This window comes from Phodopus roborovskii, unplaced genomic scaffold, assembly GCF_943737965.1.
Source record: "Phodopus roborovskii unplaced genomic scaffold, PHOROB, whole genome shotgun sequence".
Classification (NCBI taxonomy): domain Eukaryota; kingdom Metazoa; phylum Chordata; class Mammalia; order Rodentia; family Cricetidae; genus Phodopus; species Phodopus roborovskii.
Window position 1 is genome coordinate 907431 of NW_026126416.1, and position 72089 is coordinate 979519.

Consider the following 72089-nt stretch of genomic DNA (forward strand, 5'->3'; position numbering starts at 1 on the left):
AATTGTATGCATTGCAGGAGAAGAGCTGTACTGGGTGGAACTGATTTACAGAGAGCTATAATGTATGTATAATTTCCTTAATGTAGTGTATGTAGTTTCCTTGCATTATCCATTTTATTTTGTTTTGATTAGCATCTATTACATATACCCACTAGATTTTATAGGTAGAAATTATTTAATGTAGTTTGATCAGACTCATCCTCCCCGATTACTTTCTTTGATCTCCTTTTCCACTTCTTTTTATATCCTTCCTCTTCCAAATTAGTCCCTTCTTGAAAATTTTCCTGACTCATGAATTTCATTTGGGTTGCTTCCTGTAGCCCAGGTGAGAGATTGTTTACAAAATGAATGGCTATACTCTGCTCAGTATGATCTTGTTCCTGCCCTTAGCAATGTAAGGAGTACGGTTTTTTCTGCCTGCAGCCGAGTCGTGTCCCGCCACCGTGCCAGCCCCAAATAACAAACAGAGACTCTGCATATGATATAATCCTGTTGGCCAGGTACTAGTTTCTTATCGGCTAGCTCTATCTTAATTATTAACCCATTTCTATGTATTTCCACATGGTCTTACCAAAAGCAGAGGAATGGCGGTTCTGTTCCCTTTAGACTCTCCATCTTGACCCTCCTTACTACTTCCTTTTTCCTCCTTGTCTCCTAGTCCCTCCTATCTTCCTTTCCTATTGGCCAACAGTGCTTTATTCATTAACCAGTATGAGAAACATACAGAATGACATCTCCCATCATAGCAACTGTTAATACCTTTAGATTCTCAGAGAGGAGTGAAATCTTTTGTCTCCTCCATAGATAACTTTACTTGCCTGTAAAACCTCAGGGGTGATTGTGAGACTTTAAGGGTCCTTCCCCATCCATGACAAGATATTCTCATCTTGTGTAGGCATATTATAAATTGGTGAAGATGCTGCGAGCTTGCGTGCCATGGCAATGCCCAAAGACAGTGCTCTGTAAAACCCTTTCTTTGCCTTCTTTTTTATTTTTTATTTTTAGTGGATAGCCTCAGCATAAAATTTAATCAATTACTCATTTGACTTATTCATAAGAACCTGGTATTAACCATTTCTGTTGAATTCCCTATTGAAGTGAGGAAGATATTTTTGTCAGCATCCTGTGCTTGACACATTTTGTAGGAATCTACAAATCCTTTTTATTTAAAGAATATTTCTTGAGTTTGCTCTTCTGAATGACTCACTGACTGCAAATCACATTTTCATTTCCTATTATAAAATGCCTCAGTTTAGTTAGAAAACTATGAAAAGACAATAACTCATTTTTTTAATCTTAAGGAGGTAGTTTAATCATAGCTTTCTTCTTCTCTTCACACAGGAGAGCTGTTAGCCATTGCTTCATTATTACAGCTCCAAATCCATGCTGCCCCCATCTGCCAGCATCACCAGGTTTTTGGATCAGCTGGTGCAACGTGGCATAGCCAGATCTAATAACTATTAGGCCATGCAAACCTTCCTTGACCATCTTACCCTGACCTGTGCTACACCCTTTAATGTGGCAATGATCACACTAGGTGTTGTCCAGCATAGGTTTTTCTTTAGTCCTCAGGGTCTGTTTTCAATGCCAGCACTTGGAACTCATCATTGCTTAATTTTTCACAAGTTTTTGATTGTCTCAATATCAGCTGATTTTTGACGAATGTGACTGTAACTTTGATTTCTCCAAACAGAGGAATTGGATAAAGATTCTTGTAATTTTCTCTTTCTGTTGTAAAAACTGGCATTTAGGTTATCTCCAGCAGTTGTCTTATTCATGCTATGCAGAATCAGTGGGGTAGGGTGCAAAGGCATGGTTTTGTAAAGTGGGTAGCTCTGGCTCTCAAATTGGTGTACTTTCTAAAGTGCTAAAAATTATTCTGCAGTTTTGATGAGCAGGACATATCCTTTCCACTTGCGTCTCTTGGAGAATATGCCTTAGAAAAGTAAGCATGCATCTTGAGTAAGTTATACAAACCAGCTTGATGGCAGTAAGTCAGTGTAGCATAGAGACTATTGGATTTATGGTGTTTTAGGAGGATTTTCTGAAAAAGAGGATTTTCATCATTCCAATCTTTGAAAAACATAATCCTCTAGATTTAGAGAGATTGGCCACTATTTCAAGGGGGTCTGACCTACTAAAGGTCTCTCAGGCAGCCAGCATGCTTAGGTCCAAGTGGATATGGAAGATTGTAAGATGTTTATTTTCTCTTGGGTTTCAACACACTGTCTAAAAGCAGGGCTTAAATAAAGCTGAAAACACAGGAGATTTGAGATGACCTTATTTTATTTAAAAATAAAAAAAATATGGACAAGAACTCTGAGCTTTTATTTTTTTGTACAAGGCAAGAACCTAGTGCAGTACTAGATAAATACCCATAAGGCATTTAAATGTTTGATGATTGACTAAAAATACCAGGTAACTGTGCTACTGCTAGGGATTAGAGCAAATGGGATTTCCTCACCTTGGGTAGCTATTTTTGATGGACAGTTCTGTAATTTTGACTACTCAGTTTTTTTTGCTGTGCAACTTTAGCAAGGCCACACATAAAATTCACAATAACTCAGATATGTCCTTTGTTTTGTCTACAGACAGCCTGATTTTAAAGGTTAGTGTAATATGCTGATCTTTGGTATTCATTTAAATGTTCCTGAGTCTGTCTTAGGTAATATAGTTGGTACTACCTATGTTGGAGTCTGGAAGTGTTAGTTTCAGGGAAGAAGCAAGGCTATTTCACAGTAAGGCAGAATGGAAGACCGTACAGTGTCCCAGGATCTCTACCTGACTGTGGAACATGCTCCTTTCCAGTTGCTTCTCTGATCTGTATGCATTACGGAAGAAGCCTGGGCGTGATGCATCACTATGCTGTTTTTCAGGCCAGCTTGTACTGGTTGTAGATTTGAATGTTTGACATGCCCTGCAGAGTGGCCCCCATCCCCTTCTCTCATCCATTCCCAACTGCTATGATGGTCTTTGCTGGGCTTCTCTTTTCCCATTCAGAGTCCACTACAAAGAATACCAAGGACAGTGATTCCTGTTCCCAGCTTTGTGAGCAGATTCACCTGTCTGCCAAGGATTGGGAAGTGGAAACTCTTCTCCCCTTCATGTTACTGGAAGCAGTGGTCAGGAACAGAATTACAGTGACCTAGGAATGAGGCATTTCACTGGATATCATGTTTCTCTATTAAAACTTAGGCACAGCCCAGTAGGGTTACTATAGTTTACAAGAACTTACATATATTACAAAGATCTACAATAGGGAGCACAAGATACCACACACAAAAGATGAAAGAAAAATGCTAAACCCTGATTTCACTAGTCTATACTACATACATTCTAGTAAACTACTGTAGTAAGCTTATTTGTATGTGTAAACATCAGCCTAGGTAAGCCGAGACAGGCTGGTAATCCTCTTTGTTAGTTCCTATCTAATAACTCTTAGAATATTTTTCCCATGTATAGAACTTTGCAATTCAGTTTTTGCACCTTGTCAGTGATAATTGCTAAGGAACTTAGTTTGTAAAAAGGTTTGCTTCAAAATGCTATTTTGCAGATGTCCCAAGGTAGAAGACTGTCATTTTTGTAGAACATTCTGTGTCCATCTCAGAAAAAAATCTTTAGATAATGCCAATGAAAACTTACCTATCTACAAAAACAAATGTGTGTGGAAACTATAGTCAACCTTACTTCTTAAGGTCAGAGCAAACTTACCCCATCCATGTGACATTATGAGGCTCAAGGTAAATCTCTACGACTGCACAGTTGTAGGTCAGTCCATCCTGAGATTTGACTCACTGAGATGGATTCCATTAGGAATATCTGTGTGCATTTACGTATGCATATGAACACATTTCTTTATTAAAAGTCAACATTTGGACAACTAAATCCCTTAAAATACTGCCAGATGGCAAAGAGTAGGCTTTCTAGAATAATCCATAGCTGATAGGTATTATTCTATATGTAATAATTTGCTTTTTCAGAAACGGAAGCAAATCCTCTATTCTATTTCTTTGTGCTTTTCTACTTTGAGTTACTATGTTTTTGTTTATTGTTCAGCTCTCACACCTAGTGTACTTCTAGTCCACAAGCACTATACAAAAATTACTTTTGAATGACTAAGCTATGAGGTCACAACGTCTTTCTCACTTGTAAATACATACCTCATTTGTTCCCTCTGTAATATTCATATAAAGGAAAAACCTGAAGCCAAGTGCAAATGGATGGTCATCTTCACATTCTAACAATCCTAACATGACTTCTTTAAAAGTCATTTCTATTTTAGTAGCTTTTTTTTTTTAGCCTCAGTCTGTAAATAGTTTTTATCCTTCAGCAAAGGGTCAAATATTAACGAAACCAGTATCTATTGATGGTAAATGTTATTTGTGATAATGGAATGGCTCCTATCTGCTGGAACTTGTGGCCATTACCTCTGGTGGCAGAGGGTAAGGAAGACAACATATGGAAAAGTTTGATCTTAAAATAGGAAGGGTTTCCTGGATCATCCAGATGAACCCCATCAGAAATATTCATAAATGTGAAAGGAGGCAGAATAACTTACATCAGAGTGATGTCAGAGAGTGCCCATCTGCACTGCTGGCTTTGAAGACGGAATGTGTGCAGGAGGGGGAGGGAGACGGGGAGAGAGAACACATTTCCATGGCTGCTCCTGAAAGGTGTGGCTTTGCTGATTCCAGTGCTATCGGACCCTTTAGTGGACCTCTAATCTCTGTATCACTCATTCAATAAGTTCAATAAGTTCTGGCAGAGATCTGCCGGAAGTGGCATCTCTCCATATCTGCTATTTTCAAACATCTGTTTGTATTTCTGCAAAATTGCCATCAAAATCCTGCATGATTTTACCTGTTTCATACCATTTAAAGTTTTCCTATATTAAATCTTCCTCTGTAACAGAATAAGACAGTTGTATCCTACAGTTCACTGTATGTATGTATACACACACACACACACACACACACACACACACACACACACACATACACACACATTTCCATGGCCTTTAGTCCATTCACAGAATTATAAAACTACCATCTTAAATGATTTTATAGCATTTTCACTGAAAAACAAAAGCATCTATAACCGCTTCAAATCCCTTCCATTTCACCTTCCCAAGCCATGGCCACAGGCACTGGCTTACCTGCTTTCTGTCTCTCTGTAATTGGCTGATGATGCAGTGCCTGTGCCTGTATTTTCTTCACAGAAATAGTGGGAAACTGTACTTGGAATACTTCACTTTTGGAAAATTTTCTTTCTGTGTGTTCATTTCAGAAATAAGATCATAATACTCGTAATGCCAAACTAGGAGTAATTACCATTACTGTAATTTACCCCTATGATTTTTGCATGCAAATATACATGAACATGCACATGTATGTGTATATTACATGTATGCATATCTATGCTATCTCAAAAATGTATATTGTCACACTAAATATTTTCGTTGTGTGTGTGTGTGTGTGTGTGTGTGTGTGTGTGTGTGTGCATGCGTGCATGCTCTCAATTGGTTCTAAGTAATCAAGAATGCCCCTGACTGCAAGTGGTAGGCTTGAAGTCATTTTAATGGCTAGTTAGTATAAATTGACATTTGGTAGCCTATTTTTCTTAGAAATAATTCTTCATTTACAGATCTTACTGACATTTTACTTTTTTGTATGATTGAAAAGTAAGATTCAGATATTTAAGGATGTTTTAATTTAGGCCTTGGATTCACACTGAAGAAACAATCATTAGAAACCTGAACTACTGATGTAGAATAAACATACAATATATTGCATATATGATGAAATTACTATATAGTTTTAGTTTATTTTTTTCTAAGCTATTTTGAGGTTTGCGAATTTCTATTTGATAGATTTTGTCTGTTTTATTCCTGTGTAGTTGGCAAGTAGCCCATAATACTACTTTTTATTCTAAGTATGTTACCATTTTTCAAGTAAGTATGTTTTGTTTTTCAGTTTTACATTTTTGGAACATGAACCTTTCAGGTCTTATATAGCCAAGAGTGTAAAATCTGACTTTAAGTTTTGTTTCTTTCATTTTACCATAAAACATAATTCTCTCTTATTTATATATAATCTTTTTTCCTCTAATGTAAATATTCACCAGTGTTTGCAACTAGTGTTTTAATTCTTATAACTTATTAACTGCATGCACTTGTTAACATGCTGTATTTGAGTATGTACTTAATTTTTCCAACATGATCAAAATATTTTTCATTCATAAATTCACATACCATTTTACGCTGCAATGTCATAGTGGCATCTTTTATAGAGAGGACTGGATTATAGAGTCTTCATTTGATTGGCCATCTTTTCTTGAGTTAGTGGTGCAACTGTACTCAAAAATGATACTTTAAAAGTGTTTATAGGACCTTAAATGTATATTAAGCTGGGAAACCAGCATAGGACCAACCCAGACTCCCTGAATATGGGTGTCAGTTAGAAGGACTGGGTAGTCTATGGGGCCTCTGGCAGTGGATCTATATTTGTCCCTAGGATACAAATGGACTTTGGGAGCCCATTCAACATTGAGGGATACTCTCTCAGCCTAGGCACAGGGGAGGGCCTAGCCTAGGCCCTGCTCCAAATGATGTGAGACTTTGAAGATTCCCCCATGGAAGGCATTACCCTCCCTGGGGAGCAGAAGAGGATGGAATAGGGAGTCACTGGGAGGCAGGGGAGGAGGGGAGGGAGAGGGACCTGGGACTGACATGTAAAACAAGCTGTATCTAATTAAAAGAAAAAGAAACATAAAAAGTATGTTAAGCACTTGTTAGCTTAAAATTTAGATAACCAAGCTCAGTATCTATAAAATCATAAGCGTGATTTCATGATTTCATAAAGATATTTGGTACAATGCCATAATGCTGCTTTCTAATACATTGTGACACTCTGGTCTTTGAGAAAATCATATAATCATATCAGATAAAACAGTATCTCCATCAGCTTTTCAAATTTTTGCTTTTGGTGCTCTAAAGGCACCATCTTTGTTACATACATGCTTGTAACATATAAGTTTTTATAGATTATACTTTTAATAATAATCTTCCTTTTGACATACATTGCTTTGATTTTTCCTACTGTACTTATAGCTGTGCTTTATATTGTTTTATCTCATATCTCTCGAGTTTTTTTATGTATATTTTAAGTTTGTGAATGGCGCAGTTTTTTTTTTTTTAAATTGGATCATTGGATATGTCTTTGAGAAAAGGTCTAATTTGTATGTGTGTGGCATCCAAAACAATATATCTGTCTTTTAAAACTCTTTTAACATATTTGGTATATCTTTTGGGAATAGAGAATGTCTTTTGAGATTTTATATATTTTTTGTTTTATGTGGATGTCTGTTTGCCTTAATGTATGTTAGTGTCCATGGAGTCCGGATGGGGACATCAGCTCCCCAGGGACAAGAGTTATAGACAGTTGTGAACCACCATGCAGGTGCTGGGAACTGAATCTGTGCTCCTCTGAAAGAACAAACAGTATTCTTAACCATTGATTCATATTTCCAGCCCACAGGGAAAATCTTCTGTTACACAGCTTGTGTTCTTGTTAACAATTAGTGAAGTACAAGTTAGTATAGTTCTATTACTACATATGGAGTACATACATCTCCCATTTTGTGCAAAAGTCATATCTGTGAGTTTATCGGATAAAAGGTCTTGGTGTTTTTATTGTGTTCATGCTTTGTTATTAAGACAGGTCCGATGTAGTCAAGGTCTATATTGGTTGATCTTGAACTCCTGATCTTCTTGTGTCCACTGTCCCAAGTGCTGGGGTTTGAAGTGTTCTCCAGTACGACCAATGTAAGACTGCATATTTAATAAACACAACCCTGATGTGTCATTCCCAATTCTTTTCCATCTTCTAATGTCACAGATACCTGCTTCATGTATCTTTCCTGGATTTCCTTCTCTTGCTCCTCTATTGTGCTTGGCCATTACTGCTGGTTGATACACACAAGGTAACAGTTTTCAGAATCCTTTCGTCTCAAGATCCAGCTTACCACTGTCAGTGTCCACCTGACATTCATTGACTGAAGGTACGGTACAAGTATTTTTTTTCTTATATATAAAAAAGCTGCTTTGAAGCTGCTTTGAGTTGTCTGACAGAGGACTGTGTCTTGGTTCACAGACACAGAACCAAACCCAGCTGTGAGGCGGTGGGTAGTGACTAAGGGGCTAGCTGCTGCTTGTGATTGTCTTAGCAGCTTCTAAGATGTGGTTTCCTCAGATTCCAACCATATTGTGCTTACTTTCTATTCTCACAGCCAAGTCATTAAGCATATTTAAGAATCTTGTTCAGAATCCCTGATAGTGGTATTTTAATGGGCATTTTCTAGCCATGATTTGGTTTAGACCGAGTCTTGGCTTTCTTAGTTAATTTGTATTCCTGAATGTCTGGCAGAGCTGAATCTATGAATTCTCCCTTTCTTGCACGTCCAGCTGCTTTACATGTGCTTGTCAGGATAATGCTCTTGAAGTTTCTGATTTATTTTCTTTCAGGGCACAATTTCCAATGTCACCTGGAAGACTGCTTCCATTTGCTTTTTAACATTTTTTTCACATGACGCTTCTCTGCTGTAACTAGCCTGACCAAAGTGGTGTGTGGAAATATCGCAATTTCCATCTCCATATCTTCACTTGTCCTCTCCCATGAATGGATTCCTCTTATGTCCTTGTTGTTTGTTGACTTGGAAAATCCTCTCTGCCCTTGAAAGTTGTTCTCTTAGATGTTGCTCTGTGTAAGCATCCCTGTCCCTTGCTGAGAGTGGCACCTCACTGCTTTTGATCCAGTGGCCTCTTTGTTTTTGTGTGATGATTCTATTCTTCAGGTATCCTTACCTGGTTCCTAATTTATTCCTGCCCAATCTTTCCATTAAACATCACAGATTTACAAACAAGTTATTATTTAGTTGAAAATAAAGCTATACTTTTTCTGGTGGTCTATGTGATTTTGTAGTCTTTAGCATGTGTACTTCTGTATGATGCCATGTATTTGGAAGGTGAGATGAATCTTGAAAGTTTAGTTCCTCAAGGCATGACTTTTGCCTTTTGATAGACATGCATCAAAATGCTAAAATGTATGGTGTCTTCTCTTTTACTTGATACTCTGGTTAACTTATGGTGTCTTAGACCATCCTTGCCAGGGTTATGGATCTTCACAGCTGTTTTATTTCTTCTGTCCAGCATAGACCTGGCAGCATCACTACAGCTTAAGAAGTTCTGTGCATCTTTTTTTGAATTGTAGTCTAGGAAAACTCATGAGTTCTCTAGGCTCTCAGCCAAAATGTGGAAGAAACGAATAGGCTAGGCATTAAACTTGAAGCTTGGTTTTAATGTGAAATGTTAATTTGCATAAGTAATAGGGATTGAAATGATCTTTTCCTTTTTGTGTGCAAGTGAAACTATTATAGAAAAATTTGCAAGGATGTTATGTAGTTTCTTTTGGAAGGTGATTCCATACTTGGAGATGACCAACTTCCATCCCTGCAGCCATGATAAATTGAGTCTCCATGCTTCCTAGCACTTGGATGGTTGTATGCCTGCTTCTTTGTGCTTTCTCCTCTTAGTCTCCTAGGAGACCCATTACTCTCATTTTCCATTTTTGGACACTCAAGTCCAACCTTTATTTAGTATCAAGGTTGCTTTCATTTAGTATTTAGTATCAAGGCTCTTTTCATGGTATTCTAGAAATTCTCAATTCCAGTTCTTGATAAACCAACAGTAGCAGCAAAAACAAAGAATGAATACTGAATCCTGTGATGTATAAGCTGCTAACTTTCTCAGCATCATTGCAACCTTTCTTCAGATTTTAGGTCTTCCTTTTGTCTTAAGATTTGGATATTTGGTTGCATTTGTTTTCTCAAAGCTGAAACTCTACCCTGAAAATGGTGACTACATAATACTAAATGCTAATATTAATAATTATGTTCCTTGTCTTGTTGCTGATGGGAGTGGCTGGAATTCCATATGCCTGGCTTTGTGAATTGTTTCTGATTAAATGGCCTCCCTTCAATGAATGCATTTCCTATGAAAATTTAGGGAGCAAAGCAAAATTTGTTGCAAAAGCTAGGTTTTATTCTGAGTGCTTCCTCCTTGTTGTTGCAGTTAGTGCTGTGTGGCATTTTCAAGATAAGGTAGAAGCAAAGAACTTGGGAAATCTTTGTTTCTCAAACTCCTTTGTCTGCAAATTGTTTGTAAAAATATAAAACTACAATGTGTCTATGTATTTTTACCAAATATGTCAAGTGTAATTACTTCTCATATAGACTTACAAATAGGCCAGGTACATTTGCTTCTAGAAACTTCTTTAAGGACTGTTGAGAAACTATGATTTTGCTTTATATGTTCACAGCTGCTCTTGGAAAGATGGGGTTTTACTTCTTGACATCCTTGTATTGCTTAGAAATTTGACAGCTATTTCTCTCTAGGGTTAGAATTGCAGACAGCTGAGAAGTGGGGATGATGAGATTTATGGAAGCAAGAATCTTCTACCTTTAATCACACCCATTAAAAGGTTGCTTATGTTCCTAGTATATTTATATTCAAATGTCAAGCTTTTATTGATGTGTCATTTACTATATGTATCACGTACAGAATAGAGCATTGCTTCCAAAATTTGAAAATTAAGATTACATTTAAGGATAGATTTTATGTTACATTTATTGTAAAATTTTTGATCTTTGTATTTAAATGTTTTAGATTCATCCAAGTCAAGAAGAAAAGCAATTATGATTTTTTCGTAAGTTATTTGATTATATAGGTCAATTTGGGTACCATTGATGTATCTGTAAATTTGATGCTATAACCCATACACTATTATTTATCAGCATTTTTATGTAGTTGTTTTCAGTAACTTTTATTTTTTAACATTGCCTTGTCATTTTATTTCCAAGTGTTTTGGTGTGTGTGTGTGGGTGTGTGTGTGTGTGTGTGTGTGTGTGTGTGTGTGTGTGTATGTATAATATGTTAGTACATATTAATTATGCAAAGCCACAGCAGTTGTGATCTTTTCACAAGACCTGAACAGGATCAAGCCACTCAAAATATCTGCACTGGTGAGGGAAAGGGCCCTTGAGAACCCACCTTTGATGGACGATCTGTTGGCATTTGATGTTTGTGGCTGAGAGAGAGCAAGTCTCCTTTGTGTATATGGTTCATGGTAGTTTTTTCATACCCTAATGATGACCCCTTGTGTATGGGAACACCACTAATTGTCGTCTATAACAGCAACAAAGCAGAACCATGAGTAGGGTTTGAGGGGAGCACTAATAGAGTTGGATGGAGGTAGGCAGTGGTGGATGGCTATACTTAAAATACTTGGTGTAGATTATGAAACTCTTAAAGAATAAAAATTTCTAAATGTGAAGTAGAGTACCTAAAAAAATAAAGACTATTTAGAGGAATACAAGAGGACGGAGAACCAGTAGGAAAAAAAATATATGAATATATTTGGCAGTATGACAGTCAGGCAAATTTGAAAATATTAATTTGAAAACACAGAGATTTAAACTTACATTCAAGCAGAGTGTTTTGACTGTTCAATATCTGAAATAGAAGCTTTCAAAATAAAGCCCTTTAATAAGCTTTTTAATGTACAGCTTCCGTTAATGTGTATTAAAATCTGCGGAAGCAGAGTAGGAGAGCTGGTCCTGTCCCTCACCAGCTACAGCACATGGGAGAGCAGACATGGCACTAGAGGTGACCCTATTGGTGGGGGCTTGTGGGGGTGAGAGCAGAAGAGCTGCCCTGTCCCCTCACTCCCATGCCATGAGGTCACAAGGGTAAGGGAAATATGTCCTCACCGCCATCCTTTGCCACCACAGGCAGGGGAGTCAGCAAGGGGCATGAGAATGATTTCCCTTTTCAAAATGTCAGAAATAAGCAATGGAGTCTTACACCCACTGATGGAAACTCAAAAAGCAGAGAAGATGGTTAGGAGATAGAGACAGGGTGTCTGGGAGGAGTTTCGGTGAGGGTCCAGTATTGTTGGTGTACCAGAGGCCAAAGGCCTTGAAGCAGACCAACAACTCATTGCAATGAACATTTATAAGTAAAGCTGAAGGCTAAAACAGTATACTACATGATACACTGCGGCTCCTAATATTACTAAGAGGAATGAAGAGGTATTGGAGGGGCGAGAAAGATGGAGGAACAAAGTGGTTTTTATTGCTGTTTTGTTTTAAATTATCTTTTTTTGGGGGGGCACTACAGGCATGAGGGGTGGATATGGAGAGACCGGGAAATGATTGGGGTTGGAGAACATGATGCGGAATTCCCAAAGAATCAATAAAAAGTTAAGTTAAAAAAAAAATCTATAAATTCTGAGCATACTAAAAGAAACCAGGTGCCCTTGGGGTTGTTTTCAGTCTATACCCACGGGTACACTCTGCCTTTTCTTTGGCTTCCCCCACAGATGTGTGCATCTCTTCTATTCACAGAAATTACTGTATCATCAACACTTGAGCAGGTGTGAGATCTCCTGCGTCACCAAGGAAGACAGGGTGGTGGTTAAGTGGGCAGGCAAAGCTGCACATGCTCTTAAATAAAGACTAAAATCCACTGTGTAAATCACCCATGGAACAGTGTACCATTAGTTCTTGATGTCGGTTTAAAGCAGAGTAAAATCTCTTACCTTCTATCAGGCGTATTACAAAACACTGAAATTTATTTTGACCCTGTCGTAAATCACACAGGCCCTGGAATGGTTACAAATTAAACAAAAAAACATTGCAGAAGATGGACTTTCTGATAGCAGGAGACATTGTTAGATTTTCCTTTTAATATTTCATATTATAGTTTTTTTTAAAAAGGAAAGTAGAATGAAATATGTAATATACTTTAAAAGTTCCCACGAAGCTCTTCTGCTGACTTCCACAACATTTTCACTGATGTGAGAAGATGGTATCCAGTGCCAGGTTTGTGAGTTCCTCATGCTATTCTGCAGCTGACTGTTTTCCTGGGAGAAATGCCACATCAAAGCTTGACTCCCCCGAGAGAAGATGATACTCACTTTGTCATTAATTTTAAGTGGCAAGGGATGCTTGGTGTGTGTGTGTGTGTGTGTGTGTGTGTGTTAGGGTATGCACAAATTTCTGCTAATCTTTAAGGGAACTGAATTTCTGAGGCCATTGCTACATAATACAAAGTGATGGGCACTTAGAGGAAAAGTATAATGAAGTTTTCTATAGTTCTTGTCACTTTTCAGTCCTCAAGCTTCTCTTCTTTTTATTTTTTGACTGAATTTGATAATGAAATTTGCATATATGTGTATATATATTTGGAGTATATAGGTTATAAGAGATGTGACTGATTTCAAGGCTTGCTATGAAGAAAATCTCAATGTGGGCTTTCATCAAACTCACCTGCTTTGATTTTTAGAGGGCTTTTAGGCTTTACGGGATTTAGTTCAGGGTCTTTAGTACAACAGAAGGGAAAATAAGCTAATTATCCAAACTATACACTGAAATGAAAACAGCATGTTCCCATTACATCAAACATGTTTTCTCATGTCTCTTTCTCTGATGCTACCTCAGAGGAAAACAACAACAACAAAAGACCAGAATAAAATCATGTGTTGATTTAAGGAAGGAAGGTTCTGACACAAATTGCTGTCCCACACAATGACTTGCTTCCCCCTTACTGCAATACAAGACTGACACATTACAGCAACTCCTTGAATTCATTTTGGGAACTTAGTACGACTGACCATGCAAGTCTGCAAGTAGAGAACCTTGGGCCCAAGGAGACCAAATTTCATGTTGAAATAATGCATGATAGGAAGGTAGAGCCATGTGAGTGAAATACTATCCTTCCGTGGAAAAGTAATCTTTAAGTTATTAAAGTTTTCAGGCTCCAAGGTTTTTGGTGAGCTTATTTAAAAATCTATGGGGGGAAAAATTAGCTTCTTAAAATGCTGACTACATAAAATAAATAAAACCCAACAAGAGATACTTCATTCCTCAAGGAATCCCTTCCCTCACCTCCCAAATAGTTTGATTTCCACCCCCCACCTTATCTCCTTTGTGTTTTGATGAGAAGAATCCTTTGAGAGGACAGTTTTGAGGTCTTAATCCATACCTCTCTCTAGTTTATCTTTTACATTCAAAACAAACGGTTTTAAAGGAATCCTTGTTGGTATGAGAGAGCTAAGTGCTAAGCTTAGGTATCAGCAGCTAATAAGCTTCACATCTGATTGGGGGGTTGTCGATGAACTTGTTCTCCTGAATATTTATTAGAGAATTTGTAAAGGAAAAGGCTGTTTCCTGAGAAGTGCAGCCTATTGAATATTCTTACATCACATCAGTGGAATGAAAGGGTGGTGTACGTCGGCCCATCTAACACCTGCCGGTACTATAGATCGGAATAGTAAAACCCCGCGTGTGCATTGTAATGAGAGCGTACCATATTGATCTCATGCTAAATGTTGCTTTTTCACTGAAACATCTTAATTGACCTCTTTTGAAGTTTCAAAATCCCATACTGGTTCTACTGCTCTTTAAACTCCAAATTCCCTTTGTCGTCTTGGAACCTGTGTGCTATCTGAGACTGGAGGACATGGTGCTTTTGTTTCAGGGGCCACGTAAGACAAGTGAGTTGGTGCATAACCTGAGATTCTCTTGAGGTGTGAGTGTGTGCTCTTACATATCTTTTTACTGTGAAGAGCTTCAAAGCATCTCCTCTACCACGACACCTCCCTTTGCCAAGCTGCCATTGCCATCTTCTTCAATGTCAACTCCTGTACACTCTCTCCTGCTGGTTTGCCAGCAAATGTGTCACCGTTTCCAGTGTTGTCTCTTGCAGGGCCTTATGCCACATCTTTCTAGCTGCTTGCTGCCTTTCTCCTAGCTCTGCCAGCTGCCTTCATTGCTGTCGCCAGCACGGTTGCTGGCACTGAGCATCGCTACCGTCCTTTAGCATAGGCAGAGGGAAGGCTCCCTACTTTCCCCAACTTCAACAGAAAGTTAGAAATCAAATGAAAGCCCCAAAGTAACAGTATTGCCCTCAGACACCACTCAGAGATGAATTATCATTCTCCCAAATTTGAGGGAAAAAAAAATCTCACAATTTTCTACATTCCTGCTACTGGGTTTCTTATCATTCTGCTTTCTTGTCATCCTGGGAGAAACTGGAGATGGGATGAGACTCTAACTGCACTTGAAGTGAAAGTAGCCAGAGGAAATGGTCCTGCTGTGGACGAGGAAGCAGGAGAAAATAAAAAATGTGAAAGCAAGTGCCAGGGTATCTGGGGCAGGCTGCTCTGCTCAGGTAGAACCATTGCTTTTTGCAAAGGGGTGGGGAATTGAAGGTAAAGATGAAGTCTCCAACTAGTGTGAATTTGATGGAGATATTAACAGCAGTGGAAACCTAAAATGAGCAATGTAGAGCTCTAGTTGAGTCTAGATTCGAATCTCTTTGGGGGTTTCAATAGTACACAGGAGCAAAAACGTCTAGCGGGTAGTAGGTAAGTCATGAAGAGGACAGGGCGAAGCTGCACCTACACCGGAAATGAGAGGAAAGTCTAGGCATGGGTGAAAGCATCAGTTTAGGGAGGATAGAATAAGAAAAACTGCATAGGGAATACGGAAGAAGGGTGTGGAAGGAGGCAGAAAGCATGCTGTCAGAGTGAGAATGATGAATGTTAAATGGGGCACATGCATGATGTCACAAAATGTATGAAAAGGGGAATTTCAGTAGGGTAGTGCTGTCCTTAAATTTAGAAATCGGTAATAGTGAAACCTAGGATGACAGCCAGACTTGATCATTCAAATGTCACAGTTTGCTCGGTGACAGCACTTTCACTAAAATTGTGGTGATCAACGTCACAGCAGACTAGGAGCTGGGCTGATTCTGGAGTCTGCCTAGAATATCGTGATATTCTAACAGGTCCAGAGATGGTTCTTCGGGGATATACAGTAAAGTTATAATCATGAAGGAAGAACATCTTCGTTGATTATACTGTGCTTTTTTTTCCCATAGCAATAAATGAAATGCTGAACTTAAATAGAACCAGAGATATCTTTAAATATTTATATAAACAATAAAGTTTGGTGGCATTAATGATGCAGGCTTACTTCCATTGGTAGGGTCTGCATTTGTGATAGATATTGAATAATGACCCATGAATAATATAGACATGGATTTTTATTTTTATGTGGGTAACTATAAATATAGTAGTTATCTCTGGGTATTGGAGTATTAGTTTGTATTTTTTTTTAGTTTTTTTAATTTTATAATCAAATGAAAAAGTTATTAGTATACTTTATCAAAAGGGTAGTACATGTAGGATAAGATACTAAGGGGAATAAAATTTATGAATCAGCTGAGAAAATAACCTAGTGATGCAAAGTTCTGGCAAGGACTAGGTTTAGGGCAGATTCCATTCAAAATAGAGATTAGAAGATTTATGAGTGTGGAAAGGTTGGATTCTTCCTTTAGGAAGTAAAGTTACAAATGAAGTCATGGGTTCAGAGGGAGAAGGATGTATGTGGGGACTTAAGAGAAAATCTGAGGACTAATAACAGGAAAGCACTCAAGAAAGAGTGTCAGCAACCTAGCAGTAGTAAGTAAATGGCCTGGATTTGCAGCCAAGCACGTTTGAATCCCTGTTATGAGTTGACAGGGTTAAAGCCAGACTTTTGCTTTTGTCTTAGCCCACATCTGTCAGCTTTAGAACTGAGAAAAGTGACGGACCACTTCTGTGCTAATCATGAACGATATCGAGCTGCCATTGATCTGAGCAGTGTTGAGGAATGAAATAATTCCTTGCCAAAGCTGGGTGGAAACATAGGCAGTTAGTTACTCAAGAACAGAAAACCAACTGTGTCATCACAAAATGCACATTCGAGGGCATCAACACATCAGTCCCTGTGGCAGGTATTTTTATTAGGCTACTAGTTCTCCAAATCTGCTGCAGCTCTTAAAAATCAAGCTTGCTTGCTTGAGTTTTCTAGTCTCCTAGCTTCCCCATGTCCTTTCAACATTTTTATTAGCCTGAAACAGGGTCAGCTTGGCCACATTTTTGAGTCTGGAAGAATTGAAAGGAAAAGGTGTTTCTTCTGCATCCCTGAATGGATTCAGGTTAGGTGCTTTGTGGTGGAGATTTTCCATAGTTCTGAGTTTAGCGGGGAAAAAATATTAAGTAGATCCAAACATATCGATAGGAAGTTAATCAGCTGCCAGTACACTTTCATTTCCTGTCGGTTCATAATGCTTAGAGTTGCTTTGGAAGAGCTACTGAGGTCTAGAAGTGCTGAGACTGATTATTGAAAGCCCATTCTGTGTTGTAAATGGAAAGGGGGCCGAGGAGGAGCCATAAAGATGAAAGAGAAGATGGAAAGGCTTTTTTTTTCATTCTGTCAAATGAGTGTTTATATTGGGCAGTACTGAAGGCTTTGTAGGTTCGGCTTGGATGTTCTTCAAATCAGAGGAGCCATTTAATACATAATAGAGAACTGTACAGGCAAGTCATTTATATAAGTGAGAACGTTTCGTATCTCCTTTTTTACAGAACAAGTTTCTTACTTTCTGAGACAGGGCTGTTTATTTCTCAGACCTGGGAAATGGGAAGTAGTGAAACTTTGTATTTAATAAATTCAGAAATAACAGTCTAAGTCTGTTCTGGTGTATCTAGTTATATATGATAAATAGATGTATTTATTTGTGACTAAGTAATCATCAATTCCTGGTTATTGTCAGTGAGATAATTAAAATGTTTGGCCACTTTAATTTGGAAGCACGTCTTATCTCTGGCTCTTACTTGGGCTTGGGAGCGAAAACAGAAAAACAAACAAACAAAAAACCCCACAAACGTGTGTGTATGTATGTATGTATATATACATATATATATATGTATATATATATATATACATATATATATTTCTCATTTTTAAAGTGAAGTTTAGCAATACAAAAGGTACAATTTCTATTTCAATATTGGCCACTTGATGGCCAGACTATACAGACTTTCTCAATATCAAGAGTGATTTAAAGTAAAGACAAGCTGTGTCTTTGGGGGGTAGTGGTGTTTCCATCATCCTATCCTTTGATACCACATGCTTGCTTTGCATTTTTTTGTAAGGATGGTAATGAAGAAGTGGTAGGAGGGAGCAAAGGGATGCAACATGGACCAGTGTTAGGAGATTCCATGTTTGACAGTGTCCAGACTCAAGGTCCATCATCTTTGTGGACTCTCTAGTTTCGTTGATGCTCATTTGTTGTTTCGTTTGTAAAATAGTTGTGACGCTTCCCATTTAGATTATCATTTCGCTTACTCCTTCCACACAAACACAAAACTTCATAGGAGGTTACTATTAATTCAATTAGCTTGTGTAATTATGAAGTTGCAGCTATTATTATCATCAAATCATGATACTTTCTGGTGTAATGCACTGGGTGGATCTGTATTTTCCTTAACACCAAGCCTTCCAGGCTTTTTTTTTTTTTTTTGGCATTACAATGTCTCTTTTATTGGTGAATATGTCATATGTGGTGCATGATGGTTGCCTATTTTGTTAAGGTAACAAATGCTGGAATCACTTGGAAAGAGGAAACCTTAACTGAGGAATTGCCTCCATCAGATTGGCCTATGGGCAAGTTTGTGGTGACATATTCTTGATCAATGGTTGATCTGTGAGAGTTAGGGCCCAACCAAGAGTGGGCAGTGCCATCCCTGGGCAGGTGGTACTAGGGAGTGTAAGAAAACAATGTAAGCAAGTCATTAACCAATGTTCCTTCATAGCCTCTGCTTTGCTTCCTGTTTGTTTCCTACCCCGACTTCTCTCGATGTTAGACAGTGATATGAAAAGGTAGGACTAAAACAACCCTTTCTCCTTGGAGTTGCTTTTGGTACTTTTTTTTTTTATCCATGCAATAGAAAACAAACTAGGACACAATGACATCATAAATTTAAATTAAGCTAGGAGAGGAATTGATAATTCCAAAAATATGCTGCTTGTATCAAACATATGTGCGATGTGCATTTTAATTGTGCTTATTCTCAGTGAGAACGTTGTGATCTTGATTAAGTTATCCATCCCAATTATTTTCACTTAAACTTAAAAAGCAAACATTTTTGCTTGTGGAAACTAGAGTATTTTTTTTTTTTTTAGCCCATAGGTTCATTCATTTCATGAAAAGCTACAAAGTGACCACTTTGTTGTATTCTGTTAGGCACTGATAATAGCCTGAATGGCACAGGCATGGCTTTGTCTGAGGAGTCTGAACAGCATTCATGGATATATTGAGTAAAAGTACTTTTAAAATGTATGTTATGTGGATACTTTCAGAAAAGCCCAGACAAATTGTGGTGTGCTTACTGATGCCTTCTACTTCTTTGGGATAGATACATGAGAGGCAGCATGTTTAATGGAGTGGGAATGAAGTATATAACAATGGTAGGGGATGTTGGTATCAAACTAATGAGGTAAAAGGAGTTACTTTGAGAAGTAGTTACTTTGAGGGTCTAGATTGCCCTGAAGCTAATATGTTCCTGTGTTTTGGGGGCTTAGAAAATTAAAATTCATTGAGTACTGAATTCTAGCTATATTTAGAATATTATGATTATTTCACTTTACTGTTAGGGAGTTTATTTTGCATGTCCTAATTTAGTGATTAGACTGTAACAGAAGATACTGGTGATGTTAAAAAAATAATAAATGAGTATACGGGTTGAATATTTTTTCTTTACCAGACTCATATATTACATTTTTTAAGCCCTAATGTAGTGGTATGAGGAGGCAGTGCCTTTGGAGGTAAGTATGTAATGAAGCTGGATCCTTCATGTTGGGATCACTGTCCCTTACAAGAGATGATAATCCAAATAACTGACATTAGAAATTAGGCTGATTTGATCTTGGACATTATAGAATGCCAAACTATGAGAAATATTTTTGTTGTTGTTAAACACATAGTTGGTGTTGATTTACAGTAGTTACAGATTATGAAAAACATGTGTCATATCCAACACACTGAGTTCTATATCAGAACACCAGAACTACAATCTTTCTCTGTTGCTTTCTGTGACCTTAAAAGACTAATGATTCAGTTTCTCTGAGAAGTAGATTGACTTCACAATTTTCTTGGAGATGGAGATCTATTCTCAATGAATTGTTTAGTGATGTTATCTTGTGACTTAAAATGGAATACAGTTTGAGTATTAACATCAGAGATGGCATCTAATGCTACAATGACAGATCCCTCTCACACACATTGGCATGATTTATGATCACTACTGGATCCAACTTTGCATTATCTGATTTATTAACCAATGTTCAATTCTTTTAAGTGATAAAAAAGATACAAAAGGAAATCAATTCTAAACTTTCATGTATTGAGAAAAGTCGATAGTTTGCAAATAGCAATTTTTCTTTTTCATGCACTGATTTTAAGAATAGCTTTACTCAGGCAAAGGTGCTTTTCGGTGTATATAATTCTGGTAATCTAGAGGACCAGCCCTCTCCTGAAATCACCTCCAAATATGTGTGTCTGTCAGAAATCAGTCACATGTCTCCTCTACTTTTTATGTACTGCATGAAATCTAACTACTGAGAAAAAATACTAGCTGACAGTCTAGTTTATAAATGGCCCTTTGACTCATGTCCTTGCTGGTTCAGTCAGTAATGGTCACCAGGATGGAGATTCTGTAACTGAGAGTATCACATCCCACTAGTATATGAGGGAACCTGTAGCCATGGAGACAGTTTCTAGAGTAGAGTCCATAAACAGATACTCTCAAACGTGTTTACTACAAATTTAGGCAAACTGATGTGCTCTTTTCACTGGGATAATTGAACTCCTAATTTCTTAGTGCACATGTTTGTGTGTTATACTTTCTTTCTATATTTAGCTACCTAGTCAACTGTGAAAAATAGCTAACACTTTGTGCTCTTTCTAACAAATCAAATTATTAAATCATTTACTTGAGTGCCACCACACACATAGGAAATGTTTTCCTTTATTGTTTTCAAAAATGCCTTTTATGTTCTAGCATTACAAAGTGACCCAATTAACTGAAAAACTATCTAATCAGCTCTTTAAAAATCCATAAACCCAAACATAAGTATACTAGCCCAAGAAATAAAGCATAAGCTAATAATGCAGAGCAGTGGGAAACATATCTAATAAACATGATTAGTTTCAAATTACTAATTTCATGTCACTTGTATTAACAAATATTTTCCAAATTGTAGTTCTTCTTTGTTGATAAATATCTAGTTAGTTTTATTTCTCTATTGAAGTAAGGGGGGAAAATGTCAAAATCATCTGAATTTTCTCACTTTAGCTTTCATTAGTGACACTGTGAAAACATTTTTCTCTCTTGGCAGGGCTGTTAAGGAAATTAATGTGGAGGCATTAGGAAAACATGTTTCAGAAGACTGGCCAGAGGAATTACTGGAAATGGGAAGCAAAAATTCCAGTATACAATGATTTTAAAATTATTTTCAAGTAGTTTTATTTCATCATTCTTTCTTCTACTCTAAAAAGCCTTGTTAATCCTTTGGCTTTTGAAGGGAAGAAAACAATGGTAAACAAACAACAGCAAAGAATTCTAACTTCATTGCTTTTGAATAATGAAAGCCTTCAAGGCAGATAGATAATCTATTAATGCATTGCGTGTAAGACCCTTTTGAGGATCTCAGAAGAAAATATGTGTACTGATGCCAAAGAAAGGATCCTTCCCAGCTTCTCTCTCTCTCTCTTTTTTTTGATAAATTTAATTCTTTGAAAACTTTATGCAATATATTTTGTTTGTATTAATCCCTCACCAACTCCTCTATTTACTCTCACCTCCCATGATGGCTGATCTTGGTTATTTACTTAATTACATGTGGAATTAAGTAAAATCCAAGCAGCTAGGCACACCTGTGAAAGATTTTTCTTGGGTGTATTATTCGAGATGCAAGATCTACCTACATTCCAATGTCAGATATGTGTTCCCTTTCATGGAATGGGCCTTAAATCCAATAAGAATGTAGTTGGCTCCCCCCATAAAATTTGTGCCACTATTGTGTTGCAGGAGGTTTCTGTTCTGCCAGGTCCTGCTGCTTCAACCCCAAATAAGCACACAAAGACTCACATTAATTGTAAAACTGTTGTCCAATGGCTAGGGCTTCTTATTGGCTAGCTCTGTCTTAATTATTAACCCATTTATATTAGTCTAAATATTTCCACATGATCTTATCTTACCCGAGGAGGGTGCAGACCTGTCACTCCTTCCTCCACTACATGGTGTCCCTCTGCAATCTCTCTTGCCTACCTTCCCCAGAATTCTCATCTCCTAGTCCCGCCTGTCTTTCTGCCTCTATTGGTCAGTGTTTTATTCCTCAACCAATAAGAGAAACATATATACAGAAGGACATCCCCCATCACTATTGCATCAGTGGGCATGTCTTGTCACGTCAGTCATTGTTGTAGCCACAGAGTTAACTGGGTGAGATTGATTTTTTTTTTTTTATATCTTCTGCTAGCCTACATAGCACCTTCTAGAGCTATGAAAGTTCGCCAATATGGTGGAATATTTAAGATGAGTATCACTTCATTTCTGTGACTCAAGTTTATGTGATGTCTTCAGCAATAGTGTCTTGCAGTCAAATTCTGGAGGGTACCCAAGAGTACTGGTAATTCCCTATAAGGCTTGGTGATCTATATGACCCCATTCACTATGTTGTGTTTATGGGGTATTGTTTCCTTATTTTGGTGTAATTCCATTGAATTACTTTTATGCATATATATGCTACATCTTAGGAAGTTTTTACAGTAGTAGATTTCACTTGACTATTCTAAAAAACCATTTGTGTTAGGTGTCCCTCCCATATTCCCTCCTCTATCTTTTCTTCATTATTCCCCTTTAGCCCTTTATATTTCTGCCAACTCTCCCTTGAAAGTCCCTTTGCTCCATGACCTCTTGTAGATTTTCCAAATGAAATACACACAAAATAAGATTCAAAGTTAACATTCACAAATGAAAGAAGCCATGTGGCATTTGTCTGGGTCTGGGTTACCTCATCCAAAATGATCATTTCCAGCTTCATCCAATTATATTTGATTTCATAATTTTGTTTTCCTTAATAGTTGAATAATATTCTATTGTGAAATGTACCATATCCATTTTTCATTCATTAGTTGATAGACATCTAGGCTATTTCTTGTTATTGTGAGTAGAACAACAATATGAATATGGAAAAACAGGTATCTCTATAGTAAAATATAGATTCCTTTGGGTATATGCTCCAGAGGGGATAGCTGGATCACATAGTAGATCTATTTCTAGCTTTTGCAGGAAATTCTTGTGATTCTTGGTGGGGTGGTGTAACGTAACTGGTAGTCACACGGGCTGGGAAATGGATATGAGCGACTTATCTGGCATGTGTGCTGGCATGGTGTTGTATGGAATGGCTTTCCTGGCTCCTTTCCCATAGTTTTGTTAAGTGCATATTGTTACCTCTAAATGCACAGTTCCTGGGATCTTTGAGAGTCACTCATTCTATTAGGACCAGTTTTAGTTGTTTACACGCAGTGTTGGCCAGGGACTTTGCAGTAGAACATAAAGTGATTGTGATGGTTTTTGACTTGCTTGCTTTCCAGCTGAGGAAAGTGTATTGCTAGTATGGTGTTCAGGAAGAGAGGAAGACATGGTGTGATAATATATGCCCGAAGAGTCATGAAGTGGAACTAATATTTCTCTAAGGGAATGTTACTGTGCATTTTCCAGAGGTGACTTATCTTAGGTGGCACAGATGGCTGCTTGGTCTTTGGCGTACTCCTCCTACCACCAACTGGAGACTGCTGTGCTCCAGGTGCCAGTGGAAAACTTCATTTTGGCTCAGGGGATCGTGGGCTAGGATGGAGTCTTTGGCATCCAAGAGCTGCTGACACAGGCTCTGTGACTTTGAGCCCAGGGGACAATTGTCTTTACAATAGTTTCTCATTACATCTTTGAGGAAGCTACAGATTCTGTATCTATACATAATTGTTTAAGCCCAGAGGTGCTAACTTAGAGTTGCTTGGGTAATATGACAACAGCGAAAGGATTTGAACGTTTGGGGAGGAAAGAAGAAGCCTCAGAAGCCTCAGTTAATTTTTTTTTTAATGTATTAAAAACAAGTTAGAAGACATCTTTTTTTTTTTTTCTTCGCACAGAATGAGTGCAAACCTTGACAAAGGGTAGAACGCAATTTTTAATTTTGTTTGATTTCAAGTTGTATGCATGAGGTGCATTCTGAAACATGTGGTCGTACCCAACTCTTTCCATAAACTGTGCTGAGGGGTCACAAGAAAGAAATTCAGCTACGTGAGTGATACAGTGTGATCACAGGGCTTAGGAGACTGATACTAGAGGGTTTCACATTCAGGTCCAGCCTATGTAAACAGTGAGCACCATTTCTCCCCAATTAAGGGGGCATGTAGATATAGCATACATAGTATTTATTAGAAAGGTAGAATTAATAAAAAGTTATAATAGTTGTTTGGAGGTCATGTTGAGAGGTTTGGGAAGGTGGCAGCCATGGCTTACAAGTGGATGGAACAATTCTGAGTTCTCACATGGTCAAAAAGCCTCCCTGAGGAGAAGTGTAGCCGAAACTAGAGTAATGTTTGCTTGTTGAGGTGAAGAACAGGGCTCAAAGAGTTCTCACGAAATGGAGCACCTGTGCAGAAATGAGGGGCGGATGTATTTGGCTTCTATCCTACTTGGGATAAAGTGGTAAAGTGTCCACCGAAAAGGTTGGGGCGCCATCAAGAGGTCTGGATGTTTACTAGACAGTGGGAAGTACCGGAGAAACGTAACCAATGGCATGTCAGGCTTTCATCTCTACATATAGTACTACCTTAGCTAATGCTGTAACAGCCCAGAGTGAACTTGGAATGCCATTGCAGTGATCTGAGCCAGAACCAGGAAGTTGTGGCATAGATGAAGAGGTAAACAGACCATAGAGTTATTTAAATTCAAAGTTGGAGTGATTTTGCACTGTGGGGTATGGAGAAAAGGGAAATGACTCTTAATTTTCTAGTTAGCCATGGACCCATAGTATTGTGGAACAATCCTTTCCTGCACTATGGATATGTATTACTCTCATTGGTTAGTAAAAAGCTGACAGGCCTGTAGCAGGGCAGGAATTTAGGTGGGACAGCTAACCTGAGGATGGAAAGGAGGGTGGAGTCAGGCGAGATGCAAGCCAGCTGATAAGCAAGCAGGACATGTAGAAATGAAATAACATGACATTAGCCATGTGGCAAAGCATAAGTAGAAATATGGGTTAAATTAAGTGTGAGAGTTAGCTAGTTACAAGCCTGAGCTACCAGCTCTGTATTTATAATTCAAATTCATCCTCTTGAGAGAGTTATTGTGACAGGAAACATCTGTTTACAATGTAGAAAGTAGACATGATGGCTAGGAGTCATATTTCTAATGTTGATTTCACATGGGGTAAGCTTGAACTTTGCATCCATTTCTTTATTGGAAAAATTATGAGTTTATGGTCTGTAGCTGTATTGTAGTTTCCCTGTCTTCATATCAAATAGTCCAGTACCCTGCTGGTGCTTTCTCTTGGAGGTACAGAGCAGTTTTCTAGAAGCCATATGCTACTTGCTGGGGGATTTTGATGTAGTTAAGTGTTGGAGTTGGGGTTCCAGAGTCAGCTTGCTCTACCAGAGTTTTGTTCTTTCTATTGAAAAAAGTTTAAGTTGTGAAAGCTAGTTAATGGATTTTAAGAAGCCGTTTGTCTTAGTCAAGGTTTCTTTTGCTTCGACAAAACACTATGACCAAAGAGCAAGTTGGGGAGGAAAGAGTTTATCACTGAAGGAAGTCAGGACAGAAACTCAAACAGGGAAGGATCCTGGAAGCAGGAGACCATGGAGAGGAGCTGTTTGATGGTTTGTTTCCTCCTTGGCTTGCTCAGTTTCCAGTTCATGGATAGTATCACCCACCATGTGGGCACGGTCCTTCCCCACTGATCACTAAATGAGAAAATGCTTTAGAGCTTGGTGGCAAGGAGACATATTTCCTCAGCTGAGGCTCCTTCCTCTGACTCTAGCTTATGCTAACTTGACACAAAACCAACCATACTCCATTAAATAACAGAAAGTTTCATAAGTGCTTATTTCCATCATCACATCTCTTTGGACCCCCCAAATCACCTTATAAGGAATGCATGTTCCTAAGTTCACAGATAGAGGAAGGAGGCTCAAAGAATATTAATATCTCTGAAGATTCTGAGCTATGAGGAGATGCTGGAGTTGTAGTGTCTAGAGTTGAGTTGTGTTTTGAAGGGAGTTGGAACTTAGTCTTTACTGTTCAATTCACTACCTATATGGCCCAGAAAGAGTCTTCCTGCAAGGTTTAGGAAAGAAAATGTGGAGGTTTCCTTGTAATAGAATAATATAAAGGGTCTTAATTTGTAAGTTGAGTGTGTGAAAGAGTCGATTTGCAAGATACCTAAAAACAATTAGAAAGTTTGATTTCTTTGAAGAAATGTTAATTTTTCATTTTGTACTTGGTCAGAGGAATCTCTATGGGATGATATTTAAAGAGTGCTAAGAAGACATATACTCAGGAAATAAAACCTGACATAACCTGAGTACAAAGAAAATGACTATTTTAAACATAACATTTCATGAACTTGGAAGTTCTCATGCTAGTTTTCTTAAGCAAATTAATCCAGTCATTTGCTACCAACTAAATTGATATCAATGCTGGGGTCATCATTTGTTAATCTAGACTTTATGGCCATTGCTCCTTAGGAACTCTTGCCTGAGAAGTGGGTCCCAGGAAGAACTAAAATCAGTTTCAAGCAGTCAGTTCTGAAATGACAGGATAATTTCCAGAATTACACAAAAGCAGCTTATTATTAGTATTCCACAAAAGCAATATAGCAGACTAGTGCATCAGGATGGGTTTGATGGTAACTTGGGAAGAAACAGACAACACCTGGCCTAAGCTACCCAATGGTCAGTAGAACACACTCTCCAAACACAGGAAACACAGTAGGACAATTACTGTCTTGGTTAATGATGAAACAGTATGATCAAAACAACTTGGAGAATAAAGGGTTTATTTAACGTACACTTCCACATCACAGTTCATCATCAAAGGAACTCAAGCAGGGCAGAAACCTGGAAGCTGGAGCTGATGCAGAGGCCATGGAGGAGTGCTGTTTAATGGCTTGCTCTTTCATGGCTTGCTCAGCTAGCTTTCCTATAGGGCCCAGGACCATCAGCCCAGGGATGGGCCCATACACAATGGGTTGGGCAAACCCGCCCCCTCCATCAATCACAAATTAAGAGCATTCCCTACAGCTAGATCTTATGGAGAATGTTTTTTCTCAATTGGGCACACCTCTTTTAAGATGACTATAGATGTGTCAAGTTGATCTAAAACTAGCCAGCATATCTACAATTAGCTATAGGTTCTTTGAAATATACAACAAAGTCTGAGATGGCAAACTTAACTTTCTATTAGATTTGTGATATGGAAATAATGGCAGTGTCTTTGAGAAAGATTCCATTTTTTTTTTCAGAGATTTAGGGTCTGGGAAATGGATTGCCACCAAAGCCTGTCTGAGCCAGCGGCTCCTGGGTTCTTCTCTTAGAAATTTGATGAAAATCACAGACCACAGAGGATGAGTTTTAGGATGTTATTACAGATGGAAGAAGGGAATTGAGGGAGGGTGAGACAGAGAGGTGGGGATCTTGTATTGTAGGAGTGGTCCTAGGAAATAGGGTGGTACCATCAAGCTAGAGAGAGGAACAGGAATGTCAGAGACCCAGTCCTGTTGGTGCAACCAGGTTTCCAGCTCTCTGCTGTCAGTTTCAATAACACAGTCACTCACAGCTTTTAAGCAGAGGTGTTCCTTTAGGAGGTAACAAAGAAACAAGAGCCAAAATTTACTCTGCCATTCCTGGGCTCCAGCAAAGACATTCTTGAAACTGTTGCTTTGGAGTCCTTGTCCAGCCTGATGGAATGCTATCTTCTGCTCTCATTTGGATAATTACTCGTTTCTAAATCTTATTATACTATTATTTTTCCTTTATAGATTTTTATTAGATAATTTAAATCTTTCTCATCCTCATATGTAATTATATTTGTCTATTTTGATACCATCATTTACCCTTACATCCTATATTTAGAATGTGACACACGTGCATAAGCGTAAGTCACAGTCACGCTATCAAGAGTCTTTAGTGACCAGATGTGCAGCATCTACATAGGCTGATAAATGATTGAATTAAATATTCATTCACATTGAAGTGTGAGATGCATGACTAACTCCCCTAGCTATGCCCTGCTGGGTTTCACTCTGTCCTCTTTGGATATCTCTTCCTATTCTCTTCCACCCCCAACCTCTCCTTTCCCCTTCAATCCCTTACTCCAAATAGAAGAATCGGATTTTAAGTCCCCTAGGTAGGAATGTCTCTTTCCTCCAACTTAGCACAAATGACAGGGATGTGGGATGAACTTTTGAAAGACAAGAACATTTAAATGTCAGTATGTTTTCCATCTTCTTTCAATTACCTCTCTTCTTTTCCCTCTCCATCTGCCTTTAACACACAAACAGGCATGCTCATTTAAAGTGTTATTTCACTCTGGGAGGTACTTTTTAGCAACATGGAAAATTGCTGATAGAACAGGAAAACCTTAGGAAGCCTACAGTCTGATTAAGCACGCAAACACTGTGAGCTGTTCTTTTGAAAGTGGAAGTGAGAATATCAAGTGTGAAGTAGCCTAAGATGTTCATATGAATTCCACTTAATTCCTTTTTTCTGTCAGGAAAAAAAAATAATATCAGAAGGGAAGGGGAAAATTGTGTAAGTAAATATAGTAGCACGCAAAATCTACACCTGGCAGCCACTCATATCTTATTGCTGACCAACTTAGTATTTTTAAGTCATGAAAAACAAAAGCAGCAAGACTTATTCTGAATACGTGCATAGGGTGTTAAAGTTACCAGACACAGGGCCATGGCCTGTGCCTCAACAATCCAGGGTTGGCCATCCATCCTGCATGAGCCAAATTAATAGTAGAAGACAGAAGAGAGGTTTATTCGGTGTGGCCATGTTGGGGAAATGGACAAAGAGATCCATTAAGCCTTTATGTCTATCTTCAGTATTCTGGGATGAGGTTTGGCTTTAATTAGTGGGACAGACTTATGTATATCTAAGTGGTCCAGCCCACCACTGGCTCATCATTAGTTTGATTCCACTCACCTGCCTATGAGCTAGTCTGCCATATTATGTCAAAAATGCCTTCCCAGGAGAAGTTTCTCTTCTAGCATGTCAGTTTAGTCTTGAGAATTTATTTTCTCCCCATGTGAGATCCCTAGAGATACTCTAACACATTAGGGCCCATTGTTTAAATATTCTGATAGCCAATATGAGAGACACAAATGTTTATTTGAATATTTTTATCCTTATAAGGTTAATTTACTTTCACAATTTTGAATGGTCAAGAAAATATCTCTCATGTTACACATCACACTAGTTACTTTTTGAAGTAACAAAAAGTTAAATACTATAAAACACGGAGGCTTTCTTTTTAGTTTGTATGACCTTGCATGGTGTATATAGAAGGAGAAAAATGTAAGTATATTCTAATACAATGTCATTGCAGAAGAAAATATAATGGGAGTATTTTCAAAGTTGCTTTTAATTTATTCTCAGTGGAAGAGTTTCTCCCATTTATCTATCAACACAATTTCCAATTAGAGTTTAGACTTACAGGGATGTGCTATGTTTACTCAAGTGTTGAGAGAATTTCTGCTGCACCTGAATGTAACTGTGATTTGCTGCTTGCTAATGTTACACAAGAATTGGCATGGCTCACTGGGTGAACTTGACCAAAATATTCAGTACCATTACCCACAGAGATTCTTTTCCCTATTGTGATTTTTTTTTTAAATTTCACTCTTTTGCTGAGTTTGACTATCTGAGTACAGGAATTATATATACACAGGGAAGAAAACTGAATTTCCTAATTGACCTGAATGTACAGTAAGAATCAACCAGAAAGAGAGTACATGAATCATGAATCAAACATTAAGCCATTAAACTGTACCTAATAGGCATTTATTCAGTGGTCCTTAAGAATGCAAGTTGTGCCCCATTTAAAATCTAACTCAAATGATTGCACATTTCATTAGTGAAGATAATTACCAATTTGTTCCTTCCCCCCTGATCATGTTCATATGGAAAATACTGATAAAAGGTAAATAGTACTTCATGGGAATAATTAAAGATACCTCATTTAAAGAGGTAAGCAGAGTAACAGATCTATTCCTTTATTTTTCCTTCTCTCTCTTTCTAGAATTGAGACTTCAAAAGACAGTCTATTTTGAAGTATAATCTGATATAAAATGATGTGTTCTTCCTTTATTGCTTTCTCCAGCAACTATCCAACATGGCATCAATTTCTTAACATTGAAAGCAAATGTATGCTTAAAGACCCTTCAGTAACAACCACATGTTCAGTATCTCCATGTACACAGACATACTGTTTTTACTGGAGATTTTGGGTACGGGGGTATGTCAGTATGCATATGGAACTGGGGAGGCTGGTGTTCCATTTCAGGGTTCTCAGTCTTATTTAATAGAAAAATGTAAGAATGGAAACAGAAGGAAGCTTGAAGACAATTTTATTAGGGTTTAATAGAAAAGGGGCAGAGAAGATGAAATTTTTTGCTACTACCAGCAGGAAGAAGATAACAATGATAAAGCAAGCAAACCAGGCATCTTCAGCAATATAAGTCATCCAGGTGAAGGATAAACAGTAGCATGGCAAAAGGTGTATGTGTGTGCGTGAGTGTGTTCAGATATAAGATGATAAAGAAGCAAAAATGCTCAAATATCCAAAAAGCACACTTAGGCTCTAGGTGGTATCCAAAAGAATGAGAAAAGAAAGGAAAAATTTGGACTGAGAAAGGTGGGCAGACTTAGAACTCCATGGTATCACCTTAGTGACTGAACTAGGTGTGTACTTTCTAGGAGAGAAAGAAGGTATCGTCTCATTAAAGGGATTGCTATTCTTTCCTAGTCTTCCTATCTTCTTAGTATCACTTAGAGTAAATCATCCTTCCTGAGGTGACTGACCAATCCAAATAATTAACCCTTAAGGGATCTCTACGAAGAGATACATTTCATTCTTTGGAGTATAAGGAAGTAGCTTTGCTGTAAAGCTGTGTATTCAATTTCTACATCCCTGTTTGGGGCAAGGATCAGTGCTCTTGGCATATAGTATTAAAAAAAAAAGCTGTCTATCTTTGATAACATCCTCTCTTCTTTTGTGGCTTGGGGGGGGAACCTAAAGATTTCTAGGTTTCCTTTCATCTTAAAACTGTTTTACAATTCTGCTACGAGAACACCAGTTTCCAGTTTATATTTATAGCATAATAGGGTCACAGGCTCTTCTTGGAGATTTCTTTCCTAAAGATCGAGTATGTTGATTTCCAAAATAGTTGTCACTTGCAGATACATTTGTTTCTTTGTAGGAAGTGGCTCCCATTGACCAAATGCAATTGTGTTTGACTTTTTGAGAAAAAAGCAGGGTTATCTCATTGTTTTAAAATGTAATAATGCATGGATGTGTGTTGAGTGCACAGCTTATGCCAGGCATAGCATTATATACATAAATGGTAAAATGTCGAGGAATACTGAGTGTGAGCCAACTGTCAAAGGCTTAAAATACAGTGACAAGATAGGTCTTAATCAAATACAACTTGCTATTAAGCCATGAAACTTAAATCTTAATCTCAGTTTCTATGACCTGACACAAAATTTAAACACACACACACTCTCTCTCTCCTTCTCTCCCCTTTCTCTGTCTCTCCCTCTCTCTCCCTCCTACCCCCTCTCAATTGCACATAATGAGAAACACCATCAGATACTGGGAATGCTGAAACCTTTCCATCTCCGGGTCTGGTGGTCTTTGGCCTTTTCATTCTGTCTCCATTGTTAGGCTTGCTGCTGGCTAAACTAATGTGTATGTTTCCTTGGCCTAAGTCCCGTTTCTTCTCCCTGTTCTTGTCCCTCAAATCTGTATGTAGTACCCAGCACCATTTTCTTTGGCAGTTTCAACTTTTGTATTCATTGTGATTTTCATAAGGCTGGTCAACCATTTTCAATAGTTGACCCTATTATGCTATAAATATAAACGGGTGTTCTCATAGCAGAATTGGTAAAACAGTTTTAAGATGAAAGGTGATTTATTTCAACACATATTTCATGAATGCAGAAGGCATGTTCCCTGTGGAGCTGGTGATGGTGACAGTTCAGAACTTCCAGGAGAAGTAGGACAGTGTTTAGGCCACTAGAAGGAACATAGTTGTGTATGTTGAATCACAAACTGAAATTCAAATACTCCGAGAATCTTGGTCTTTGCCCTAATACTTTCCAGGAAAGTTTTGCCCAAGGAACTAGCTGAAATTGTGAGAACAGTCTGTGTGTATCAGACTGGGGACAAAGTCAGAGAAGGAGGAAACCTGGCCCAGTTGCTTTTATAGAAATGAAAATCTCCGGGAGCATATTCCCTTGTAATGTAAATAACCTGTATATAGAGGCAAAAGAAATGTTCTGTGCTTTTTTTTTTTTTTTTTTTTTTTTTTTTTTTTTTTTATGACCAGTGTGTAAGTTTGGGTTACCCAGGAACAAGTTGGAGTATGCTACAAAGGTGTATGACGAACCCTACTTCCCCACTGATTTATTAGTAATTGCCAGAATTCTGAAGAGCAAAAGATTCAGCGGTAACAAAGCAAAGCTCCCTTTTATTTATAACAGTTTTGAAAATAAAGGATGTCTTTAAATTGTGACTTGCTTGATTTTGGAAAAATTTAAGATGTTTCAGTTGTAGCAAGTTCAAAATACCAGTCGAAGAAATTACGTCTTAAGAGAGCAAGATGTACCTTTATCCTTTATCCCAGTCTTTTTTTATCCTTCGCTAGTGTTGTGCACACATTTCCTAGGCATTGCAGTATTCTTCTTCCAGTCAATAAGACCTCCAGATGGCATAGGGCAAGAGCATGCAATTTATACTTGATATTTTGTTCTACTGAGTTCTGTTTTTATTGCTGGACCATAAGGATTATACATGTTGATGCTGGGTTTCTTATATTCCCCTCAGAGATCACTCTATGAATTAAGACAGATGTGACTTTTTTAAAGTTTTAAAATAATTTTTTTGATTCTCTCATGAACATTCTCTAACCATAATAGATGGCAGACACAATGGGTGAATGGGGCTTGGTGGCAGCACCTTCTTTACTAGTATATTTAATCTTGTTTCCTAACTTGAAGTTTAGTGGTCAGGACTTTCTAGGCCTTGGGTGGCCTTGAGGTTTAAAATACCCATGCTGTCCCTACTGTACTCTTCCACTATCGTCTGTGGAACTGAATGGAAGCTCTCAGTGATTCCTGATGCCATGCGTTTGCTACCCTATCAGAGACTATAACCCCCTGAAACCGTAAGCCCGATTAAACGCTTTCCTTATTCCTTGCTTTGTTTGTGATGTTTGCCACAGCTAGAACAGTAAGTAGTGAAGTCATTGGTAAAAACAGAGGATGGAAACTAGTCACAGGGCAGAGACCTCTTGTTTTTTTCCTTTGAGCTAATAAACTAATATATAACTAATGTTATACATTAAATTTTAGTCTTTTACTCACCATCCAAATTTAATTAAAAGGTTCATTTGAATTTGCTAAAAATTAAGCTACTTTAACTTATGAATGCAATTGTCTTCAGTACAAAATTTATTAAAGGAATATAAATACAAATTCAGATAAACTATTAAACACTTAAAATATGAAATGTGTTTCTTGAGGAAATAGATGAATCTATTTTTTTCAATTAGTTCATAAATCTTTAAGTACAAATTACATACTGCTGCAGTAAGGGAGAGCCCAGAGCCAGCTTTAAGCTTACTTTTTATTTTAGTGCACATAAGTGCTAAGGAGCTATGGAAATAGAAGTGATTTCCCTTTTCTATAATTAATTCCTTCTTTGAAAATTGCATACATTTGTTCAATTTATTTTAGCCATTTCCATCGAATGCCACCTCCCTCCAATTCCCCTTATTTTCCCTCATTCCCATTACTCTCCAAACTCCACAAATTCCTCCCCCCTTTTGTTGTTGTTGTTACTTTAACTCCCGTGTTTAATTAGTGACATTCATGTGCACACAGATGTGGGGCTATCCACTGAGGCATAGGCAACCTTGGAGTCTCATCCCACAGGAGATGACCTCTCACAGCAGCCATCACCTGCTAATAGCTCCTTTTTTTTTTATTTTAAATAGAGCTTCAGAAACTGTCCACTCCTGTTGGAATTTCCAGTAGCTGCTTCTTGTACAGGAAATCGTTGATGTTTTGAGTTGATGTGTGAAACAGCTCTGTCATGCTCAGAGATTAGCATTTCTTAGCTTTACTTCCCCTCCTCCAACACTCATTCTTCCCAGCCTTTCCTGAGACTTGAGTAGGTAGACGTTAATACAGATGATACACCCACAGCTGAGTACACAGAGTTACTTACACTGGGTGCTTTTTTTACAGATATGAATCTCTGCATTAACTATTACGACGCATTGTGAAAAGAAACATCTCTGTTCAAAGTTAAGAACAACACATATTGTGAGCCGTTAACTGGGGTTTTCTTTAAGAAATATCACTATGAACCTTTTTCTTTTCTTAAAATAATATTTCTCTCTCTCTCTCTCTGTATGTATGTATGTATGTATGTATGTGTAAGTTTGCGTGACGGTTTGCAAGTTTCCATTGAGGCCAGGAGCAGTGTAGCCCCTTGGCCAGGAATGAATTAAAGTTGTTGTGTACTGCCTGATGTGTTGGTACTAGAAACCAAACTCTTGTGCTCTTTAAGAGAAGTATAAGCTCTTAACTGTTGAGCCACCTTTCCAGACACTGCCTTTGGATTTTCTCTAGTAAAATGCCAACAATCACTTGGCCATGTACTATTAAAATGAATGTTTGATTTGTCATTGACAATTCTGAGTGGATCCTCCTTCTAATTTTGTTAGAAGCAAAACATTTGAATATGCTTGTCAATCATTTTCTTTGCAACCAATAGCAAGATTTGAATGCTTGCTTGCTGTTTTTTTTTTGTTGTTGTTTTATAAAATATATAAAAAATTATATAAAATATGAAGAAGGTGATTATGAAAGATAAAGTTAATGATAGTCTTTGTCTAGAAAGTGTGTAGGCAAATAATATTAGCAAAGAGTTCAGGTGGCTGAGCTGTTTTGACAGTTTGTGTCCTTAAATTACCTATGTCCACATTCTATTTGGAAAGTCCTCATGTGACTCATGGCCATTTGTACCACATTGAGAAAACAATTACATTAAGATATCAAGGGAAAATAAAGGACATCTGAATTCAATTATAGACATTGGTGATGTCATTTATTCATGTTACCTATCCATTATATTTAATGGTAGAACTCGAAGGACAAGATATATTTCACTTTCTTTATGAATGTCCTCTTGTGTCTCCTATGAGAAGCAAAAATATTTTCAAAAGATCAATAGAATGCAAGGCAAATATAATACATATCCAAAGACATTATAGTTATAAATTCAATAAATGTGCTGTGAACACACTGGGATCATTCTGTGGCTTTAAATTAAACAGCTCCGTTTATAAGATGAAGAGTGCTATAAAGTTATATTTCCTATAGGAAAAGAATTATAAGATTCTATGGGCTCTGATATAAAAGCTGGAGTAAAATGGAATATGTTTTTAACCCTAGAGAGGTCTCCTGAATTCTACAGTGTCTTACAGAAAAAAAAAAAAAAAAAAAAAAAAAAAAAGGAGACATCTGTAGGAGTTAAAGGCATTTCACATTGATGGAAGGAAGAAAGATGAAATGGAATTAATCCATGCAAGATTCTTAGTAATGGAATTGGAATAGCTTTCTGAAAAGGAGTGGATCAGTATGAATTTTACCCCACAATGCACATCTGGCCCAGCCAGTTCTTGGTGCTCACCTCTGGGTATGCATGTGTTTACTTTATCTCCCAGCCCAATTTCTTTATCTGTCAAATGAGATGGATGATTTTTAATCTCCCTGCAACTTGAACTCTCCTTTAGTAGCAGTGCTATTGAAGTGTATGCTTCAAATGATAATGAAAGCAAATTGTTCCCACTTCTTATATTTATAACTTTTAATAAAAAGTTTTAGTACTCTTCACTAGAGAAAAACACCCAAATGAACCTAACACTCTCTTCTCTTGGCCTTATCAAAGACTGATGACAGCTAGCTTCTGATTTGTTTATAATATTGTTTGGTTTATAAATGTAATCAGAGCCTTTATAATTTCTTTTAATGATAAAGGGCATCAAAATGGAACATCAGGTTTTGCTATGCTGTAGGAGTAAAGTGACAGAATTTTAATTCAGGTGGAGCAATATGGGGTCCAAGTGTTCATTTCTCAGGCGAGGAGTCCTGGCTCTTTTTCTAGAATCATATGTGTCCTTCACCAGTCTCTTCACATCCCACGTGGCTTCTTTCATTAAAGCTTTGATGATCTTCCTCTTCATTCTAAGTGATTATCTTTACTGGAGGAGTCCTTGAAATCAAAGAGGAACAAAATCAAAACAATGTTTTGTGAGGTGATCCTTCCATGTCAACCTGAGAGAAGATAGCACTGGCATTGCAGAACCAGAGAGGAAGAAAGCTTGGGATGAATTATGTCATGACACTGTGGATACATGTTATTACCCCAGTGAAATCAATACCTTTATGGTGTTCCTAGACTGATGATGATCACCTTTGATGGCCATCATTTTGGGTGACCAGAGCAGATACAGCAAGTAGGGGGTATATAAAAGACTGCTCACTTGTGCCTGAGATGAGAGATGGCAAATCCACGAGGAAGTGAGGAGGCCTTTGAGGTGTTCATATTTTCCACAGACTTTTCAAGTTAGGGAAGCATTGTTTTTATTAATATATTTCTCAGTTAGCAATATATTAATGGGATTAAATGGGATGTTTCTATATGTGCATATAATGTGCATTGATGGATCTTGATGGGTCTGCCACTCTCCCACCCTTACGTCTCTCTGTACCCTTCCTCATGTCTATCAATCAATATTGTGCTTTCAGTTGACTTTTCTCTTCATTTCTACATGTGAAAGACAGTTTGCTTTGTTTGCCTGTCTATATCAGACTTCCTTTGCCTAACACAGTGTCTTCTAGATCTACTTTGTTGCAGATAGCAGAACTCATTTTTCCTTATGACTGAACAATATTCATATATAATTGTTTATATATTTGTTTATTATAGTTGGAGCATTAAATGTACCTAACAGGCTCTAGGATGGCAATATCTGTGACATTTAACATATATTTGTTGGCTACTTATATTTTTTAAAGTATGTGTCTTAAGATAATTTGCATTTTAAAATTCGATCATTTCTTTTTGTCTTTGAGATATATTCTATTCATCATCAGATAAATATAAAAATTTAGCCATTTTAGTCTGTTGATTGTTTCCTTCGCTGTGTAGAACTCTTATTTTGATTAATCTCATTACTTAGTTTTTACATCTGTTTCCTGTGCTTCTTGAGTCCCACACACAAAAAGCAGAGTCTGTACTGATACATTGAAGTGTTTGCCCTATGTTTTCAGAGTTCTAAATTTTATACTTAAGTCCAAAATCTATTTTGAGTGATGTTTGCGAGCAGGTAATAGTGTTCAAGTTGCACTCTGCCTGCTTTTGTAGCCCCATTTTTGAAGATGTATTTTGCCTTCCATAAGTTTTTGGCACCTTTGTTAAGAAGGGGTTGGCTGTAGTTTGCTTTGTTTTGTTTCACAGTCCTCTATTCTATTCAAATTTTCTTATACCAGCATCAAGGTACTTTGGTTATTGTGGCTCAATAGGAAGTCTTTAAATCAGAAATGATAATGCTTCTTCCCTTATCCTTTTGTGCCTATGATTCTTTCAGATATTTAGGGAATTTTGTACTTTCATAGGAATTTTATGAATTTTTCTAATGCTGTGAGGAGTGACCTTAAAATTTATTTCTTTTATTTATTGTTTGAATTGTGTGTGTGTGTGTGGGGGGGGGGTAGAGTCTTTCCATGTGTAGCCCTGACTAGAACTTGTTCTGTAGATCAGGCTGACCTGATGACCTGGTCTCAAACTCACAAGAGCTCTACCTTTCTCTGTCTTCCAAGTGTTGGTATTCAAAGCTGTATGTATGACAATTTATCCATTTCTCTTTGGAATCTATTAGGACATTATTTGTTTATACTTAGTGTATATATTCACTTTGATTTCTTTTTCTAGTACATCAAATAACTCTATTGTTATATTGAATATAGCAATAGAAAGGGAGTGGCTTTCTTATACAGATACATCTTGGTGTATCAGTGTTTTGGAATGTTTTTTTATTTTCATTTAGGCACCATGTTGTATTCCCCTGTAGCTCCTTTGGCTACAAGCAGAGTCTGAGTTTAGTTTCTCCATGCAAGATTAAAAATGAACCACAGCTTCTGCAGTTTATGCTGGGGAGGAGCAATCTGAATGTTCACTCTGAGAAGTGTGTTATAGACAGAAGAATGTGTGCAGGGGGGTGTGTGCCCATGTGCTTATTCCCACAGTGAGAGTTGTGGTTGTTGGCATAAGTTTCTGTCCCGCCCTGTCCCACAGCTGTTTAGTCCCAAATAAACACACAGAGGCTTACATTAATTATAAACTCTTTGACTGATGACTTGTGCTTCTTATTGGCTAGCTTTCTCTTAATTATTATCCCATTTCTATTCATCCATGTATCTCCACATGATTGGCTTACCAGGGAATGGCCAGCCTTCCAACCTTCCCAGCAGCTACATGGCAACCCCCCACCCCACTTCACCTCCTATCTTTCTTTGTCCTTGTTCAAACTTCCTGCCTGATTAAATCCTGCATGTCCATTGGCTGATACAGCTTTACTCATTGACTAATAAGAGAAACATATACTCACAGCATATAGAAGGATATCCCCCATCGGGTGGTTCATAACTGGTACTTGCTGACATTAGTTCTGTTACTACAAGGCTTTTAGGCACCATTAGTAGTAAGTGATAAGTAGAAACAAATGATCCTTGTCCAGACGGAGGTGCTGGTTCAGGTACTTCCCTGGGAAAGGTAGGCAAAGGAATCCCAATACTCCCTCTGGATGCTCTATCTCATCAGCAATGTATGGTCAGATGAAATGTGGGAGAGGCAGATGGTAGGAGCCATATAACTATGATGGCAGAGTTGTGGTGGGAAATGTAGGCGGGCTTGCTCAGGAACATGACTTAGTCATCCCCTAGCCATGTGTCTCTGGAGGAAGGCATTTCCTGGGGTTTTCTCTCCCATATGCATTTAGTCATAGTGCCTGCTAGGCAGAGAACTGGAGTGGGTTATGTCTGTAAACAGACAAAATTCCTCCTAGGGGCTTCTTTGAATGTGTACACCTAGGGATAAAATGGCAGACACATGTTTTCTTCCCCAGACTCCAGATGTAGTTCCTGCTTGGAAATGCATAGAGTTGATTGAATTGGGAACTTGGAAAATTCCTTCTCCAGGATGTTCAGAATTCAGTAGGCACAGGCAGTTTATTTTCAGGCCACCCTCGGTTGTGTATGTGCTGTCAGGTTGAGGTAATAACTGGACGATTGGCTATCTTAGGAAGTTGCATGAGACCACATATGCATACTGATGTATATAGAATAACAATGGAACCACAGTGTACTTCCTCTGCCCTGTGTTAGGGCCAGGTTTCTCCATATGCACAGGAGAGAGAGAGATGGCTGGAACATTGTAAACAACAACTTTGAGAACAGGCATTTTCTATGAGACTGGCTGCTTTTTGTCTAGGAGGAAGAACTTTGCAATTGTTTAATTCTTTAGTGTATCACCTTTAAATCCCCTCTGTATCACATTACCTCTTCTTAGACAGCACAGAGCACTCAGTAAGTCTGAGGTAGATGTACTCTGTAGGACCAGTTTTGGTTTACGTGACAGCTATGTGCTGTGTAATGTCTTTGGGACGCCATACATGGGACTATTCTGGGGTTTGTGACTCCCTAGAGTAGTGGGAATTCAGACAGCAGGTCCTCTCTCAAGATGGCTTCTGGCTCCTGGCTCCTGGCTCCCACATTCTGTGACATCCTTTTTGTGAAGCAAGGCTCCTGTGTAGATTTCATTTACTTACCTAGTTAGGCTACAAGTCTGTGAGGACATTGAACATATGGATAGTTAGGAATCCTGCCATCCTTGCTGATTTGGTTCCCTGGGACTCTATCCTTCACCCTTATGCAGAAAGGAGGCTTCCCCTCTCCTGTCTGTGGTGCTGTGATGGCATGTACTGGGATATTTAATTTCTCTCTGTTACTCTTCCGGTTTCCGCTATTGATTTTCAGTGTCCTCCCACACCGTCTCATTTCAGAATATATAGCCATACCGCTTCCTAACCCTTTGTGTAGAGGGCAGGTGCTTGCTGGGCGCCTCAGCCAGTTTCCTTCATCTCTTGTTGGTGTTTTTCTAACTTAGTGATTATCATCACAGTTATTTAGCCCAGTCTGATTAAGACTGTTAGCCAGGCTACAATTTTGTGCAAAATGAATGAGAGATGTAAGGACACAGCTGAGATTTACAAGTGCTCTTACTGTAGCTGAACTTTGTAGACACCAGTCACCCAATTCTCAGCTATCTGGGATGCTCTGCTACCTTTATATCCTCCCAGACCAAATATTTCCTGATGGTAGCATTCTGTGAAATCCTCCACTTGCCCTCTAATTAAACCCATCTTGCTTCTCCAAATTGTTTTGGTCACTTTGGCTGTGAACCTGATTGATTGCCTACAACCTGTAAAGAATTTCTAATAATGTAGGCTCTTGTGGGACTCAGATGTCAAATTCTTAGCATGACATTCATTACCAGTTTGAGGTGTCACACTTACCAGAGATGTTTTCTCACACCCCCTTGTTAAATGGTCCCTTTTCTTAAAATTGCCTCGTGTTCTTAAATCTTGATTTTTCTGGGTAGGCATGTGTGCATTTTCTCTAACAACAATAAAGCTGACTAGAAAAGATAGATCTTTCTTATTTGCCTTTAATCTAATTTGCAGTGGTCCCTAGATTTTGGTCTTGAACAAATTATCGAATTAAGGTTGGTATTCAATATTTAGGGGGGGAGTTCTGTTTGTTTTCCTTCCCTTCAACTTAAGTCTGCTTTGAGACATAATTTAGGTACAGAATTTAAAACGACATACACAAGAGGCTTTGAATTTCTTAGTTCTGTTAACATTTTTTGCTTCTTCCTCAGTGTTGTTGATTTTCCGGGTCAGAGTTGAATTTGTTGTCTCATTATTGTGAGAAATGACAAGGGAGGACAGTTGTAAGATGGGCAAGGTGGCAGAGTTCATTGAGAAATAAAGGAAACAGCTTTCTGTATCCAGAAAGGAACTTGAAAATCAGTTGCCAAGTAGTGTTTTGGAGTGAGGCTTTATGTACCGGAAAGAATTCAGTTTGATTCTATGCATATGTAAATTAGGTATGGAGCAGGGATGAATCTGGCTGGTTAATTTGAGTGTGTGGGGGGGAATTCTGATTGGTTGAGCTGGGGAGGAAATAGCCATTCCCATCTTTGCTAAAGAGAGAAACCCAGACTTGCTGAAAATAAAGTGGTCATTTCTCCATATAAGATTCAGACCAATGAGATTGCAAAGCAAAGCATGGCCGTGAAATCCAGAGAGACTTGAATATGAGTGAGAGCTGAGCTATGCTTATCTGTAGCAAAGGAAGCTGGGGCAGCAAACTGGCAAAAATACTTAAATGGTGATTTTGGGAAGCTGCTGGGGCTGAGTGTGGATGAGCAAGAGAGTGCAGCAATCCTGGGCCCAAGGTCTTGAGTCTCTACGCTGTGATCAGACTTGTCTTCAGCATCCTCAGTAGGTTCTTGTTGTGACAATTCTTGGAGGAAGCAATCGCAGAGTCCCTGGAAGAGTCTTGTGAGTAATGAAGATGAGAAGCTTTTCTACTCCAGACAGTTCTAGCCTTCCCACGTCTTTTCAAGGTGCAGAGAGGGAAAGTCACTAGAGGGCCAGGGTTCTCAGGAGCTACACCATAGCCAGAAAAGGGATTACAGGTATGGAGAGGCCAAAAGTTGTGGTGCTCTGATGGGACACTGATAACATAAAAACAAGGGCTCAGTGAAAGAATATAATATAGCCTATTACAAAACACTGTCCTCAGCCATCATGTTGCTAGGTCTGTAGTATAATGAGAATTGGATGTCTTTTGAAAGAGCTGTCAGGTGCAGATAGCCCACAGACCAATACTCAAAGAAGGCCTAAATTTAATGTAGAGAAAAATACATCCTGATACCTGTAGCTAAAAAGTAGTTACAGCTCTAGTTCTAGCAGATTAACATAAGTCCTAACATTCAAAGCCTGTGTAACTCGGTCCTTGTTATATAATGCCACCTATCCAGACTTCAACAAAACGTGCTCATGCCAAAAGCCAGGAGAAAAACAGTTTGAGGATAGCAATCGGGCATCAGAATCAGAAGCATCAGACTTGTGGAGAATTCTAAGATGAGAACTTGAGAACAGTTGATGCATATGTAAAGGACTCTAGTGGAATAATTAATTGAATAGAGGGCAACCTAGAAAAGAAATAAAAAGTCAGATAAGCAAAGGGGAATACTAGAAATTGGAAATGAAGAACTGTTTTGATTAGCTCATTAGTAGTCTTAAGTTGGATTAGTGAAAAACTTGTGAGCATGAAGATAGATTAGCAGCATGTCCAAGACAGTATCAAAATGTAGAAATAATTTGTTTAATATGAATATCAAAACAGATAGATAAAGGGTGAGAAGGGACACAAACACATACACACACAAACACACACACACACACACACACACACACACACGGGGGGGGGACAGACAGAGAGGGGGGGTCAGTGGAGGGGGGAGTAAATCAGTATGGAGAGGAGGAATGGTTAGCTGATAATGTCCCTGAACTAATAATAGATACTGTCTTAGTTATTTTTCTAATGCTATGGAAAGACTCCATGACCAAGGCAACTTATAGGACAAAGAGTTAATTGGGGCTTTATTATAGTTTCAGAGGTTGAATCCATGCCCATCATGGCAGAGAGCCTTACAGTGAAGAGCCAGGCATGGCCCCAGAGAGGTAGCAAAGCACTTAAACTTATTGATAAATACAAGGCAGAGAGAACTACCAAGGAATTACACTGGCATTTGAAACCTCAAACCCCAGTGTCTGACCTCCTCCATGACAACCACATCTCCTCCAACAAGTCCATTCCTTTTGCTCCTTCTCAAGCAGTTTCGCCAACTGAAGAAAAAGTAGTCAAGTGTGTGAGCCTAAGGGGAGGGGGGAGTTTTAGTCATTGTCCTATTGCTGTGAAGAGATACTTATGGCCAAGTCAATGCTTATAAAAGAAAGCGTTTAGCTGGGGTTTGCTTACAGTTTCAGAGGTTTAGTCCCATGGTATGGAGCATGGTGGCACATAGGCAGGCATAGTGCTGAATAAATGATGTGAGTTCTACAATCAGATGTGTAGGCAGAAGAACAGAGAGCCACTGGGCCTGGACTGGGCTTTTGAAACCTCAAATCCCACCACTCATTTTCTTCAGCACAGCCATACCTCCTCTAACAAGGACAGGACACTTCTCAAACAGTTTCACACACTGAGGACCCAAGTATTCAGCTATATGAGCCTATGGCGCTTATGTAAGCCATTCTGATTCAAGCAATCACACACACTGAACACACTGGATTAAGAAGCTCAGAAAAGATCTTAAACACCAAGACATCCTGTGTGAAACTAAAGAAAACCAAAGACAGGAATGCCTTGGAAGGAAACCAAGGTGGAAAAACATTTTGTATAGGAGTAAGAACTCATTATTGCAAATCTCCAAGTAGGAAGTGCAGAGAAATGTCTGCAAATTTATATAAAACACCAATAACCTAGACTGTTATGACTAGGAAAATGATGATTTAAAATTGTAGGAGAAAGGAAGTATTTTTTTTTCTTCTTTAGAGAAATAAAAATGGAGGGAACTCCAGAAACGTTCCGCAAAAGAAGTGTTTTAAGACATACTTCAATCTAATGCAAACAATACAGATCATATTCTTGAGTCAATGTAAAGAAAGGAAGGAAATACAAGAAATAATAAACAAGAAATAATACAAGAAATAAATAAGTTTTACAGTTTTATTCACTTTCTGTATGACTGGTTGAAATTATAACTGTTGGAGCAATAATAACTGTTTACACAAGAACACACCTCTCACTTTAAAAGAAATATGGAATCATATATTCTGGAACCATTTTGGATGGCCATGGTCCAGGAACACAGGTTTGTGCCCACCCCTGACTCTGCCTAGAAGGCCAGGAGCCAGAGGCTGGATAGCCCAGAAACCTAGAATAAAACCAAACACGACTGGAAAAAAGTAAATAAAATGATCCCCAATGATATTATGATAGCATAATTGCCATCAGAGTAGTCCCATACAGAAAATGATGGAAGAAGATGCAAAGACCCACAGTCAAACATTAGGTAGAGCTCAGGGAACCCTGCAGAAGACACAAATAACAGCCCACGGAATCATGCAACCAAGGCTCATAGGGGCTCACAGAGACTGGTAATACTTAAAACAATAAAAATTCTTGCAAGAGCTTCCAAGTTGAAACACAGGCTTGGAGATAACACAAACCTATGGCCACTCCCACAAGTTCTATACCATCTTTACCCTAGGGCTAATTGTTGGTCAAAAGTTTTGTGGCTGGATTGGTGTCCCAGTCTCTCCTTGCCTGGTTATTGGAGGTGGCCAGTTTGGCTATGTGTCCCCCAATTGCTAGGAATTTTCACTAGGGTCACCCTTGTAGATTCCTGGGAGTTTCCATTGCACCAAGTTTCTACCTTACTCCCAAATGCCTTCCAATTCCAGTTGCTTCTAAAAGTAGTCTCTTCTTCCATCCCCTCTACCTGATCCCCTCTATTCCCATCCCCATCTCCAGTTTACCTTCAAAATCTCTTGTTTTCCCTTCCCAGAGATATCTACATGTTTCCCTTTGATCCTTTCTTGTTACTTAACCCTTTATACCTGTGAATTGTAGCATGATTATCCTTTACAGATAATATCCACCTACAAGTGATTGCATTCTGTTTGCCTTTCTGGGTCTTTGTTACCTAACCCAGGATGACTTTTTTTATTTCTAGTTTGATCCATTTGTCTGCAATTGCATGATGGTATTTTTTTTAAAACAACAATAATTAACAACTAAGAACAATTAATTATACAATTAACAGCAACTATGTAAATGTACTACATTTTCTTTATCCATTCATCAGTTCAGGGACATCTAGGTTGTTTACAGTTTCTGGCTATTATAAATAAAGCTGCTATGAGCATAGTTGAACAAATGCCTTTGAGGCAGGGTAGAACATCCTTTGGATATATGCCCAAGAATGGCATAGCTGGGTCTTGAGGTAGATTGATGTCCAATTTTCTGGGAAACTTCCCTATTGATTTCCAAAGTGGCTGTACAAACTTTCACGCCTGCCACCAACGAAGGAGTGTTCCCCTTGCTCCATACCCTCTTCCTCATGAGCAGTCACTTGTGTTTTTGATCTTAGCCATTCTGACAGGTGTAAGATGGAATCTGAGTCTTTTTGATTTGCACCCTGATAGTTAGGTAAATTTTCATTTAATAGTTAGTTAGTATTCATAGATAGTTAAATTTTCATTTAAATTTATTTATCTTATACCCCAACCACAGTTTACCCTGTTTTCTCTCCTTGCAGTCCTACCCTACACCCCCTCTGTCCCCCATCTACTGGTTTTCAGTTTCTGTTTAGGAAAGGACACTTCTTCCATGAGGATCAATAAAACATGACATATTAAAATGTAGTAAGTCAGAACATCTCCTCTTGTAATAAGGTTGGGCAAGGCAACCCGGTAGGGTCCCAAAAGCCTGCCTAAGATTGAGAGACAGTCACTGCTCCCACTGTTAAGAGTCTGACAAGAAGATTAAGCTACACAAAAGTCACATATATGCAGAGGGCTTGGGTCAGAACCATGTAGGCTTCCTGGTTGTTGGTTCAGACTCTGTGAGTTCCCATAAGCACTGGTTACTTGATTCTGTGGGTTTTCTTGTGGTGTCCTTGGTCTTTCTAACTCCTACAATCCCTTCTCTCCTTCTTCTGCAGGATACTTCAAACTCTGCCAAATGTTTGACTGTGGGTCTGCATCTGTTTCCATCAGTTGCTGGATGAAGCCTTTCTGGTGACAATTGGGCTATACACCAATCTGTGAGTATAGCAGAATATCATTAGACATCATTACATTGAATTTTTTTCCCTCCAGTCATATTCTGTTCTATCCTATGTCTCTGAGCCATCCATCCTCTGGGTCCCGACACTCACACCCAACCCCCCCCCCCCCCCGACCCTTCTCCCTGCACTCCTATATGTGTTTTTTTGGCCATCTGAGATTCCTCTGTTGAGAATTTTGTTTTGATCTGTGACCCATTTTTGTGTGTGTGTAGTCATTTGGTTTGTGGATGTCTAGTTTCTTGAGTTCTTTTTGTCAGATGTGCAGTTGATGAATACCTTTTCCCATTCTGCAGGCTGCCTCTTCATTTGCATCCTTTGCCTTAAAGAAGCTTTTCATTTTCATGAGGTCTCACTATTGGTGTTCTGTTGAGGAAGGTGTATCCTGTGCCAATGCATTCCCCATTTTCTCTTCTGTTACATCTGATTTTATTATGAGGTCTTTGATCCACTTTTGTTAGGGTGAAATTACAGATCTATTTGTATTTTCCCCCATTGTATTATTTCTAGCTTCTTTATCAAAAAGAAAATATCCATGAGTATGTGGATCTTTGATTTGATTCCATTGACCAGGCTGTCTGTTACTATGCCAATATTATATGGTTTTTATTATTATAGTTCTGTAGTACAACTTGAAATCAAGAATGGTGATTCCTCTAGAAGATTTTTTTTTAATTGTTCAGGTTGTTTCAGCTATCCTGTTTTTTTTTTTAATTTTTTTTTCCCATATGAAGCTGAGTATTGTTCTTTCAAGGTCTGTAAAAAAATGTGTTGGAATTTTGATGGAGATTGCATTGAATCTGTAGATACCTTTTGGTAGGATGGCCATCTTACTATGTTAATCCTACATAGGCGATCCTTACATTAAAGATTTGAAGTTTTATCATACAAATTCTTTCACTTACTAAGAGTTACCCCAAGATGCTTTGTATTATTTATGGCTATTGTGAAGGATGTTGTTCCCTGGATTTATTTCTCAACCTGTTTTTGTTTGTACATAAAAGGGCTACTGACATCTCTGTGTTAATTTTGTGTTATGCCACTGTGCTGAAGGTGTTTATCTCCTATAGGAGTTCCCTGGTAGAATTTTTTTGTCGCTTATTTATTTTATTTATTTAGTTTTTGAGACAGGACAGGGTTTCTCTGTGTAGATTTGTAGACAAGGCTGGCCTCTAACTCACAGAAATATGCTTGCCTCTGCCCACTGAGTGCTGGGTTTAAAGGCGTGTGCCATTACCACCTGGCTTGTGTCACTTATTTATACTATCATATTATCTGCAAATAACTGACACCTTGACTTCTTTTTTTCCCCATTTGTATCCCCTTGATCTCTTTTGTTTTGTTGCTCTAGCTAGAATTTAAAGTAGTATATTGAATGGTTATGTAGAGAGTGAACAGCCTTGTTTTGTTGCTGATCTTAGTGAATTTACATTGAGTATCTATTTAATTTGACATTGGTTATAGGCTTGCTGTAAATTGCCTTTATTAAGTTTAGGTATGTCCCTTGTATCCCTGTTACCTATATTGACTGGCATGGCCTGTACCCAAGTCTCTCACACCACTATTGAAATATATATATGAAGCAAAATTGATAGAGCTGAAAAAAAAAAAAAAACAGAGGTATCTACTATTAAAAGAGACTTCAGTTCCTGTCACTGATAAATCAAGGAAGTAGAAAGTAAGGCTATACCTTCCTGAAATAGAAGTATAAACCAAAGTTAGTATTGCAGCAATAGTAGAAGGTACTTCCCCACCCCCCCAAGCTCTTATGGAGCATCTGTCTACCTTTACCAAGACTCCATGTTGGTCACTACAATGTGTGTTGGGAAATGAAAATGGGTCTGGGGAGACGACTTAGGTAAAGGTACCTGCTGCTAAGCATGCTGATTCAGTCCCTGGAAAGTACACAGTGAATAGAGAGAACTGATTTCTGCACACTGGTCTCTGACTTTTCCATGTGCCTCATGGTCTGTGCATTCCCCCCAAATAAATACGGTGCAGAAAGTACTGTATGTTTTCATGCTAGAAAATCAAACTAGCAGGCAATAATAGAATCATAACTGGGAAAACCCTATGTGTTTAGAAATCAGCACATTTATAAGACAAGAAATAAAGTGGGAAGTATAAAAATAAACATATTTTGAACCAAATGTAATCACAGATCACCAAAAATTGTGCGGTGCAGCAAAAGTATTGTTGAAAGGGAATAGTTTCGTATGTATGTCTATGTTTTACATCATTCTTTTTGTCTGCCGGTGTAAAGAAATGTAGAGACAACAAAGTAAATTAGGACGATAACACATGAAAGAAGATTAAAAAGCCTCCAACATGGAAGCAGTGAATAGAAAAATCAGAAAACTAGATAGATCAATAGGTCTAAGTCTTGATTTTATCGAAAATTCAATAATACCGATAAACTTTTGCCCAGAGTACCCAAATACACAAAACACAAATAACCAATATCAGAAATTAAGACACTTGTACTACTCATCTTCTGGAACAAAAGAATGCCTTGAGCAAGCCTATCCCCACAAATCTGACAGACTAGGTTAAATGGACTGAACCTATGGAAGACGTGATGTGTCAAAACTTAAGTAAGAAGGAAACAGTCTGAACTGGCCAATACTGATTGAAAAAAATTGAACCAAGAATCTGAATCAGTAGTTAAAAACCTTTGAGAAAAGAAAGCACGAGGCCCAGATGTTTGGCAAATAGTAAGTCTTGAGAATTAATAGTTTCAAAGAGGCAAAGCAATAGTTTTGATTCACATGTAAACCCAGGCCTACTGTAGTGCTCAAATAAGGAAAACTAAACTGGACAGGCTAAAAAACAAAAAGGTAGCAGTGAGTGATGAGAAAGCCAGTAGAATCATGAAGAGGTCCCATGATTAATCTGGTATCCCAGTGACATCCTGAACCAGTAAAGAAAGTTACAGGAAATCTGAATGAAGTCTTGGGTGACTTATGAACCACTGAGGACAGTGGAAATGGAGGGGAGAGCTGATGCCATATCTTTAATACTTTTGTGAAATCTAGACTATTGTAGAATGAAAAGTCAAACCAAAACAGAACAACAACAAAATCAAAAACAAAAAACCTTACAAAGCAAAAGTCAAAACCAAACCAAAACAACAACAACAACAAAAAAACCGTATAACTCCTGCAGGTTTAGGGAAATACAGGTCATATACATACTAAAAGTAATAATTTTAATTATCATAATTATAAGAATAACTAAATTTCCATATTGAGTTAAAATGTTATTACACTGTTACAACATTATGTTATACATATGCACTGCGGCTTTTAGTCTTAAGAATTCAGGAAAACAGCAATCAGCCATGGTCTTGGAGGAATGTTTTCCCTCAATCTGCATTTTAGTTTTTTTTTTTTTTTCCAGGTTCCTTGGATTTTTCTAGATATCCTTAAATTACATACAGCTTAATACTACTATCTGTAATCCACAATTCACTGTCACTACACAGAAGTCTTAACTGATTTGGCAGTGGTGTGGGGAAGTACTTAATGAGTGGGTAGAAGCCTTTGTTGGGCTTGAGTTATGTCCCCAACTCCAGCCACAACTGAAGATGATGGAGGACTTGAGTAGGAAGAAAGGGGTCTCTAGTTTTCCTCTCTCCTGCATTAGTTAACCTCTGGTAAAATAGTCTCCCTTGAGGGTGGTCCCTTGTGAAGGAGAAAGGAAAGCTCTTGTATTGTGAAGTTGTGGGTTTCCTCCCTTTTCTGGTAGATGGAGGAGGGGAATTTTATCTTTACATTGTTCCTGTGAAAAACGAAGGACAACTTAGTGGACTCTGTTTCATGTGCCCTTGTTCAATCCAGGTAGTCTTTTACTGCAAACTGTTGCATAAGTCTAGTTTTCTGCCCTTCCAGATTTTAGGAAAACAGTTTGCCTTTGCCACAAGTTTTCTATTGTATTGCATAATAGCAGTTGAGTCTCTGCCTTTTCTATCCTTCAGTTTTCCCTTGTGAGGAACAGGGATGATTTTGCCTAACCTTCCTATATATTATACAAGAAGCCAGAAGCCTCATTTTATGTAGTCATAGACTTTCTTGTTCAACTATGCTTAAAATTAAGATCTCAGGACTAAAATGCAACGTGAAAAATTTATTTGAAAATTTGAGCTTTCAGACCATAGTTTTCAATCCAGTGGGGTGGAATTCTTAAGATGGTTGTCACAGTATGTTCTGGTCTTTATAAATGTGAAATGAAAGAATTTTAACATGAGGAAGTTAAATTATCAAAGCAAAATACTTGACTCTTTAAGTAGGCTTTAAATACTAATGAGTCACTATATATAGCCCCTATACCTGAGCAACATCTAAAGTGATTACCATCTTACCAAGAAAGTACATTTGCAATTGTTTAATGAATTCAATAACAAACTATAATAGCAATTTTCAGATAATTTGAGCTGTGAGTTAGTAGGAGAACTTTAATTTGCATTTAGCAATTTGACAGATTAGGTTGGAGAAACAAAATGGCCAGCATCCTGTGCAACTTACTTGTAGGGAGGAAGCATAAATGAGCCTTACTAGACCCCCATGAAACATAGACAAAAGAATGAGCTTTGCTATGGTATATATAGTATACATATCAAGTGAGTGTTAAATCAAGGGAGTTCTTCATGGTAATTTAAAAATGCATTGATGTGAATTTTACTTGGCTATTATATAATTGTGGCAAATTGCTTTGTCTGTGAGGGAATCATAAGGTTTTGTGCCTTAGACTCTGTATCTCCCAGACTCAATGACGCAGATGTGACTCTGGGATGTCTTTTTTTTTTTCAGATGTTTCTAATTCAGGGCATAATCATTTCTGTCTTGAAATAGAAATTATCTTTTAATGAATTCCGGCTAAATTTTTCTCTTGTGTGTTTTTTTTTTTACCCCCTTTCTAATGTTCACCTCATTGAATAACATAATATGAGAAAAAGATTAACTTGTATTATTTTACCGTGGCGTCTCAAAAAAAAAAAAAAAAAAAAAAAAAACCCAAAACGATCTTAATGTTGATCTCTCCATATTTTCCTATTGTTCATTGTTTTGTTGTACTATTCATTTCAAGCCCTCTTGTGCAGGTGTGATGAAAAGGCTCTGTTTACTTGGCTTTCCAGATCATTAATACAATGTTAAGGACTGGCTGAACAGCGTCCCTGGGCACTGCCCTGGATACCTCCCTCATTATGTGACATGCTGCCATTTGTCATTCACATCCCATTGTTTGTCCCTCCTGACAGTTTGCAGTGGTCCTCTCAGGAGTCAGCCTAGCAAAGTCATTTTGCATGAATTTTTAAATTAAGGTTTTGGGAGGTACTGCATCAGGTGTCTTGCTGAAATATGACACCTGTGATATCCACTTCATAAATGATCGTCATTAAATTTTAAGAAAGTGGTAACTAATCACATCTGTCTGAAATGACTAACATTGCTGCTGCTTTTTTTTTTTTTTTTTTTTTTTTTTGAATACTGGTGGGAGGTAACACTTAGGTGTACATTGAGGTGGTTTATTATAAATAATGCTACCAGATAACAAATATTGTTGATGTGAAAACTCTTGGGTGATTAGTTATAGCAAAGACAGTAAATGATTGAGAAAAATATTTTCTTTGCTGTCTGGTGAGTGTTGAGAAATGTGATGTTTGGTTCTCTTAGCTTTGTACTTTTGAGTTTGCCCTTGTCCTTGTTATACGTACATGATAAAATGTGATTTAAGAACTCAAGAAATTTAAATATTTCATGTTAAACCGTTACCATACCCAATGTATTTATGCATCTATTTAAATCATTCTGTTGTAATTCCTTTTATGAAAATATCATTGTAGTAATTCTACTTTTATAGCAGTCAGCCAATATGCTGTTATCAGGCTATTCACCAAAGGGCTTCTTTGTCACAGGTCAGATTACACTTCTTATTTGGTAAAACTAATAATCCTTACTCCTCAATTTATCTACAACAAGAGAGGACCTAACAATTTTACCCATAAAAAAATGAAACCAGTGAAATTCAAGGAGTAACCAGTGGGACCTAGTTAATGATAAAGTCTTTGGAGGACAGAGCAAAAATTCTAGGATCGTTGCTAAAACAACGATCTCATTGCTGTGATCAAATATATAACCAAACAATGAAACAACAACACAGTAAGCAACACCAGGAGGAATGCTTCTTTGAGCTCACAGTCTGAGGGGACAGTGGCAGGGGAAGCCAGGGAAGAGCTTGGGCTCAGCCACTTTCTTTGTTGTTAGTAAAAAGCCAGCCCATGGAACTGTGGCATTCACATTTGACATAAGACTTCTCACCTTAATTAACAGAGTATAGTATAGGAAATCACTTACAGACATACCCAGAGTTTTGTCTCCAAGGTGATTCCTTCTGGAGCATTATTTTTTTTTTAATTTTGAATTTTATATACTAACCCCAGTTCCCCTCTCCTGCCCTTCCTCCCACAGCTCCCACCTCCCCTTTCCCACCCCAGTCCATTCACTCCTCAGAGGGGTAAGGCATTCCTTGGGGAGTCAACAAATTCTGGCAGGACTAATCCCTCCCCCCCCCCCACCATCAAGGCTGAACAAGGTATCCCACCATAGGGAGAGGCTCCAAAAATCCAGTTCACGATTCCCAGTCCTAACAGTCAACAATCAACATAAGGCATCACACAATGGGTGAATTTCAATTTGGGGCACACTGTATGCTGGTGAGATTTTACTCTTAAACAAGAGGGAACTGCATTTTGCTTGAAGATTAGCCACAAGGATGGTTCTGGAACCAGGAAAACGGGTAAGTATGCAATTCCATATTACAGTGTGTTTTGTCTTTCCCATTGGAAATGGTGACTTGGTGGGCGGTGGAAGATGATGGTTAAAATTGAGGATTCTGAGGGTTTTTCTGTTTTAATGTTTAATGAGCGTGTTTATCCATTAAGTATTTTCTTGTGGTTGATTTTGAAATTATATAGCCATGCTTGGTTTTTTGTTTTTGTTTTTTTTTTTTTTGTTGCTGTGACCAGTGTATGAGAGGAGTGAGTGAAGGAGTAAAGATTTAATATTTCTGTAAGAGTTCAAGGTTTCACTCCATGGTTACTTGGCCCCATGTCATTGGGACTTGCCAGGGAGACAGAGAACCAAGGTAAAATATAACTGAGAAGTCCAGTTGCTACAAAAACAGACCCAAGAGCAAGGGACTAGCAACAAGATAAAACATTCCAAGTTTTGCCCTTACTAATTCAATTCCTTTAGCTAGGCCCCACCTCACAAAGTTCCTAACAGGTCTACCAGCAAGAGAACACACCCTCAACACTGGAGCCTGGGAGGTACATTTCCGGGTCGAGGCAAAATAATAGCTGTTTGAGCATATTTTCAAGAACAAATGCTTATAGAATTTACTGTAACAGAAAAGAGTCACACTTCAGCAGGAGGATAAAGAATATGACTAAGGCAGAAAATGCAATGGCAGGCAGAGAAATAAAATACATAATACTTTAAACAATGTTGTGTGTTTGTCAAATGAGAAGGATAGTTTTGTGTGTGACATTTCAGTAGACTCAGGTTTTATATGAGATTCAGTGTGTTACAAAATGTTTGCCTAAGTTTTATGACTTGATTATACTCTGTAGTTTTTCAGTATGCAAGGGTAAAGTTATCTTTAAAAATAAGAATTGGTCATTGGCAATAAGCTGTGCAACTGGAGTGTGTAATAAAGAGGATTTTACACAGTTACTGAAGTTATTTTCTTTCATGCAAACAATTACTGTTTTTATCTATGTTTTAAGTAAATATTGTATAATGGAGACTTTTAAGAGAGAAGGTTGCAACTTCATATATATATATACACACACACACACACACACATATATATATATATATATATATATATATATATATGGTTTTTTTTTTTTTTTTTTGGTTACAGTTTTCATTCCTCCAACTCTTCTCAGTTTCTCTCAACCTCCCCTCACTCCCCTCACATCTGCATCCACACCCCTTCTGTCTCATTAAAAAACTGTGTGGAATGATTTTTTTTTTTTGAAGAGAAGATTTGTCACTCTGACTGGTTTAATAAAAAGGTGAACAGCCAATAGCTAGACAAGATTTCCAGGCACAAAAGACACTGGGGGAGATACCAGGATGCTGCACAATCACCAAGGGCATTATAAAGTAAAGGTAACCAAAAAGTAACCAAGCTACATAAAAGAACATAGATTAAAAGATAGATTAAAAGACAAGGTTAATTTAAGTTATAAATAATTAATGCTGTCTCATGGTGTGTGTGTGTGTGTGTGTGTGTGTGTGTGTGTTTGGTGGCCCAAAGAAAAATTTTTCCTTTTATAATTTTTTATTTAAATTTGAAACAAGTTTGTTTACATGTCAATCCTGTGTTCTCCCACCCTCCCGTACTCCCCTGCTCCCCCAACTCCCCAGGGAGGGCGAGGCCTTCCATGTAGAGTCTTCAAAGTCTGCCATATCTTTGGAGAAAGATTTATACTCTTTCTGCCTCCTCTTCTGCAGGGTTCCCTGAGACCCAAGAAGTGGGATTTGAGTGAAACATCCTATTTAGGATTGAGTGTTTCAATGTCTCTCACTCTTTGCACATTGCCTGGATATATAGGTCTATGTATTTGTTTCTGTGTACTGCAGGAGGAAGTTTCTCTGATTGTTGAGCAGGCCATGAATGTAAGAGTATAGCAGGATGTTATTAGGACTCATTGTGTCATGGCATTCATTAGGAGAGCAGTTGTATTTGGGTTTTCCCTAGGTTCCTGGATTATCTGGTCTCAGGTTCTTGGATACCCAAGGAGAGCGGGGAATAGTTTCAGAGTGGGCCTTAAATCAAATTAGATATTGGTGGGTTACTTCAACAAGATTTGTGCCATTATTGCATTAGCACATCTTGCAAACAGGTCATCATAATGGTTCAGAGGGCTTATAACTGGGGTGGTGTTTACATTTTTTTTGGTAGCGTGAAGATTATCTTCCAGTACCATGAACACTCGTTCATAGGTGTGAAGGCACTAGGTAGGCACCAGTTCAAATTCTGTTGTTTAATGAGTTGTGTAGTTGTTGTTTTTAGCAATAGGAACTTACCATCATTTATGGAGAGCAACTTATAGCTTCAATAATAGCATTGGGACCTGCCTAGGTTGTTTGAGGGTTCTCACGGGGCACCTGTGACCACAAATTGACTAGATGTAATCCATTCCCAGGACCAGAAGCTTCATTAGGTGATGAGAGATGTTCTGTGGGAGTTCTGTCTCCACTGGTATTTGGCTATTTCATTTAGATTGCCTAATACATATACATGCGTTAGGAAGCTTCCACTGAATTAGCTTTCCATATTTCTCCTCCAATGGTTCTTGGTTTTAGTTGTCTCTCTCAATGTCCTCTCCCACTCCCCATTCTTTTCCTCCAGTCTTTTCTCTTCCTCCTCATTTGATCGTCCTGTTCAATCCACCATTCTGTCCTCCACTTACTTCCCACTCCTATGAGCTGTATCCATCTTCCCTGTTTCTTTATTCTAGATCTAACCTCTGTAGTTAGATTGCATCCTGTTTATTGAAGACTTGAAAGCCATCATACACAGATAAATGAATACACACATACACACGAATATGTATGAATATATATTGTCTTTCTGGGTGTGGGTTACCTTATCCAGGATGATTGTTTTCTAGATTCATCTATTTACCTGAAAATTTCAGGTTATTTTTAAAATGGTGGAGTAATATTATATTGTGTAAATGAACCATATTTTCTTTATCCATCTATCATTGATGTACATCTGGGATATCCAGTTTCTGGCAGTTATGAGCATAAAAGCAATGTACATGGTTTAACAGGTGTGTCTGTAGTAGGGTAAAGGACGAAACATCCATTTTGTATATGCCCATGAGAGATACAGCTGGATCTTGAAGTAGATTGATTTCCATTTTCCTGAACAAGTTTTTGCTCCTGCCACCAATGGATGATTATTTCCTTTCACATTCTCATTGGCATTACTATGAGTTTTTCTTTACAATTTTTTTTTCTTGTTGATCTCAGCTATTCTGATTGGTGAATGATGAAATCTCAAAGTAGTTTTGATTGGCATTTCCCTGATGGATAATGATATTAAACTTTTTTTTGGGGGGGGTGTTTCTCAGGCATGTGAGTTTTCTCTTTTGAGACATCTGTGTTTAGAGCTTTACCCCATTTTTAACATGGGTTATTTGTTTTCTTAATGTCCATTTTTTTTGTATTCCTTATATATTTTTGGATATTATCCCTGTATCAGGTATGTAGTTGATAAAATTCTTTTCCTTTTCTGTTGCCTGCTGCTTTGTCTGTATGACAGAGTCCTTCAGTTTCACGAGGTCTCTCTTAGGTCTCACAACCTGAGTGTCTGTCCTATTCCTCCATCTGCTCTGTGATTGATTGATGAACAGAATGGCAGCAAGAAACTACATGCTTCTTGTCAGATACTTAGTCACACTATGTTTTCAGGTGATTCTCTTTAGGTCATATCTGCTATATGGAACCAAACATCTTTAAAGAATGTAGAATATCACAGTAATTTACAATTATGAGGTTTCTCGATTAATGGCAGAAAACCTATAAGCTGTGGAAGATAAGGTTGATAAATGTATTTGGAAAAATATATTTGGCAAAAAGTACCCTAAAATTTATTTTTGTAGAGTGCACAAATTAGCTCACCTTTCTTGAAGGGTAACTATCAAAATTTAGTAACTATATAATAGTTATATACAACTATTTCAGTATTACATATAATACTGAAAATAATAGGAATGTCACTAAAGTTTTATTTATTTTAAGCAAATCATATGGTGTGCATCAAGACTGACTTGATTTGCATATGACGGAAAGCTCCTGAAAAGAGATAGATTGTATGTCTGTACTTGATGTTCTTGTCAGGTTCCCAAGACGGTTTCATATCTTGGCTAATATGAGCAGTGCAGTGTACAACTTACCTAGTTATCTTTGTGTTACTTTGGCATAAAGTCCCTCAGGTATATGCCCAGGAGTTGGAGAATATAATCATGTTTTAAATTATTTGAGGATTTAAATTATTTGAGGAACTCTATAATAATTTATATAATTCCTACAGCAGTTCACATTCTCACTAGCTGAATATACAGATTAAAAAATATATTATGTGATATATGTATGTGTGTCTCTACATATATGGATTCCATAGTGTGTGTGTGTGTGTGTGTGTGTGTGTGTGTGTGTGTGTGTGTGTGTGTGAGTGAGACACAAAAGTAGTGGAATGTGAGGAAAGAGGCAGGGGTCTAAATAATGGTGGGAGCTGAGAGATCAAGAGAAATTAAATGTATGTATGTATATCAGTAGAGCTGCAGCGTGGTTATAGCAAGAATAAGTAGGAAGGAGGGGGGACAAGAGGAGAGTGGCTGGAGGAACAAGTGTGAGCTAAGTACAGTGGTGCACATGAATGAAAACTAGAGTAATAAAACATTGACTTGGGATTCATACCACTCAAGCATTCCATTAGCAAGATTTCTTCTGGAGTAGAACTTTGTAACACATGCAATTTCAGTGCTATGAATCATCTGCTTACAGCAGCTGAGAGAGAGAGAGAGAGAGAGAGAGAGAGAGAGAGAGAGAGAGAGAGAGAGAGAGAGAGAGTCTTAGTGAGCATGCATGATGATGGTCAGTAGGTGGGCTGTATCAGGGAGCTGGATTTATTTTGGTTTCAGTATTATATGAATGTTTTCACTTTTTTTCAACATACTCTCTCTAGATTTTTATTTTGACTAAGTAACATAAAAAAAAGAGGTCCTTAGCTTCAAAATGTTCCTTCTTTGACTGTTTCTGCAATTCAGAGGTTTTCAATTTTTAATTAAAAAGGCACAGTGTAAGATATTACTCTCATTTGTATTAGCAAGTAAGAAGGAAAAAGTCACAAATAATTTAAGAATATGTATTAATATTTCAGGCCAACATCATTCATGGAATAAGAACTACTTCTATATTCCTGATTCTTCATGCTTCTCAACAAATAATATGCATGGAGAATGTACATGGAGATTTCATCTATTTCCATAATTGATTTTGGATCATTGTTATTACAGTGTATTTTGGTGTATGCCTCTTAAGAATTCCCTTAATAAGAGACACAAGGGTATACACTTCATATTTGTCTGCATTTATTTGAAACAGAAGTTAAAATTGGTAACATGACAGGTTTAAAAATTACATCTTCCCAATTATATTAAAGAAGGCAATCAGGAAAAGCAGATCTGAAGCATCCTTAGTCAGACATAATTAGTTGCATGGATATAAAATCTATGATGCTCTCTTCAGTATTACCTGAGGTGTATAGAGTTTTCAAAGCCAATTCCTCCCTGCTGCACCTGCTCTCACCTTTGAGGCCTGAGTAGAAATGTTACCAGATTTAGCATCAGGATAGAAGCGCCCTTAGCAGTGGACAGGTCAACTGTGGCTTCCTTTGGGGAAATCGATTTCTTTAACATGGATTGTTTTTAGGAGTTAGAAAAATTCCCATGAAATTTAAGTAGAGAGTTGGGTTAATCCTGAGGATTTACAAATTATTACTTTTTGTGTGTATGTGTATGTGTGAGCATGAGAGAAAGAGACGGAGAGAAGGAGAGAAGGAGAGGAGGAGAGGGGAGAGGGAGAGAAGACGAGAGAGTGTAGAGATGGAGAAAGCGAGGAGAGAGAATGTCTGAGCATGCCTGCCATGGGATGGATGTACATACCAGAGGACAATTTTGGGGAGTCAGAGCTCTCTCATTGTGCATTTGGTTCCTAAGGTAGAACCAAGGTCATAAAGCTTGCCGGGTATTATTTTTCACACTGATCCATCTTGTTGGCCCAGGTTCTACTAATGTGATAAAAGCTCTGAAAAAAAAATGTTTTTGTTTCCTTCTCAGCAATATAGCTGCACGTGTCACCTCCTTTTTAGATCTGGTGACTTGGTGTTAGCCTCTCTCAAGAGGCTAGATGAATTACTCTGTTCCTGCCTTGCTTTCCAAGGCAGTCCTAATTATTTGATACTTTGGGTAATGGTAAAACATGCAGCTTGATTAAAAAATTTCTCTAGTCTCAGAAATACTAAGACGTAAACCTTTACCTGAACTACATAAAACTAGGAACCAACAATTCCTTACTAGAGTAGTGTTAACGGCACATTCTGGCATACCAGAACATGGGATCCACTTTAGGTACCAGGAGGTGAAAGCAAAATTGATGTGACAGATTGAGACCATGAACAAAGATTGAAAAGACTCATTGGCTGATCAGAATTCCAATGCTGTGGGGAGATTGTAATGTTGCTTACTGGTTCCAGTGCTTAGAGTTTATATATACAACTATATTTTAGATATATAGTCCAGATATACAGCTATCTATTGGATACAGGTACTGGACAACCTGATGGGAAAACATTCATAAAGCATGACGTTAGGTGAATTCTTTCACCCATGCACAGTGACCAGGGTAAGAATACAAGAAATATCTTGAAGAGCAGAGAGATGAGTTGATATTGCTTCATCTTAGCTAAGGGTAGAGTTCAGTTTGCCTTTGTGGATTAGATATTTCAGCAGAATGTGAAAAAAAAGAATGGGAGATAGGGTGGGGGTATGCCAGTATAGTTGGTTTTAGAATAATTACTTTAGAACAGCCTTTTGCTGAATATGTTGCATGGATTCCTATAAAGTGATCAGTGAAATGAGAACTCTCTATATCAGACTTTGAAATGTTGCTCCCTTTTCCTCTCCTGAATAATTACACTGCATATAAATATGTTAAATGTGCTGGGAATCCCTATAGTGAAGAACAGGTGGCTTCTTTGACCCTACCCAGCCTCTGGGAAATTATAATCCCATGACACCAAACTTTAGTGGAATATACATTGAGCACTGGATCAACAGACCTTGTTTGCATCAAAGTCACAGGAAGTATCTCTGTAAAGTTTTGTAAAGACCTAACTTGGTAAAGGCTAGAAAGACTATCAACTGCATCTAAAAGACAGAGATTTGGTGAGAGTCTCTTAAGAAAACAAAATCTAGTTCAGAAAAGCTTTGTAGGATGTCATTAAGATAAAGGTTGTCAAGAGATACAGGGACTATAACACACCCAGCTTTATCTGTTTGCTAACAGAACACAGGAAATAGAAGACACCAGCTGAGTTTCTCCTTTTCAGTGGTAGCTGGACATATGAATTCATGTTATGATATTCATTGCCTTGATAAAAAATGATGACTATGGAGGGTATTTTTTTTTGTTTTGGTCTCACCATTTATGAGGATATTCAGTAAAACATACATACAAACATCTGAACACAAAAACAGGGGTGTTGGTACTAGATAATGTGACTCAAAATTTCCTTGGGTATGTTTTATCTTAATCCTCTAGTTGACTAAATACTAAAAGGATTTGAGTGGAATATTAGGTAATAGCATAGAGATAGAATCTTAAACTGTAAAATTTTGTGTGGACAGTAAATCTGAATTACAATTTTGCCTCAATTTATTTTCCTGGGAAGAGGGATGTTGCTAGACACAGGCCATTTTCTGTGAATTAGTAAGTTTGACCTTATTGGTGCCTTGGGATACTTTTGGTATAGAAATTACATTACAACTTCAGAACTTAAGAGATTTATAGCTTTGTCCTCAGCATAGCCATGGAGGTGCTTATGTAAATGGATTTGGGATGCCACTCTGTTCTTTAGGATTCTGAACTCAGATGATAGAAGGACGATTATTGCTTTCAGTCTATATTACTGAATCCCTTTGAGACTGTTTCCAGAGCCAGAGCCATCATCACACCAGCTTCCTTCCTTGAATCACAAAAGGCTTGGCCATAAGAGACCCATGCTGTCTACTCCTTTACTAAGACTTTGCAAGTGATGAGAGTTCTTTAAACTAGGGGTGCTTAAACAGGGCATTAGGTTTTGCAGGTCTCTTAATAATTATCAGAAGTTCAACTGTGAATTGCCTGGTGGAAAAGCAAATTGCTCAGGGCATCAATTGTTGATTGGGTTGCAAGCTGTTTGCAGTTGTAAAAGATTAATAATAAAGTCATCAAACAAACCTGACCATGTGTGGTGCCACAGGCATTGTCCAGAGCTCTGTACCACTCCTTAGTCTCATCTTATAAGGGAGAGGAATCTAAAGAACATTTGCTTGCTTAACTCTGGCCCACTTGTGAAACTAGACCTTCTTTTTATAAATATCATTCTAAAATAATAAAATAAAAAATCATTGTCAAAAGTAATTAAAATAAACATTAAAAAAAACTATCACCTGACCAGTGCCTAAAAGGTAGAAATGTGGTTCTATTATCCGTTTTACTGTAGGGCATCTGTAAGTAGAAGGGCTTTGGTGCCTCATCCAAATGGAACACCAGGGTGCATACTCCAACTTGGTCAGTGGTGGACTGCATCAGGCTTCTGATTCTATGTGAGCCATGAGCCTGTTTCAGGTCTGTCATCTATAAAACTGGGAAGTTACTAATAACTCTTAGAATTTCCTAAGACTTTAAGCATCTGCTACTGCCTGCTGTGCACAGTGTCAGAGAATTATTGAGTATTACTGCCATATTACTAATTATAATACCCTCATATAATCCCAACGCTACATGGATTCTCTTGAGAATGCTCTTGTCACTCTTCAATGAAGGTGCAGCGGAAGAGTAGCAAAATCTCCCCCAATTAGTGGTGCTAGAAAACAAAGGTGGCTAGTTCTAAACATCCTTGTAGAAGATAAACTCCCATGAAAGGATCCTGGGAGGCCCAGTGTTAAGCAAGAATTATGCTTAATCATTTGGTATAACTATGGGATCTGAGGCGCATGACAAGAAAAGGGGAGTATTGATTAAAGTAATGATCATTCCTTTAAGCCCTCATTTAAGGAAATTCTGTTTCTAGTTGCAGAAAGTAACTAAAACAAGTAGCTGAACTTTATTTTTCAGTTTTGTCCTCACCAGTGGCTTTGCTATTAAGAAAGTCATCTGTTAGTCTTGCTTCCTACTGAGTGATGCTTGCTATATCTGCTCCTTAGCTGTTTCTTGGACTTCACAGCCCCATTACTTCCTGATGGTCTCTATTCTCAAATGTGGCTATTACCAGGGTCCTATTGAGATTCAAGCCAGTTTTTTTTTAATCCCTCAAAAATTAGTTTGTTATGTGCAGTCTCTGACAGAGTAGCTCAGTTGCCTGTAGGAATGGCTCAAACCATGGTTAACATGACTTGTGATCTTGGGCATTGCTTTCTTTCTATTTGCCTTCCCCTCTCTAAGTGTGGTAGCTGTTGGTACTTATACAGTCTCATAGTAAATTATACTTGTCCAACATGTGCGCTCCTGAGGCAACAGGGCAACAGGTGAGCCTTGCTGATTTTTTTTCTCTCCAGCATCTATTCATACACCCCCTCCCCCCCCTTACCTCCTTCGAAGCAGAACTTGGATGCCCTCCTTCATTTTCTTTTGTCCGCACACGTGTCAGAGAGCCATTCTACCTCTTCAATGTTGGGTACTTTTTGGTTCAGGGAACCCATTACAGTTTTTCTTTCCTTACCCATCATATTGGAAAGAGCCTGCTTTATTATTAGGAACAGCTCCTTCTCCGTTTCAGTGTTCCTACATATGGATGTTTGCACTGTCTGCTGAAGGCATATTTGGCTGTGTTAAAACTAAGCACCAATCTGGGTGCATTCAAAAAGCAGAGTGGTGAGGTGGCTTGAACAGCTATCTGGTGGCAGATTCAAAGCTAGTGAACTCATCTTGCAGGCGTTGAACTTCTAGAATCGGATTTAAGGTATTCATATTTACCCTTTCAACCCCACTGATTAATGTTTCCTTCACTTTCTGGAAAGCCTGACTGAGTGTGTACCTGCTCTGTATCAGAAGGGTCACACAAATTTTATTTTAAAACACAAAAAAAAACAAAAAACAGAAACAAAAACAACCCAAAACCTCTTGTTTTTGGTGAAACAGCACAGTAAAACAAACATTTATTGAACCTATTATAGTCAGCATTTTGCTAAGTGTTTCTATATTCAGAGGCCCCCATTGGTACTGACATCTAGGTGGTGAGAAATGTCATATTTTCTCCTAATCCTGGTTTTGCAATGTGTTTGGGTGTCAAGGAGTGAACGCAAAACAAACAAACAAACAAAACAACAACAACAACAACAAAAAATCATGTGATAGGATTTTCCTTTTGAGACGAATGTTGGAAAAAAAAAAGGTTTTGTAATTCCACTTGACTTTTGGTAAGGCATAGGAAAGTACTACTTTTAATTATTTTAGAAAGCATTTCTGACCAGGGTGACAGAGTATGATATGATGGTGATTGAAGAGTAAGGTTGGAAAGTGTAGATGATCAACCTTGAAGTTCCTGAAAAATAGGCAAATTAGATATGACCTGATGGAAGTTAAGCTAGGAAACCATCCAGTTTTTTCCCTATTTTCTTGCTAAGGATGGTGTCTTACAAGCCGTTTGGAAAGAAGGTAAATGAGGTAGAAGAGCAAACATCCATGCCTCGATCAAAAAGCTGTTGCAGTGGAAACTGGAGAGAAGGTCTAAATTAAAATTGCAATCAATTCCCACACTCAAATACTGAAAAGCAGAAATTTCCAATTAAAAATACATTGTGTATTTTACAGATGACGATGATTTTATGTGTGTGGGCATATACATTCCATAGTGCTCATTCAGAGGTGAGAAGCAGCTTTTGGGAATCATCTCTCAGTTTCTGAAGTGGGTTAATGGCAAGTGCTGTTAATGGCAAGCCCTGTTGTGTGCTTTATGACAAAGACTGATGAAGTATACAGACATTCCTAAAGAGCTCTGGGTATTTAGTGACTTGTGGTTCAGAGAGATGGCCGATTTATGTCAAATCGTATTTTAATGTTTGTTGCTTTTTAAAAAAAATAGGCTCATAATACAAAAATCTCAGCACAGAAGTTGTCTCCATTGTCCATTAAATAAGTCATTAAAGTAGAAGCAAACACAATCTCTGTACTGTTGGGACATGTGAGATAGTGCAGGTGTATTCAGAAGTGGAATGGTCTACATATCTCCCAATTTGAAAAACTTGCAAGTGACCTACAGAACATCTTCATACTTCTATAAGGAAAGATTTTTCTTGGGAGGGTGTATTTACTTAATTTACCTCTCTGCAAATACTTTTTTTTTCCATATCAGAAAAGAAAACCCAGCCACATGTTTTAGGTGACATTTTCTACAACTCTAGAAAGTCGAATTGTTCAGGAAAAAAAGCCCAGCAAAAGGCTATCTGTGTCAGATAACAACAGAGCATTTTGAAAGAACAAGCTGCACCAAATGATAGACTGAACAAAAGAAAGAAACAAGAAAGGGATAATGACATGCCACAGAACAGAAGGGACTGTGACTGAGGCTGGGTACCTCGTTATGAGTGCAGGTGCAACGCCTCTAGTGAGTACAAGGTCAAAGCCAGAATTGTCACTTATGACCTCAATTTCAGGAAACAAATCATATGGGGTCTACGTGTTGTCAGAAAAGGTTGTTTCCTACTCTCATTTCTTTTAAATTGTTTTCTTTGATTGATTGTCAAGAGTACACCAAACAAGAATAAACCAAGCAAAAGTTCTTACAATGTCTTTAGATGTGAATCTGCATCCAGAATTTTCAATAGTTTAATCAAAAAATTGAAGACATGTAAAACTGTCAGAGAACCCCTTCTCCATGAAAGGTGCTTGCTAGTGTAAGCAGTTTAAAAAAGAAGACAGTAATTGAGGCTGGGCATTTCCTTTCCTGTCTCTCCCTTTGTCTTTTTCTAGTTAAATGTTAGGTCACTTGCAAAGATGAACACTTCAGATTCCCAAGATCTGCTTTGAAGCTAGAAATCCTAGCTATGAACTCCACATATAGCCAGAATGCATTAACACTTGAAATTGTAGAGCAGTTTTTGGATGATATGTGAGCTCCTCACAATGGATGTACTAATGATAAAACCTTCAAATTTGTGTCCCAAATTAGCCAGAATAGGCTAACACTTAAACAAACAAACAAATAAGCAAATCAACCCCGTAGTGCTGGAGTAATTTGTACCTGCATTCATAATATTTGTATCTTCAGGGTAACTAGACACACACTCATCAGAGTTTCTTTTCTTAAAGGAGTGATGGATACTCTAACTTCCCCCATCCATGGCTCTGTACTTATGTGATCCTCAGAGACAGAATTTTATAGAAAATTCTGTGTGGGTGCACTACTGGCCAGACCTACCAGGAACTCACTGTTCTTACAACTAATTCACCAGAGCTCAGTCACATGCTTCAATCTAAGCCCAAGGACAACTGAAATGTAATCAGGATATGCCAAGCAGAAAGAAATTGTTTAGAGGACAAATAATTAGTATGTTCCTGGGAATTAAGCTGAATAATCACAGAAGTTTGCTCATCTTCTATGGTAGGTCATAATTCCCCTTAAGATTTATTTCTCTCTTCTCTTTGAAGAATCAGACATTTTCTCCAATCCCATATAAATTGGTATATACAATAGTAGAAGGACTTTGTTTTGGACAGTGAAATGCAAATTTTTCCACCTTCTGACAGAAGCTTAAAGAGATATTGAGGTTTCTGCCCTGGATTCTTTCTCTGGGCTATCAGAACAACTTGCCCCAACATAGTCTGATCCTTCAACCTGTGTCCTTGAATAAGACTCAGAGCAGAGCCAAGTAGGGTCGAGTAGACAGGATTCAACTTGAAGCAGTGACAGTCAAACAACTTCTATCTGTAACAGAGCAAGAAGTTGATGGAATTTATAGATGGTTTGGAACTATTTCTTGCATACATCAACAGACTGATTAAAGTCTTCATTTTGGATTAGTAATAGTTTAACTGAGATTATTGTTGGATCAGAACTGATGAATGATATATATATATAAAATCTTTATGTCTTGGGACAAAGAAAAACTTGACAATTAGTATGATTTGAGATATTCACATCCCTCTCTCCACAGTGTCAATACTTTGGAATCCTAGTCATCTTGATTTTCTTCTGTTCCTAAAGATTATATTTCTATCAGTAACATCAATAAATTGTTAGGAGCCAGGCATTGGTGGTTCACGCTTTTAATCCTAGCACTTGGGAGGCAGAGACAGGCAGATCTCTGTGAGTTCCAGGCCAGCCTGATCTCCAGAGTGAGTTCCAGGACAGACTCCAAAGCAATACAGAGAAACCCTGCCTCGAAATACCCCCTCCCCCCAAAAAAAATGTTAGGAAAGAAACACATTGTTGTTATGTACTAGCAGAGAAGAGCAAAAAGGGCTGAGAGGGAATGATTAGAGTCACCTTTCTAAATTAGCATTTACTGGAAATCATGTACGATTTTGATAAGTTGGTATCTGACACCAAAATTTTGAGCAAATAGAACCCAAAGAAATTATATTTAAAAATCTTGAATTTGCTTTTGTTTCTTTCGTGTGTGCATGGATATGTAAGCACCATGATATGAATGTGGAGGTCAGAAGACAATGTGAGGAATTTGGTTTTCTTTCTTGTAGAAGTTACTTTCTACTGTGTGCATCCTAGGGACTGCATTCAGGTCATGAAGCTTAATGACAAACTCCTTTACCTGATGAGTAATAGAGGATGATGAGTAGAGCAGATCATGGCCACACATAATAATAGTGAACATGTATGAGTATTGAAGACTGCTGCATGGGAATGACTCATGTACAGTTGATTTGGCCAGTAGTTAAAAATGCTATATAGAATACCCAACAAAGAGTTCCTCATTAAAAGTTTTCCTAGTCAGCATTGTTGACAAACTTCTGAAGATGTTTGAGCTGTTTAAAATGTATGGAGGTATGATAAATATACCTGCTATAGTTTATGTAAGTAGAATCAGTTTTAAAGATGTACATGTGATAAGTTTCTAGTAGACTGACATTTTCCTATTGAAGGATTAATGACCCAAAGGCCCAAGGTGAGCTGGGAAGTTCTGTATGAGAAAGTTGACTTTACTGATTTCATGTGTTTCTGATGAGAGCTTCAGCATCTCTCTGTAGGTAACATCTATCAATTTGAGGCTGTAGGGGAACTGATCTGTGAGTGAAGTCATCAAAAAGCTTTATTACTGTCCTATAAAGTCTCTAAGCCCATTGCCTCTCACATACCATGTGTGCATAATTTTTATTTCCAAGGGGAACCCCCCTTTTTCTGGATTGAAAGAACAATAAATAGCAATGAATGCTTCTCAGTGCTCGGGGTAGGATCCATTGTTTAGGGAACAGTTCCACCACTAGCAGGGGCATTCATTTGAATTAAAAAACAAGGTAGTCTCTGATAGGCATGGCCAGAGGCCCATCTCCTCTGTGATTCTATGTTGTGTCACGTTTTCAATTAACACTTTCCATCACTTTAGATTCTGAAGTGAGAAATGGCTCTTTTTAGTGGTTGCAAACAACGGAAAATCCAACTATAGTGACTTAAATCATGTGTCATAGTTGCTGTTTGCAATACTATACTTATTGGAGTCTGGTCAGGTTTTATTTTGGTTTAATAAAGAGGCTTTAGCTCAATTGCTTGGTGATTGTGTCATATATGTCTTCTTTAATTATAGGTAGGTATTCCTGCTGCTACAGTATAACTCCAGTCAAAATAAGGATATGTTCTTCTTTGGAATTTCAAGCAATCAATGCTTGTGCATTCCCACACTATTGAAAAGAAATTCTTGAACTTACATTACTTCACCTTACACCTGTCCATGCCTATGATATGTAATGAAAAATCTCAACCACTGTAGCATAGTCTACCTCACTCGGTCCTGAATTAATCATTTGGAGGAGGGGTTATCATCTATTTCTGTTTAATTTTTCACTGTTACAAGCTTTCTCTGTACTAATAGTTTCATGTTTCCATGAGTGAAATATGTGGACCTGATTGGATGGTGTCTAGCGTTACATTCCTCAATTCCAGAACTGTGCGTATTGCCACTGGCCCATATTCCTAGTGCTAACCTGAATTTCATCATATGTGCTTTAGAGCACATTTAGGATGATTTGGGATGCTTGGGTGACTGAGTGAGTAGCTGCCTCCTTCTAATTCATGCTCTGTTGGCCTGCAGACCTATGATGGCCAAGCCCTCTCTGTTTAATTTGCAACACTGCTTGCACCAAGAAGTTTATTTTTTAAGAAACTGCAGTGGAAAACTTACAGAATATCTGCCACTCTAATTTATACTTTAGAGGATAATAAGACTGCCTAGAAAGGCCATGGAAATTACCAAATTTATTCCCATTTGTTCAATTTTAATATTTCTTTCAGGAAAGTGGGACTAGCTGCTGAGAATTTTTGAGGATTCGCCCTCTTTCCCAGAGCTTTAATTGCTGCCCTTAAAAACAGTAACTTGAAAAGAGTGCTTCAAAAGAGTCTGTAATCGCTCCCAACCCCTACCTTTTTTTTTTTTTTTTTTTTTTTTTTAAACTAGCAAAATAAGTCAAAGGATTGCAAAGATGCTGTTTTGAAGGTTTGGTCTTCCCTGCATATCAGCAACTGTTAAAGAGAAAGATGGGAAACCATCCCCTGACTGGTTCTTGAACTTTTCCTAATCCATCCTATGCTGTTTAAGATTACAGTTATTTTCTGCTAAAAGCAAGTGGCTATTTCTGATCCTCCTTTGTATATTGTGAGCCTTAACTTTCCAAGCCCATAAAACAGGAATAAGTTAGTCTCTTTAGAAAGTAGAATTAATATCTTTAGGCCAATTTTCTCTTAATAAATACAATCAAGAAGTAATGGAACAAGAATTACATTTAGCTACCTTCCTAAGTGTACCAGTAGATCCTGAAGAGTTAATGTTTTGACAAAGAGAAAGGGAAGAAAATAAATTTATTTGTTGACAATGGCTGCTACAAATCCTTTGACAGGAGTTTCCACAAGAATGTTCATGTGTTACTTGCACAACAATACTATAATACATGTGGAATTATTCCTATGCCTATGCAACAAAATAGAATTTCAAATGAGATTATGAAACTCAGTGCCAACATATTAAAACAATGATTGTAAGTATGCATATTGAGCTCTGAAGTTGATCTTTCTTCCTAATGTGCAGTGATAATCTGGAGTTTTATTTTGCAAAATTCTTTGTCAACCATTGTAATAACATTTATTGAATATTTACACTGAATCAGGCTTTATGTCAAGCATTCTGCATAACCATTTTATTTGATTTTCATAACAAACAAGATTTGTTCCCGAGATGAAGAAATAGAATCCCAGTAAGAGGCACAGTCTTTTATTTATCTCATGCTCACAGGTTATTAAAAAATAAAGTATGAATCTTTTCATGCCTTTGTCTTCAGGAAAATATTTATTTTGGGGTTTTTCCCCTCCCACAAAGCCCTGTGTAGCTGGAGTACACAATTCCCCAATCTGTCTCATACCTCACAATACTGAACCTACTAAATAATCTTGTGTTAACCTGGAGCTCCTTTCATGGAGTTCTTGTATTTTCTGCTTATCACCCCCATCACCATGTTACTTCCTAATCCCTTCTCAGTTGCTATAATATTATTATGGAAACATTCCAGATTCGACACTGTACAAGGGGTCTACTTGCATTTTGTGGGATTCTCTGCATTGAGTAATGCTTTCTTGTTATGTCCTTGATTGCTGTAAACTCTATGAAGACAGTTACTGGTGTTCTTATCTCCAGAGCCAAGAACTTCCCACAATGTGTAGTGATAGTATACTACTCTGTTCATTGAACAAATGCATGACTAGACTGAAAGACTAGACTGAAAATAGTTTTCAGGTCTTCTATAGCTTTTATTAGAAAAGATGCAGTAATAGAGAAAACATCAACACAGCAGGATGGTGTATAAAACATTTACACATTTATTTTCTTTTTCCTAAATCTAGTGATTGTTGTTCATTTAAATCACAAAATTAAGGCCATCTGTATCTTAGCAGGGAAGAAGGGAAGATTTTTTGGAGGAGATGCATATTATAATTTTTTCTTGCTTTGTGGCCTAAAATCCTGTGTGATAAAGGAAAGATGGATAGATAGATGATAAGATAGATTGGAAGAAGACCTCAAATGGAATTTGCTACTCAAATATTAGTGAACTATTGAATGTTCATTTGTTAGGAAAGATGATTGTTGTCTGTAGGTTATGAGAACATACACAGTTTCCGTCAATTGCCTAGGAAACTAAAATGTGGTGGAAAATGGCATGTGCCATTGCAGGTTGTTGGGGTGACTGAACAAATGAGGCCCGGAAGAGAGTTCTTGGTTTGGGCAAAGAGCCCTTTCCCCCACATGTCGCAGATAGGCTCCAATGTAACGCTGAGAGGTGGTCTGAAGAAGCATCACAGGCATGGTATAAGGAAGCAAGCACAGATGTAAGCTGGGTTTGGGGGATAGACAGAATTCTAGCTTACATGTGTTGGCAATTTAGATGGCCATTGTTTGATGAACCATTCTCTGATGGGAAGGAGGTTGTGGAATTTCAGTTATGGCAGGACCCCTGACAGACTAAAACAGTAAATATAGTACTCCATCTGCCCCAATTATTCCTGGAACAGCAAAACTGAGACATTCTGAAGTGCAGGTACCAGGAACCTAGTCAACAAAATTGACTGGAGAAACTTGTTATCTCTGGTAAAATGATGACTATGGGAAGAAATTAAGTTCATTATAGAAACACACAGTTTGCACCTGTGGATTTTAGGGTACATGTGAAATTGTGCCTTTGATGGTTATTTTGTATTTTTTCTTCATATGTATCTTATGAAGATGAGATGGAATGCATTTTAGCTTGTGTGAAATCAATAGCTAACACATACTCTGTTCTGTTGTAAATTCCAAGAGAATACTACTTTACATTTTGCTCACAGACTCAGTAAGTCTAGGGCAGGAATTACTTTCTTCCATTTTGCCAATAAGACAATAGGAACTGCATAATTCATTGGATGCATATAATTCAGGCTTCTAAAGTAAATTGCCCACAGAAAAGGAGAAATACCACTTTTTATCATTTTTCCATATAACTTGGTGTTATTGCATCGAAAATAAACTGCCTCAAATTCCAATTTACCATACCAGAATACTTCTAATAAAAGCAAGATATGTCAGGTATCCAGATTTAGCCTTTTCATTACTTTGAATCACTGGTAAACACAGAAGTTTTCTCCCGCGGTAGTGTTTTCAGTTCACATTTTGTTCTAAAGTGTAACTGATCTCTAGATTCAATTTTCCCATTTGGAGTGTTTTACTTCTTAAATGTTTCCTCAAAACGTGAATGGCCTTCTGTGAGCCAAGTGTGAAGTTCTGATGTTTTACTGAATGTTCTTTACACACATCTCTGCCTCAAGGAGTGAGATGCTGTTGTAGGTTGCTTTGCAAAGCAGTTACATCGTTTTTCCATTTCAGATCTTAATACTTGGTTACCTACTTTATATAATGAACACATAATCTTTAAGGAAAATAATTCTGACCCAGTTTTTTTTTCTTCTTTCATTATCTAGAATCAGTCTGTTTGCTTTTAATAGTGATTCCAGATTGCTTATTATGCTCTACTTTTTATAAGAGGATGGGGCATTAGTATAAGGTGGTTTTATCGTGCATTGTACCTTTTGCTCTGTGTTTTTGTTTTAGTTTAAATGTGGTAGATACTCTTGTGCAAAAGCTCTGAGGATAGTGCATCACAATACATCAAAATATAAAATAAAAGTTCAAAAGGCAGCGACTGT